Here is a 70,423-nt window from a genome sequence, read left to right on the forward strand (position 1 = left end):
TCGGGTCCGTGGCTGCTGTCTCTGAAGTGCTGCTCTCAGAGCAGACGTCTAGCATGGTAAACTTGTTTCCCTCTCGTCAGGCAGTACTTCAGCACTTGACTGGAGCTGGTGAGCTCAACTCCAGCGCTTCAGAAGGTCAGTCCGGGCAGCTGGAGGCAAGCTGCAGCAGCAGTTTGGATTTACACCCTGGCTTCCTTTGCAGTGGCTTCCTTGCACAAGCAGGCCTTGCAAGACCTTCCCAGCGAGGCAGCTGAGACCTTTTGCTCCCCTGCTTTGCTGCTGCTGTGCCTGAATCTCTGCTCAGATTTTTGCTGTTTTTTGTCTCTGGCCAGGCTGCATGAAGGTCTTTATGCACAGGCTCTGTCAGCAGTAGCACAGGAGAATTCTCTTGATAGCACGGAGGTACTTCAGTTGAGCTCAAAGGCTTTTGTGCAGGGGAACTTGCAAGCGTGTGTGAAGCCTGGCTGTATGCTCTCTGCATGAACAGCTGGGAGCCGGGAAATGCTGTATTTGCACATGTAGCAGACATGCTTTTTTCACTAGGCTTTGCTGTGGTAAATGAGAGTGAGAACACTGGTAGCAATTTAAATTATACTTCAATTACAAGCCCCTAATCTACTGTTTACTTCCAGATAGGGTTTCTCCATTACTGCAGGTCATGAAATGCATAAATACAGTATTTTCTCCCCTCTTTCAATGAGGGATTAAGAGTGGTTAATGTCCTGGCTCAAAGTCAGGGGAAAAATAGCCTTGTCTAGGAGAGGTTTTTGGATCAGGCCCTCCGTGATTTACCAAGATCCTATGGTTTCCCCCAAGGCTGAGTGAGCTGCTCTTGCCACAGTCCTGAGACAAATGAAGTGCTCTTGGCCCTGGAACACGTTTCTCTCTGTAGCTGTATCTCTTCTGCATGCTGCCAAGGAGAATTCCTCACCGTCYGCACCGGCAGTTTAACTCAAAGTACACCGGAGAGGAAGTTAGTCTTCCAGCTCATACTGCCAAACTGATATGGAGGATGAGTTTCCTTTGTGGCTGGGTGGTACCAGAGCTGCTCGCTGCTTCTTCCAGCAAGGTTTAAATTAAACAGGTTTCTAGGGGATGGTTCTCTTTAGGAGCCTCGATGAGTTGGTGCTTAGTGCTCCAGCGAAGCAGCCAACTTAGCAGCGGTGGCCAGCTGGTSTCTCCCAGGTGTCCGCGCGCAGGTCTGGCTCTGCCCTAAGCTGTAGGACAGCAGGAGGCCTGGGCTGATGGAAGCCCTGGCCACGCTGCTCCCTGCGGGCTGTCAGCAAGCCGACAGGCGAAGCGAAGGCTGCCCTGCGCCGCCCGGCAGCAAGTGCTATCCCCCGGTGGAGCTTTACCCTCYGAGCGGCTCAGAACTTCCCTCCGCCGGCCCGGGCGCGCAATGGGACCCTGCGGTTCCGGYCCGGCAGGAGTCGGTGCGCTCGGTGGCTCGGAGGCTAGCTGCTCCCGGGGAAGGGGAGCAGAGCTCGGCGTTCCTGTGGYGGTGCTGGCGGCACTGCCTAAGGTACCGGCCCCGGGGCCTGGCTGGAGCTGCTGCTTGGTTTGCAAAACGACGGGCGCTGGCCTTTCCCTCTCTGCTCAGCGAAGTGACCCTGCTCTTGTGAAGCTTTTCCCGGCGGCTGGCTTTTCATGTTGACCGCGGTGTGCTGGATCTCCGATTGCTCCATTTAAGGCACTTGGACAGAAAGCGTGTGCTCTCTAATGGAGGCTTTAACTTGCTCCTTGATTTGAAGACGGTCGGGACTAGCCACAAGGCTCTGTCATCCCCGGTGCTGATTTTCTTTGCCACACTGTGAGCAAGCCTGCAGCCTGGTCACGCTTAAAGAGGATCCCGTAGGGAARAGGGGGGAAAAATGCCCAGAGCCGAGAGTTCCTCTCTGTTCCCGGATGGGTCACTGATCTCCGTGGTGCCTGTGTTGCTCACCCTCCCGCTCATGCGGTATAGATGCCCTTTGACCTCTACATGGCTCACTAAAAACTTATTTCCCAAATTCTGGCATTTGGGTTCCATCCCTGCCCTGAGGGAGTAACAGAGCTAATAGCTATTTACAATCTAAAAATAGTCCCACACCCTCTCCGGTGTGTAAAAGGTGCTAGTAAGGTTGTAGGTCTTTAAGCATCAATAAGTCCTTTTCCTGCAGTAGAAATTGGCTTATTCAGTTGCTTTTTCACTGCCTCGATTGAAAGCAGAGTTCTGACCAGGGCTGCACTTGCTACTTTTTGAGATGGGTGGTGGGGAGGGATGGAAAGTGGCTCCCCCAGTCCAATTGTGTATTCCAGGAAATGTATGTAGGATGGGGCCTAATCAGATTATGGGTCTGGTCTGTTTGCAGGCTTCCTGCATGAGTCTAAAGGGAAGAAGGAAATTCTTCGTATTAAACCAAACTGAAAATCAGGAACTGGGCACTTCCTGTATATGTGCTTTCTCTGCAAATAGCTCACGGTGTTGCTTGTGTCGCTGGTGCTCTCCAAAGATCTTGCAGCAGCTGAGGCACATATGGAAGAGATGTGCATTTCAGCGTCGACTCCTGTTCTTCCTGAGCTGCTGCTACTCCTGCTGTAGATGCTGTGGCTGTCACAGGTGTCCTGTGCAGGTCCCATGTAGAATGGAAAGGCTGTTGCTGTGATCCAGCGGCAGTTGAAGCGTCTGTCAGGTAGTCTGGGTCTTGCTGCAGGTGCCTGTGCTGTATCCTCAGCCAGAGTCCAGTGCTGTGGATGCTGGCAGGAGCATGTGTGCTCGGGGTGAATCACAGCAGCGTTCCCTACCGTCTCCCCTGCGCGGCCTTGGGGCCAGGGAAGCCTATCGTGGCAAGGAGTGACTAAGTTTATCTTGCTTGTTGCAGCTTTGTGGTATTGAAAGAAGTGGTGGGGGAGGAAAGGGTGAGCTGGGTTTTCTAGCTGGGCTGGTGATGACTGCAACTGCCCTGATTATGTTATCAGCTGAAGAGCAAGTRTCTGCCTGAGGTTTCCTTTGCAGGAAGATGGCTGGGGTGGTTCCCAGACTGTGCTTGCTGTGGCTAGTGTCCCTTGATCTTCCCAAGGAAAACTGCAAGTGTGTGTGTGGGACCGCTTGCTGGCCTAGGAGAAAAAGCACCAACTGCAGCAGCGAGGAGCACCCATACCAAATGCAGGCAGCCTGAGTGTGCACCTCAGCATGGCCCGTCTCATGCGCAGAGATGGGGTTGCTCTGCAGGTTCACAGGACCTTTGGCAATAATCTCCACTGCTATGCGGAGACAGGCAGATTTCTTAATTTCCTTTTACAACCCAGGCAGTTTCTATACCTTCTGCTCCAGATATTACAGAATGTGACAGCAAGGCATCTGTGGTGTTGGATGCACAAAGCCTTTCACGCAACTGCATCCTTTCCTTTTTTTCTCTCCAGCTGAGCAAGAACCTACTGTGACCTTATGATGATAATGTCTGGAAATGACTCCCATTACCAACCTACAGTTATTATATATCTAGTAAATCTGGACTGTGTCATGACTCTGTTTAGCTGCCTGCTAATCTCCTGTGGGCTCTACAGAAATTCTTCACTTAAATAAATTTCAGGCTGGCAATAGCCCACACCAGAGCAGTTAGGTAGGAAAAAGCTTCTCCCTTCTAGCAGTTGTGCTAACAGATGCCAAAGAAGAAATCTGCCTTTCTGTAWGGGAGTGGAGAGCTGTATAAGAGTTGGACCAGCCGTCTGGAGTCCATAGGATGAGAGATGCTGTCCTCCATCTCTGTGGGGAGAGTCTGCTGGGCCAGAGAGACTTTTTCTACCTGGCCATGTCCTCCACCCGTCCGACTGGACTGCAACTTGTTTCTAGCACTGTGCTGCTTCCTAGCTGCTTCTTTTTTCTCAGTTTTGACATCAAAAGAATGCAGTTCAAATCTGTGGTGCTAAAGTGAATATTCCAGTTAACTTGAAAAGGAATTGTCTTTTTTTTTTTTCCTCTACTCCCCCTCTCCTTGAGGATCTTCTAACCAGCCAAGGGAGAGAGAATTTGATTGAAGGTGGGCTTCTCAGCATCACCAAGGAGATGGTTCCCTTTCTCTCGCATTGACAGGCACCAGGTTGACCCAGCTGTGCCAGTTTGGATCTTTGTCCCCCTTCCTATCCCTCTTTGAAAATCCCATTTCTTCCTTCCTCACCCTCTGGGCTCCAGCTCACCTCTGTCAGAGCATAAGCTAATAAGGGCCACAGGGTGGGTGGCTTGGGCTCTGTGTGTGGCTTGGCACTGGCATGGGAACAAGGCAGAAGAGGAGGGTGCTGTGGGCACCAAGAGGGTGTGAAGAGACAGTGGTTGGGTTAAGAAAACAATGATAAAAGACCTGCTTTAAAAAAAAATGAACGGGACACGGGCATGAAGATGGGAACATGCACCTTCCGCTCTGCTCCAATGAGATTTTGAAGCATTTTACAGAAAATGGAGTGATTCCAGTGGGAGAAACTGAGGGAAGACCTGCTCACGGTGACATGAGAATAAGCAATTAGCAATATCATCAGCCTTTGTGCTAAATCAGTGTTAAGGGGCTCTCTGATGCCTGCTACCTCCAAGGTAACCGTGACACTACTCGCAGACTAGGTCTTTGTTAGCAGGGATCCCCTTACCTCCTCTGGCCGTAACTTGCCACGGCCTGCCATTCCCCCTCAGAGCCAGTTGTGCTGGGCGCATGTGACAAAAGGAAATGGGGACAACTTGGGCAGAGTCTCGGCAGTTGCGGTAACTGAGTACTTGATGCAGGCAGAGGAAAGCACTACCCTCACTACCACCAGGGCGTGGTGCTTGGCTTTAGGGACTTGAAGAGGGTGGGAAAGCGACAATGAAATGTTTAATTTCAAAACAACGAAAATTCCCCTTCRCACCCTTGAGCAGCATCCCTTCCATGTAAGGTTGTTACCAGGGCTATTTTTGTCCTTGATTTTCTTTTTCTTCTCTCTCTTTTTTTTTTCTCTTCCTCCTCCTCCTCCTCCCCCCACCACTCTCCTGAAATATTTCCATCAGTCTCCTCTCTAAGAAGTGTTACAAGCTCTGACACTGATTAAATTCTAAATATAGCTGTGGTATTTTTTTTTTTTTCTCTCCAATTCTTCATGATGTATCTAGGTAAAAAATAGCCCTGGCGATTCTTCAAAGGGGACATGGGCCTGCTATGGGCTATATTTTTGTCTTGTCACCCTGCCCAGGTCCAAAATAAACCTCCTCATTTTTAATTAGCTCGTCGGGTTATATAATCCTGAAAGCTGAGGATTTCTGGGCCCAGCAGGAGCACACGTGACACTGTGGGCTCAGGCGGATTGTGGCAGGCAAACGTGTGTCAGGGTAGGAGCAACGCAGCAGGAATCTCCTCTCCTCTCGCTGGCCCTGGTGCTGAGCAAGAGCGAGCTTCGGGCAAGCCAATACGCTGTAGCATAAGGCCATCCATCTAGTTCCTCTCACTCTAGGCTCTGCTCTTACTTGCTTCCTTAAGTGCTTTTTTTTTTTCCCCCTCTTTTTTTTCCTTCCTCTAGACTTGGAGACGAACTCCTTAAGCAAGGGAAGGGCCTGGTTAATAGTGAAGACTTCTGGGCTCTTTGGCTCTCTCTTGCYTTGGGGCTGGTTTGGTTTTCCTCTGCTCCTGGGAGAATGGATTGGGGTTTTTCTTCCCTTGGCATCATCCTAATAAATGAGTCTTTTTATTCTTTTTATTGTGCTGGATGGAGCTCATTTGTCTTTCCCTAGCCCAGTTCTGAGTGCTTATGCTTGGAAAAGCATCATCCTACTCCCATCATCCAACAGGAGGGGTGGGAGCCGATTGATTCCTTCTGTCTGATGCTGTGAGGTGCTGGACCGTGCAGTGCCTTTGGCCTTACCACTACTGCTTTACTTGGGCTTGAAAAACCTCTCCTGAGTGCCTGAGGACTCCTGCTGTAGAAAATAGCCATCCTTGTGGTTTGCATGGGGTGGACCCAGCTGTGACTCTTCAAGTTCCTGTACTCAGCTGCTCTGTTCATCCACTGTGGGGGTGATCTCTTCATGTAAGCATTCAGTTTGCTTCTGCCCTTCCAAAGAGACCTTTCCTTGCACTCCTATGCTTATCAAAATGGCTCATCGCAAAGCTGTCTTTAACCTCTCCGGATAGAGAGCCCTGAACCTGAGCAGGCCGTGCAAGGGAGCAGTGCATGGCTGCTCTACAAAGCTTTAAAAAACTTTCTAACCAGCAGATGGAGCAAAGGAACTTAAAACAACCATTGTTGACACTTTGGCCAGGAGCTGCCCTTGGGCAGTGAAGTGTAACCACTACTTGGAGAGTTTCAGCCATGTGGGTGGCTGCTGTACCTGTGCCTTGACCAGGCTTTGGGTTGACTTCTTCCTCTGTAACCTCCCCTAGCTTTGTGTTGACTTCTTTCTCTCTAACCTCCCCTAGCAAGTCCTGTGGTCTTGGCAAGACGACATGCAGGTGCAGCTGGCACATGTGTTGCAAGCCTGTTTCTTGCCCTTTGGTTGCAACCTGATGTACAGATTGCAGTTCCCACTCCCTGGTGTGTCTTTGGCCAGGACGCGCTCTGACCCGTGCGAGAGAAGGTTGTGCTGCAATAGTAATGCCATCTTGCTGACTGAGTTGAACCAGCCCACCTGCTCTTATCTGTGTCTTGGACTAGGCTTTCAATCTCCTTACCATGGGTACTGGAGGGCCAGTATTTGTTGCCATGGCAGCTAAAAGCAGGAGAAGCTTTCAGTGCTGTCATCTCAATGGTCAAAGCTAATAGGACCTGGCATACTTAGAGAACTGTAGTTTGAGGGAGGTGTGGGTTTCAAGTGTTTGACTAGGTTAAAAATGGCAGGCTTTGGGGTCACTCCTGACTCATGGAAGAAGAGGGATGCAATACATCTGAGAGCTGAACAGGCTTTTCCAAACCTTAAACCTGCAGAGCTGGGCAAAAGCCACAAAATTAAGGGTCTAAATTCCTTTTCCTTCCATGTCCAAACACTGAGCTGGAGTGTGGTTAGGCCTGTTATGTTGAGTTTCAGGCACTGCAGTGCAGGGATGCAGGTTGTGATGTGGCTGGCTCAGCCCTTCTGCTTTTTTCTCACCCCCTTTGCAGCTGTTTCATTCCTTGCCCTTTTGGGGAATGGGTGAGATGTGACAGAGAAACACGTGGACCCGTGGAGATGGAGCATGCTCTCCTTGGCTGTAATATCTGCTTTGTGCATTTGTACTTCTGGCTTCTGGATTTCTGGCAAGTTCAACCTTCGAGAGGGGAGGGGTGGGGCGCAGGCCAAGAGACCTCCCCTCCATGGGCAATTTGTGCAGCAGCTCTTCACAGTTCTCTCTTGTTTCCTCTTTGCTCCTGTATGGAACGGACCAGTAGCAGCACAGCAAACTGAATGGGGAGTTGAGGAGGCTGGAGAGCAGGGGGGCTGCTGGCTCTTGGGCTGTTTATTGTTCTGCAAGAGCACAATTCATGCTACTTAAAGCGCTACCCAGGTTCAGCTGAATAATCTCTGCAATAGAAGAGGGCAGACAGCTGTGATGATAAGAAGGGCAAATTTCCTCTTCCTTTCCTGTGTGTCCTTGCTAAGCACTCTAGCTCTTACACTGAGAAGATTTGAAAAGTGATCATATACACAGTCTTCAGACTCATGCAAGTGAAAGTGGGCTTGAATTTCCCATGGTTGGTTTTCAGGAGAGTCCATCAAAGCAACCGACTTGTGACTTCAGGTCAAATGGTAGTGCAGGTTGTTTCCACATGGTCCATCTTCTGTGATGAACCGTTCCACAAATGATCAGTTCCTGCAACAGGGGCTACAGCATCAGCCAGGGCTGTCTTCCCCCCTTGTTGCCTGCACTTCATGCACTGGTGTTTGGGCTTGAGCAGTGATTCTGTCTAGCATAAAGCAGACAGCTGTTTCTTCTCTCTTCTTTGGCTTAAATATTTACCCCCCTGAGGCTCTTGCCTCAGTTGCTGCAGGTCTATTTGGCTCATGGCAGGAGGGTTCTGGCAAGCGTTTCGGGGAGGAGAGGGCACTTGACAGGTCTCTATGTGAAGGAATAGCTAAAAAGCCGTAGCAAGTGCAATACTGTTAGCTGGTGAATACATGAGAAAGCTGAGATGGGGTCTGAACTGTGTGGAGAATCCTTATGGTAACAATGATGTACATTAAAGTGTAGAGGAAAGAGCTTGAGGAGAACAGTGTGGGGTTTCTTGCAAACAACTGGTCCAGTTCTAGCAAATCAGTCTCATGCAATAAACTCCTTTCCGGTGTGTGATGCCTGTGTTCAGGCAAAAAAGGGAAAAAACTGCTTGTTACTGAATACTGGAATCTCACCAAATCCTCTGAAAACTATAGCAGGAACACTACTCATTTTGGGTGCTCTTTGGCAGCTACTGTATAGGATGGCTCATGTTTGGGACAGTGGCATTGTCATGGATATTACAATGCTGACATAAGAAAGGAAAGAGGACAGGTTCTGACTGAACAGATGTCTTATGGCAGTTAACCTAGAAAACATCAAAGCTCTGCCTCTAGTCAGGACAATTCCGTTTTGGCCATCAGAACAGATGTGGCAGAGACGGAGTGAGCAGTGTGTGCAGTGAGGGTAGTGAACTGAGTGAAGGGAAGATGGGAGGTTACCCTTCCCCTGACACTGGCCAGTTGCATATCCTGGGGCAAGACATTTCATTATTAGCACTTCAATGTCCCAAAGGCCCCTGAAGGAAGCATTATTCTAAGGGCTGCTCCCAGCAGCTGCATTGAACATCTGGGGAGCAAATGGGGGAGTCTGGCACTGCTGGAGGGCTATTAAGAACTTCTCCATTAGCAGAAATTACACCCCTGAATTCTACTGATTGTCTCTCTGGAGTTGTCAGCTTTTCCCTACTGACTTGGAAGTTAGCATCCTTCTTGAGTGTAAGAGCCACTTATTCTTCCTCCTTTAGCAGGAGGAGAAGCCCAGCTCTTTTTCTACAAGCCACATAAGCAGGGTCAAACTTTAAAAGCAAACCAAGCTCTGTGCTGTCCACCTCCTGCTCTTTCTCTGCAGGACCAGCTGGGCCCTTTGTGTGCAGTCCCTGGTCCAGCCCAGTGTTTCCTAGCTTACTGCTGCCTAGGCAGAGGATTCCCAGAGTGCTCAGCTTTGCTCTGTGGTTGGGACTGTTGCTGATCTCTAATCTCCTCTGTGTCTCAGCTGCTCTGTTGGCACATTAAAGGCTAGCCACAAAGCAACTATAATTGTGCTAAGTGGCTGTGGGATAATGGACTAAATACTCAGGATTGCAGAGGCAGCCACATTCCCAACTATTTAATATCCTGATTGATGTATATTTAATTGTTTGCCAGCCCACAGGAGGATGGCCTTCTGAGGTCTCATTTCTGCTGCTGTATGTAGCTGGTGAGGCAGGTATGTGAAAGAATCAGAGAGGAGTGAGGTATTTAGTGAGTTGTCTAGATGCAGGGTTGTAACAATCCCAAGTTTGCTCTTGGTAGCTCTGGATCCAGAGTGCTGGGACTGCTAGGGTAGGACTGGGTGTTGTGGTCTTCCTCCCTGGCTTGCTGAGCCAAGAGAGGGGAATAGGTGGCAGTACTGTTCTGGTCCTTGTTTGGAAGAGTGGAGTTGTCTTCCATGGCCACAGCCTCTGGCTTCCTGCAGAATGAAGAACACAAATTCTTCCTGCCCTGGGATGACCTGAGAAAAGGTCTGTGTGCATGAAAGCTTGTCTGCTTTTTCCAACTGTATCATCTGATCTAATAAAAAATGTTATCTGTCCCTGCAAACCTTGCTGTCTCTCTAATTTAAACCTAGGACCTGGATGTGTTGGGATACTTGGCCTGTCTAACTTTAGGCATCTGTGTTGAGTGGCTCAAATGAGTGTCCCTGTGCAGTCAGGGGAGAGAATTAGGTTCTGTTCTGCATCACTCTCTGGAAGAGCCTATTTCTCTCCATGACTAGATAGGGAGACTGGACTCCAACAGGGGTGCTGTACACTTCAGTGCTCTGCATGTTCCTGTCCACTGTCCAGAGATAGTTAGCTCAGAAAGGTTGTGTAAAAATGCTTCACTCTGAGGTATGGTTGCCTCTGGGGGCCTGGTGGTACATATTGTTTTAATATGGAGAATGGGGCGCTATCTTCCCGGAAGAGCTCACGGCGCAGAGAAGTAAAGTGCACAAAGGAAGGGTTATGAACCCTGCTTTATGGGGCAGAGAAACTGAGTCAGAGTGAAATGAAGAGACTGCTTTTTAAAGATAAATTAGAAACCCTGAAAAGCAAGCAGGGCTGCCAATATGTTTTTGGGCATCTAAATATCTTGGAAAAATTCCTCCTGAAGGAGTGTGGGAGTCCTGTCGCTGGCCGGAGTGGACCCTGTATCTGTGAGCTGGTGTGTTAACTACAGACGGTGCCGCCTTGCTGTCCCCTTGCTCCCAGCCATGCTGAAAGCAATGACTGCTGTTTCAAGGATGTCGGTCAGCACTGAAGGGCTGGAGCAGAAATCTCTCTCACTGCTCTGCATGGAGGGGGAAGACTTAAGAAATGCTCTTCAGATACAGGAACTCCATGGAACATAACTTTGCCCAAAAGCCTCTTTTTTTTTTTTTTTGGCTGCCCATAAGCTGACAGATGTCATCATATACCATGTGTGCATGGTGGTTACCCTCCCCGGTCCCCTTTTAAACACTCAATTCACAGCTGCCGTCTTTGCACTGATAAGAGAACGCGATGACTTCCTTTTCTTCTCTCCACCCCCACTCCCTTCCAGAATAAGCTGGGCTGTGTCTTTTGGTAAATAACTCTAGCTATCACTTCTTCACTGAAACTTTCCAGGCTCCACCACCTTGGCCAACCCTCCTGAAGGATGCTGGAGGCTGGAACATTCTTATCGGGGAGCAAACTGCCTTCCACATCCTAGACCAAGCTCTCCCCACCTCCTGTATCCTGCGAATCTTGGTGCTTTTTGAGCTGCCCTGTGGTTTCTGTGGACTAACGAATCGCCCTGCATATTCTGCTGGGTCAGGAGTCTTGACCGGTTATGGTGAGGTAGGATGTCTGTTCTGTGTATGTCTATCTTCTATTTTTAACAAAGATGATATTTCTGAGTGGGACCAAGCAAAAAGGTGAAGGCATAGACAGAATTTGTGTAGTTTAGATCCCCTAGAAAGGTTCCTCTTGCACTATAGGAAGATGTGAGCTAATAGCAGTCAGAGAGCACTTAAAGGTGTGGGCACTACTAAGGTATGAATAGTGATTAACAGTGCTTGTTAGCCATCGAGTAGCAAATTCTTTCCAGAAGCGTAAGATTCTCCAGTGGAAACTGCCCTTCATATGCCGCTGCAGTGTGTGGGTGATGGGTGACTTTCCGCTTGTGCTGGCTTTAGCACTGGGGAAGAGTATGATAACCATTTCATTAATGAGATTACTATTAACATGATTACTGAAGAGGCTTTTGGTGCTGACTGCAGCCTGGGAGAGGTTATTCCTGCTGTGAGCAGCACGTCATACATGTGATGTTACTAGATTTGTATCTTGTACTACTTTGTTAGCAATGCTGTGTTAATAGTTACTCATGTATCTCTTCATTTGCTTTGCCATAGCTCTAGCTGAGCATGCTTTTACGTACTGATAACCCGGCTTGCCTGTATTGGAGCATTGTAATTTCAAAGGGCTGAACACCTCTAATGAAATTTTGTAGATACTCATCAAATGTGTGAAATGACAAAATTTAGTYGCCAGAAGTGCAATTTGAAAAGCAGTGAAGGGTATATTGGGCATGAACTATAACAGCAGCAGTATGTGAAAGGGGTCTGCTGSAGTGGGGGAATGGAGTGTGAAATGATCCCTTTGCCAGGCCAGGAGGCACAACAGACAAGCACGTGTCTGAAGAAAGCGATCCTCTTCACTAGAAACTCAGTGAGCAGAYCTTGGGCAGGAACTGGGCTGCGTCTGAAGCCATGTTTGAGGCTGCTAAATGCAATGGGATCGTTATGCAAGTGGCTGGCTCTTTGCCATGGAGTGTAAAGCAGAGCATGCCTTGGGTTTTCCTTCCTTCCTTTCTTCCTTCCTTCCATGGGCGTGCGGAGGGTGCGGGCTGGCCTTCAACACTATACAGGGATTCRGTTGCTGCAGCCTGTTGGTAACTTACGCTCCGTTGTACCTCAAGAGCATCCCCAAACCTTTTAACTAACTTCATTTCGATGCTGTTCTCTCACATGTTCTTGCCTCCTTCTTGGGTGCGTTCTGCTTCATCGGATCATAGCAAGGCAGCTAAACAAATACTGTTCTGCTCCAGGAGGAGGCCTGTCACACAGATAACAGCTGGGCTAGTTTCAGAATTGGCTGGCAATATATTTTTAATGCCCCAACTGTCTGGCAGGTGGTCTGCAATTTAATTATAACTTGCTTTGTGAGAACAAAAACATCTGTAATATACAGACCAGTAAACTTCCTTGACTGGAGGGACCTTAAAAGAGATTTCTCCTCATGTTAGGCCTTTTGAAGCTAGTAGGTAATGCTGTCTCTGGCTGAGGTTAAAGTGTAGCTCAGCGTTCGAGGTGGTTGCTTTGTGCTCCTAACAGTGGAATATTCTTTGAGCAGAAAAAGCTAATTCAAATTTAAATTTGATTTGGAAAATAAATCAGAAAACTTGAAAACTGCAGCTGAAAATAACGTGTTTGGATCCTTTCCCCTCACACATCTTTTGGGCTGATATGTTCGAAAAAGCTTGAGGGACTTAGCTACACCTCTTTTAATTAAGAGGACATGGGTGTAAATCCCCTGGGCAACTTGGAAAAATCTCAACTGTCAGTTACCTGCTAGTGCAGATGAGTATAATTGGGTGTTGAAATGCATGTGGGCCGGATAAAACTAGATCTGCCTCTCCCTCTGTGCAGAAACTGAGAATACTCGGGCAAAATTTGTATCTTTTTGCCAGTAGTTTTGGTCTTGTGTTGAGCTTCCTCTCTCTGTCAGTGAACTATGCGCTAAACTGAGATACAGAAGTGAGGGCTGAAAACTCGCATCTCTGAAGCATGCTCGGAGCTAATTTTCCACAAAGAGATTTACCTGGTAGCGTCGGTGGCTAACAGCCCGTGCTTGGAGGGCTCTGCTATGCTTTGGGGAAACTGAGAACACTCTCTATCCTTGGCTGCTGCCCAGGACTAGCTGAGCCTATGGTAGTATCTCTGTGTTTTGACAGCAGTTGGTCTGTAATGGGCCACTGTTTTTTTCCTCCCTTACYCCTCATATGCCAATATTTCTACAGTCCTGTTTCTAATGTGAATCCATCCTTGGAACACTCTAACACGGGCCTATCAATAACACGTGTTAATCAGTTGGGATAGGCCCTTGCAGAATAGATAACTTTGCATCCAAGCAAGTGTATGTAACAACTTATTTTGGAAGTGAAAATGTGAGTTTGCACTTGCGATGGGAGGCCAGGCTCTCTAATAACTCCTCCTTCCTTCCTTCGCTTCTTAGTTCAAGCCATCTCTTCCTGTGGCTAGCAAGGACCAGCTGGAGCCCCATATTTGACAGCAGCTTTCCTTGGCTATAATTAGGCATGGTGCACGTGGTAGTCACAGGGGAATGTGGGTGCAAGAACGCTCAAGCACACAGGCAAACGGACACGCTTCATTTTGTGCCTGCCTTGCTGATTTGGTATCTATCTCTAGAACACAGTGGAACGAGCAGTCAGACTTCTCTGAGGTGTGTGGTTACTCTCCCCTGCAGCACCACTGTGTCCTGAAGTTTACTGCACACCCGTTGGATAGACTCTCCTGGCTGCATGTCTTGGCCAGCTGGGAACCCGGAGCTGCTGCTTCTGCAGCCGGCTTGAGTGGAATTGAAGCACACTAGCTATTAGGATGTTGTTACAGGAACTCTGCCTCCAGCAAGGGGAGAGCATAAGCAATACCTGTGCTCGAGTCTTTACAAGCTGTTGTTCTGAGGACCAGAGTTGCTAGACCAAGTGTTTGCAACACTTTGGACTATGGATGATGGCAGACTTTCAAAATGACATGTGCATCACCCCTCTAACTTCTTGTGCATGGTGCAGAGCCCCTTGTCTACTGCAGCCTCCTGGGAGAGCTGCAGGGGACCTACGTGGGGATGAAATGGCAGGTGCAGCAATGCCAGTAGCAGCTGCTCACTGATATGAAGCAAGGAGGAGACAGCAATACAGCAGACAGGTGCCAGTCTCTTTCACATCCTTCATGTGCCCATGCAAATGTATAATGCAGTTCAGCTTCTTGCTGCATTTGAAGGCCCAGTCACATGTTCATGCCCTAGTGCCTTAACTGTTTGTTCTGGTCCTGTGGACCAAACTGTCATTTTTGTCTCAAGAAGTGTAGTTGTGCCCTGGGTCTTAGTTTGGCATGTGGCTTCCTTTCCTTGTCACTGTAAGGCCTTTTATCTGGGGAGAACAAGACATGATGGTGAAAGAGGTTTTCCGTATCAGCAGTGTGGGATGGGCTGTGAGGAAGTCCCCACGATAGGCAGAGCTCTCTAGTTTAGTGTGTGTGCAGGCTGGGGGTGGCAGGGAGTGAGTCCTGACTGCTGGCCAGGCTCTTTTCAGCCTCTTTGGCTTTGGATACAGTCTAGGCTTAGCTTGATTGTGGGGAAAATCACTGGTAGCTGTGAAATCAGCACCTCTTCTGAGATGTCCTTGCCTTCAGGTGTGCTGATCTTTTTCCATCTTGCCTGAAGCTAGGGTGAGCAGTGCCTCTAAAACTAGAGTGGAAAGATCCAGCCAGAAATGAGAATGAAACAGGCATGTGACTAAASAAATGTCAGAAATGGGGTAGCTTGTGTGCCAAAGGCCTCTGCTGAACTGGCAGCAGGAAATCATCTTAGCTTTTCCACAAGTAGCTGCATGTAAATAAAGAAGAGAGGCGCTAACAGGCTTGTTCCACCACCGGTGGCTGAGCTCCTGGCCGTGGGTGTCTGTGTACACGGCTGTCCTATGATGGCTGGGGCAGGCGTGTGTCTGCTGGCAATACAAGGATACTCAGCTGAGGTGCTTTATATCATAGCCTCCTGCCTAATAAGCGCTTGTGTGGGTCAGAAGGAAGAATATGAATGCGACTTTCTTTCATCTCTTGTTTTCCCCATAACAAAACCGTCATACTGGGTGTCTAGTGAGAAGTATAAGAATGTGACCTTTTGTCTGTAAAGTTCAACAAGGTCTCTTAACATACAAAGTGAAAATCATGTTCAGCTCTCTGTAAATACAAGTATACTCCACAAAGGGAAGGTCTGCATTTGCAGTTTCTTCATAATCTTCTGGCTTTTCTTCTCATGATTGCTATTTTTGAGCTGATGACCTGATTAATAGTCTTGGGTTTCCCCAGAGAGATAATAGGTGAACACATGATTGGATTTTGCTTCTTTGCCTCTTAGGTCATAGCCTTTTTAGAGAAGTGAACTTGTGCACACAGACTTTTCTTTCCCTCATTGCTCATGTTCTGTGTAGAGCAGAGCCACTTTCACAGAGCAGGCAGTCAGAGATGGAGACCAAGTTGACAGAGCTGTCGTGCAGCACAAAGATCATTATTATAGGCTATTGGCAGTCAGCATCTCTGCCTGCAAGTTCTGAGTCCTTTTCAGGTCTTCTGAACCATGTACTGCCTTCCAGGCTGGTCAGCCTTAATGGAAGTTAGGCCCAGCTTGGAGACTGCATATAATAGAGGCATGAGCTGGAGACTGGAAAGCATGGGTCCTAGTCCTGGTGTTACTGGGTAAACTACAGCATGGCACACTACCTCTGGTCCTTTCCTCACTCTTCTTCCTGGACTTCAAGTTGTGAGAGCTTGTTTCAGGGCCCCCCTTGTGTGACCTGTCTGCAATGTCTGTCACAGTGGGGTTTTGCTCCTCAGCATGACTGTGCCCTAAAGTGAGTTAAGACATAGAAAAAGAAGTACCTTAATGTATCAGCCTACTTGAATAAAAGGGCCTCTGTGCATGCACTTGTCACTGCAGTCTTTGAATCTGAAGTCAACTAAGTACTTGGCTACACCTTTATCAGTCCAGGTTGCGTCTTGGTTACATGTTCGTGAAAGAGATGTTATTCTTGAGCACAGTTTGAGTAATGCTTTCTTTGGAGAGCGTACCTGATACACCTCTGTGGTTAAAAGGCCAAGCCCTAGTTGGCTCCAGGGATGAATAAAGGTGTGCTAAAGCTGCTCTGCCTTTCATTGAGGTCATTAGCTCATAGGCAGAGATGTAGGTTGAGGTTTCCATTGCTGCAGGCCAAGGCTGTTTCATGCCCACTTTGTGCAAGCATTAATGGCATATCCTGCAGAAGGCAAGCAGGCTGGGGATGTTCTCATGATGGGCAGGTCCAGTCCAGAGGCTGCAGTAAGAAAAGGCTGCCCTTGCCTTGGGATTAAGCCCTGACATGTTAGCTTGAAAAGTTTCAGAGAAGGTGTCCCTGATAAGTGTACCAGCATGTGCTAGGAAGGGAGTCTGACTGGGCCAGCTCAGCAGAGATGTGGAGGGAGGGCTTCCATTGTGGGTTAGGGCTCAATACCTAAGCTGCAGTGGGGGTGTGAGCAGTTCCTGCAGCACAGTTTCAGTAATGCAACAAGGCTCAAAGACTGAGCAATGCTGGTCTTCCTTCACAGCAGTGTTGGTTAGCTGTTGAAACCAGTAGCTCCTTCAGAGCTCGCTTGTGGGATAGAAACCAGGGCTTTGATATGCAAAACTATGGCTTTGGATTTCCTTTGCCTGACTCTTCTGCTGTTTTGGTGGGCTTGGGTGAGACCCTCTGACCTGAGCCTGGCAGAAGAGTTCTGCAGGGCCTGGCCATGTGTAGCAAACATGGTTGGGCTGATCAGCACCCTTTCCTTACAGTGGCAGAGTTGTCTGTGCCCACTGCTGTTGGGTCACTGAGGCTTTGTGCTGGACCACTGTGCCTCAGCTCTTCTCTCTGGTATAGTGCTGTCTGTGGTGTTAACTGTGATGCGCGTGGAGGTGGGAAGTCTTCAGGCAAAGGTGGTCTTTACTGCATGTGTTTGGAGCATTATAACTGACTCTGAGGTCAGATACTCTGAAGAGTTTGGTATCTCAGCTCCTTGCTTCTGCTCGCCTCCCTGGATGTTAAGAGCACTGTAGGGACTGGGGGGAGCGTGCTGTGATCTTTTTTCCGTGGAGAGATGTTGGTGACACATGCTAGCCAGTAATATGCACAAGATGCTGCGGTCAAGCTAACTGGGGTTGTTACACCCTGATAGTCTTCATCTTGATACTGGTGCACTCCACTAACATGGGTGTCTTACAGATTTTTGTTTGTCTGCTGAAGTAAAACCCACAAACACCCCGGCCTGGCTTGTCCTGCTCTCTGAGACCGAGGTAGTCCATTGACAGGGTACAGAAGTCCACGGTCTTCCCCAAGTGACATAGTTGCTTGGGATAACTCTGYTGGGACAGGAGAGAATTTGGTACAAATGCCCTTTCTTTTAAAACAGCTTATTTCCTGCCTCACTCTGCTGGGCGAGGCTAGACAACCCATTTGTCTCAACTGCAGTGTGCCATCAGATCAGCTGATGGGTAGTGCGCAAGGAGAGGCATAGAGTGCTRTTACTGATTAAATACAGACTGAGTGGACCAAGGAGCTCTTAATAAAGAAATGGGAATAAAACAAGACCCCAGCCTCCTGAAAGTCAGTGATGTTGGTTAATTAGCTTTTTTAACATGATGCTGATCCCATACAACTGGATGGCTGCCTTTTTAGAAACCACATTGATTAAGCAGTGTGCTGAGAATTCAGCAGTAGAAAAAGACTTAACTGGATCTTTCTTGACAGTACAGAGTGGAGAAGGTTAGAGTTTGGGATCCAAGGCGGAAGCATCTGGTTTGGGAGTGACTCTGCATAACTCTGTTTTCGCTGGGGAAGTCCCTCTGCGCACACGCTCTCACTAACCATATGCCCTGAAATTGAATGGAAAAAAATCGCTGAACAAAAAGCCAGCTCTTCACAGGACATCAGTGGAAACTTGGCCCCTTCACAAGGAGGTGGGGCTGGTGGTCGGAAATAAGCATGCATCCTCAACCTTGGCTGGCTGTTGCACACAAAGGGGTTGCTAGCATTTACACTTTTGTTGGTACCTAAATCTAGTGGAAGCAGATCAGCTGCTTAAGAGAAGTCTACATAAACCCCACAGAGTTTGCCCACAAAACTGACCAAAAAACCCCACAAAAATGACCAACCTGTCCCTCCTCTGTAATGAGAGCTTAACTTCTGCCTTACAGCAGAGGAAGGTCTCTGTCCTCTTTCAATGAAGCTCTTTTATTTATTTATTTTTTATTTATCCTTGCAGTTTAATATTTCTCTTCTTTGCAACCACCACTCAGCTATTTGTGGGGACTGGTTACTTGTGTCAAAGGCCTTGCAGAATTTTATCCTACTTACCTGCTCTTGTACAGTTACTGTGAGTCCTGGCAGTTCCTCAGCTACTTTTGCTAATGAGTTCTTCAAGAGCCAGGGGACCTTGACAATAGCGCATGAAGTATGTGTTGTGTTGCATGACTCAGGCTTTTGTGCCATACACTCTCTGGCTCTATCCAGACTTACCACTGGAGTCTTTTCTTTGGGGTGTCATCAAAACCTGCTGGCAAAAGAGTATAAAACAACTTGAAAGTGCCCTGCCCTACCTGTGTTGAGCGATCAGGAGAAGTCTATGGGAAAGCTGGAGGCACCATCCTTCTTTTCGAGACAATTTGAAAAGGTCTCATTTTGAGTGGATGAAAACTGTGAATCTGCTTGTTGAGAGCAATCCCACCAACCTCTGTACAGGATCAGAGCCTCAGCAGTTGTTTTTTCCATTCTTCGCTATTGCTTCTGCTGTTTCTTGTCTTTAAATGTTGGAGTAAACAGCAATGCTTATGGAAACAGGCCAGACTTTCTGTGTAAACACCCTGTTTGCTTTGAGATGGTTCTGTTGGTGCTAGCAATGAGATCTTGGTTTGCACAAACGCAGGACTCCTTTAAAGGGGTGAAAGGGTGTTAGGCATCCAGGTCATACTGGAATTTGGTGAAAATTGAGTGTGTTCCTTTTTAGAGAAAGTAATTAACCATTCTCACCTGAGTGTGAGACCCATTAGGAAAGTGCTCTGTGAAATATACAGGAAAGGAAACAAGCAGGTTACTACAGAAGTGACTTGCACCCCAGAGAATGCAGCGCAGACTTGTATACCTGCTATGGAAATGGATATGCTGGCTTAGAAACGTAATAAGATTTTTATTTGTTTTGTTTACAGAAGTCTTGAGGGATATTAGATATTTTGCACTGGCACAGTTAGCTGTCGTGATGCTAATTGCTTTAGGAAAGTGAAAATATTTACCTGTATCTAGAATTGAATAGATTTGCAGGGTATATTTATTTAACACATTCCCTTGAGGATATGCTTGGTATAATGAGTCTTCTGATGGGCTTTGAATTGAACCAGCCTAGAGACAACAAAGGAGGCCRTTGCATTTCTCAAACCTGACAGAGCTGCTTTATATGCAAACATGCCTCTGTAGAAYAGCTTTTGATGAAGATGTGAATGCTAATAATTCAGTATATAAACGTCTTGAAGCCAATAGTAGCCTTGCTATATAGTGAATGCACACTTTGCTAAATTAAGTCCTGATGTAGCAGGATGAGTGTGACTTCTCCTCAACTAAGATAGAATGCTTATTTCCATCACTCCAGGAAAGTCTTTTTTTGCAGGTCTGCAAAATGCCATGCTGTGACTTTGCAGGCACCTTGCCGTAGCTTTTTGCTGATGGTCAGTTTTTTAGCATCTTGTTTAGTGACCCCTCCAGGTGGGACAGTGTCAGCATCGCTGTGTGCTACAGTGTTGCTGGACCTTCTGCAAAACTGAGCATCTATCTTTGAGTCTCTACTGCTTCTCTCAAGGAAGTATTGGTGCTTCTGTGTTTTGGGCAGAGGAAACTTTCAGCCTGAGTGGATCCAGCGAAAAGCCTGAACAAGGTGACCCTGAGTGCCTTCTAACAAGAAGAATGCGGTCTTGCTTTTACTGTCCTTTTTTGATAAGTCAGTCCCACACTCCAAGTCTAAATGCCCTTTTTAATGCTTGAAGTTGGCATTGCTGGAACTCTTGATGCTTTCTGTTTTGCCTGGGGTCCTGAGTAGTTTCTGGAAGGTCTTCTCTTCCCTTTGCAACCTTGTGGCTTTACAAGCTGAAGAGCTCCTGGAAGCATGTGGTCTGCAGATGACTTCTTTCATTACGAGCTTTTTTGTTCAGTTGGTTAAGAACCAACTTTCCCTGACCCCAGGTAGTGTGGGAGGAACAGCCCACTCACACAAGCAAGTTTCTACTGCTCTTAGGAGAGCTGCAATGCCAGAGCTGCTTCCTACCCTGAACCATATCTGTAGAAGGTCCCAAATATGTAAGTGCAGAGTGTTGGGTGGTTGTTGTTCTTGTTATTTGTGTTTTTTTCTTTTTTTTTCTTTTTTTTCTCCTGTCAGAAATCAGCAAGCGTGATAGGTATGCTGGTCTCTTCAGCAGGCAGAGTTTCTCTAACAAATGGGTCCTAAAAGAGTGCTCTTAGCTCTGGGTCTCCTGCTGTAGCCTGGTACCTTGGCCAAGTTACTGGCCAGCTGAAAAGTCCAAAGCAGTCTTGCTGAGTGTGTGTGGGCATGACATTCCTCAACAGCAAGCAAGCTGTAGAAAGCAAACCGTGCTTGAGCCTAGCTGTCCTCAGAGGCAGCAGGGTCTGAGTTCCAGTCCGAGGAAGCCTCCCTCAGGAAAAGAGCAGCTTCTCTGTCCTTCAAGCCAGGACTCTAATTTGTGGGTGTAACTCTTCCTGCATCCCAGAGGCCTCTTATAGGCATGGGACAGCAGTATCCACTCAGCCCAGAAGAGTTTACTAACACCTTTGAGTCCCAAAGACTCCATTTTGAGAGCTCAAGTGGTATGTACCCTTCTGCTGGCTTTTGACACCGAAAGGAGTGTCACTGAGTTGTGTGCAAACACTGGGCCTTTACATTCCCTTGTAATGGGTAATAGGTATCTGGAGCAGCTCTTAAAGTTTTCTTCCTATTTGCTAAATAGGAAACTTAGTTTTGCAAAGGACTGGGTTGCTCCTGCTCTCACAAGTCAGCCTCCTCATTTTGCTGCTGGAAGAAACTTCAGTTATTTATTTGGTTGCCTTTAAGGGCAGAGTCCATATCCTGTCCTTCCTTCACTGTGGTGGGAGGAGGGATGTCTCTGGCTGGGGAACCCGTGGATCTGTTTGCTCTGCATCAACAGCATCTACTGTGAACACTGACTCCTGGAGAGTGTCACAAGGCTTCAGCATAGCAGAGGAGAGGGCTGGCAGTTGGTCCCCTCCTCCCCCTCTTGCAGTTCCTTCAACCACCTCAGCTTGCTGGGTTAGTGTTTGTGTAGAACCAAACAGTGCTAACCACAATGAAATGTGTAGGTGTCATGTCTCTTGGGCCAGATTTGCTTTGATCCTCTCCAAGCCTAACCAAAAAAGAGAAGTTTTGCTGTTTCAAATGCTCTTAACTCTCCTGTTCATGTCGGACTAAATTCATCTCTGCACACAAGGCTTGTTGCAAGTGTTCGTACCTAGGCTCTAGCGGGGCTGCAGTAGGTGGGCCCCTTGTCCTGGCTCCCTTCTATGGGGACACCCCAAAATAAGTACAGTGAAAGCCAGAGTACATGCTGTTCCCAAGAGCTCTGACAATTATTTTCAAGTCTCTGGTGCTGACCGTGGCTTTCCATATGTACAGTATTCTGGGACAGACACCCTGCGTATGTCTTGGGGAGAGCTGCCAGTCTGAGTCTCAGCAGCCAATGCATTCAGCTGGCATTTTTTTTGCGCAAGATGCAAGTTGCTCCTTCTTTGAGCAGTCTGAGATAGGGCGAATGGAAAAAGAAAAGGCAGTGATCTGGAATAACTTGCTTCCATCTCCTTTTGAGAACTTACTTAGAAACTTTATTGTTTTCTTATAGGTTAAAGGATATCAGGAACCAGCAGCACTGTAAGTGGTAGCTGGGAGCTGTATCCCTCTGTGATACCTCAAACATAGTCATATTCAAGAATTCATCTGTTGAGGGAGCAAGATGCTGGCACCCTGCTTCCACAGTGGCCTCTTAAGTATCATTTCAGGTTAGGTGCTTTTTACCCTTTAGTTATTTGCTAGAGCTGTTCAGAATACCAAGATTCACCGCTAGGCTTTTAAAAATGCCATATTTTATAGATTTCTGAGGGTGTAACAGTGTTGTTCAGCTATCTATTAAGTTCTATCCCAAGACAAGGGCACAAGGATGAAATTCAGCAGAAAAAAAAGCATTTCCTGCTCATTTTAGGGAGGAAATGAATAACACTGTATGGAAGGGACAACTCTTTTATTAAGAGAAATTATTTGATAATTTTTAACATGGAAGAAGGTTTCCTTTTCTGAACTTTGGCTGGAATGTTACTCCTGCCCAAGGGAGTATTCTGAAACCAGACTTCCTTGTATCTGATTTGCCTGGGTCTGGGAGCCATATCTCCACCATTGCTTATCTCAATGCCCACAGGATCAGGAAGAGTTTGTAGCCATTGCATCAGCTGGCATTTGTCACAGTGCATGGGTGGGGGAAGTCCTGGGGCTCACATCTGTCTAAGATTTGCCCTCTCGTGTAAGTGGGTAAATCCCCGCTGGAGAAGCTGATCTGCCTTTGTCTGACCCGTGCCTAGATCTGCTCGCGTTGGCCCCTGAGTGCTGAAATGGGACCATTTCTAGGTGCGCACAAGGCCTTTCTGTTGGCGGGAAGCCGTTCAGCGAGGGCTGTTGGTGGGGGTGAGTGTGGGGAGTGCAAGAGCTGGTGAAGAGCTGATGCAAAGTTAAGAGCTGGGGATGATATTTTGAGGGGTTGCCTGCAAGGAAAGTGACGTTGAGTGAACACCATGTCAGTGGTTGTCATTCCACAATGCCCTTAGTCATTCCAGGTCTCTCAGAAAGGGCTTTCAGGCATTCTTGTGGTTATCAGACCTTTCTTTCCGCTTTTGAATGTGTGCGCTCTGGTGCATTAGTCAGACTGATCTGAAATCTAAGCAGAGCCCTCTCCTGCCATGCTGTGTCGATTCCCATCCTGACTGATTCATACTCTTTTTCTCCTCCATACAAGGGTCCAAGCGGTATCTTTCTTTTAGTCTGTGTTGGAGACATGCTGCATGCAAGTCTTAAATTTTATCTATTTATTTTAATACATTTCTTTGTGTAGGTTTGTGTGCTTTTGGTTCCTGAATGGCACTTGAGGATATTCTTTTGTTTTGTTTTTTTTGTGGTTTGGTTTAGTTTAATTTAGTTTTTGATTGAACCATGGAGGGGAAATTCATTTCTTTGCAGGAAAGCAGTATTGCCTGATGTAGATCATGTATATTTACTTGTAGAAGTAGAGATGAAAAGTTGTTAGCCCGCCACTCTTATTTAAAGCGATTCTTTAGGGGTGACTCAGTTCTACGAAAAGCACTAACAATTGAATGGTTGCCTGAATGACCTACTACACAATAACGCTTGCCACTTACTGCCATTGGAAAAATGGCATGATACTAAATTTTTTATTTTTCCAGGCAGTTGGTTCCCTTTTATTCTGCTTTCCTTCTCAGAGTATTACAGATCTCCCTATAAAGAATCTGTGTGTCCAGAGGTCTGGATCAAAGCCCTGGGTTCAGCRGCACATGAGTGGTGCTAGTTCCTCCAATGCATGGCCAGGGCACGCAGGCTGGAACAGGTGGGACTCTCTATGACTGTCTGCAGGTTTTAGTATCTTCACTTAGTGAGAGATGTGTGGATTGGTGCTTTCTTCTCATCTGCTCTGTTGTGGGTTGGTTTTGCATACCAACAAATGTACTTCAGTAAAAACCTATAAGGAAAACTATTCTAAAGATGCTTTGTGCAAATACAGTTTATTCCAGGCCAGGAACAAAATAAGCTACATTGATAAAAGTTGTATTGAAAAAATGGTATGTAATGGCAGTGGCAGTTGTGACTTCACTCATGGGATGAAGCAGCAGAGAGCTCTATAGCAGGCAAGTTCTCTGTGTACATTGAGTTAGTAGGATGTGACAGTCTTCACAAGGAAAGAACCTTGAATCCTGTTTTAGCTGTTTTTTGCTATTGTTTTTAAATTCACTGTTTACAGGAACAAGGGGTGAGCCGAGACCTGGAAGTAGTTTGCCAGAATATACTGAGTGGGAGAGGTGGATTTTCAGTCGCATGTAGTTGTCTGAGCTGCGCAAGGGGTTGAGGCACTGAAACTTCAGGGTTTTTTGTTTTGTTTTTTAATTCCCACGTAGTCCAGGAAGAAAAGCCTCTGTGGGGAAGACGCTCCATTTCAGACCTGGAATTCCCAAATGGAGATGATGGATGATGAGAATTTAAAACTGTCCCTTTCGTGCCACAGGGCACAGGTAGCGTGTTCCCTGGCTCAAGAAGGTGCCCTGCGTGAGGCAGTGCCAAGCAATACATTCCCATCAGCGCACAGCCCTCAGAAGAAGAATTGTGCAGGGAGGCTTGCTTTGTTTTGGAAATCCATGGGAGAGGTGCTTGAGTTTGTAGAGAGCTTTTTCCCTTTTTCTTTGTTGTTGAATTTGGAAATTAGCCTTTCCGCCCTCTTTGTTAGCGCGGGCTGCAGAGGTTTCCTCCTCAGCTTTCTCCTCAGTTTATTTCTTGCAAGCTAAATAATAAGCYGCCTGTGTGTGCTTGTATGAACTGGTTCCTTTCCAAGCAGTGGGAGTGATTAAGGGAAAGGGCATTTAGCATTTAGGTTTTTGTTTTAGTGATACGAAGACAGCATTGAAGTTGACAGGCCCCCAAATTTGACCCTGATATACTCCTCCCCTACCTCTTGGTAGACAGTACTGTCCCACTCTTAAGTTTTTACAGACAGTTTGCAAGTGCCTCCCTATTTCCTTGGAGCATTTTTGGAGCAATGGACTCTGTAGCTCTGGTCAAAGCTGCCGAGATGGGAAAGGAAGAGGGCTATGGATAATTTTCCTCCCTTTCCAAACTCCCATCCTTTCATTTGGAGAGATGTTGGACGTAATGTCCCTTTTCCCTGTTGCATTCTTTCTCGTGGGAGCCTGGTGCCTCAGGCACTGAAAGATTTACAACCCCAGTATCTCCACCTTTTACCTGACACTGACAACTTGCAAAAAGTTGTCGTTTTTCGGCATGAAAAAATCTGGCTTTAGCTGAGATTCTGCACCCCAAGACAATGAGTATTTAAGTGGGAGTATTGAGTGGTTCGGTGATGAGGGAAAATGTGTGTGGTTCTGCTGCCACGGTAGCCTTTGAGAAGCGTACACCCTTCAGAGGACACTGCTGTCGAGGTGACCAGCATGTGCTTGTGGCTATGGGTATGTGTCTATGAGGGCTCTTATCCCACTGTTTTGACAGATGTTTCCTTAGGTTTTTCCTCCTACATTCTATTTGGCAATATTGCCCTGTTCTTATTGCCATTAGGCATTTGGTGAAAACATTATGCATGGCCTTTGACAACTTTGCCTTGTCCCTGTGCTTCATTAAGCTCCATTAGAGGCATTCATTCCTCTGGCAGTAGCAGTTTTATAGAACACTTAAGTGCTGGCCCTGCACATGGTGGATTTATAAAAGGGTGTCACTCTTGTGATGTCAGGAATACAAGGCTTGGAAATGCTGGAGTTCCTGTTTACCGTCTGTTTCTATGGCTCTTTCCTMGTAGAGCTCTCTTCCTCCAGTATCCAAGGATCTTTAATCAAAACTGTTTGGCTTGTGGTAGGAGAGAGGAAATCCCAGATTCTGGAGGAGATTATACATTTCTTGACCTTTTCTATGTGTATCTCGGAGGCAAACACACTCTAATGAGTGTGCGTGAGCATATGTTTGTAGATTTAGTCTTTGGGTGTATTTCCTAACTCAGGCACGCAGCAAGATGCTGGGTTGTGCATTTCTCTGCAACAATCAAGATAAACTTGTAAACCCCTTGTGAGGAGAGTGAATTAGCTAGCTTGATCTAAAAGACAGCTGTATACAAGGGACTAACGTACTAAATATTTCCAGTTATGTTCCTTGTGAGAAGCCACGTTCCACTTTGTGTGGCAAATGAAGGGTTGTGTTTTAGTCGTTTGGTTCCTAGTGGCAAAGCAGACCACGGGCCGTGCAGAAACTTAGGAGGCTGTCCTCTGCTCGGAGGAGAGTTCTGAGCTAGTGCAGCAGTTTCCCTTGCAGTCAGTGCTGCCCAGAAAACACTCAATCGGCTAGGTTTGTTATCATAACAGAATGAGTTGTGGCTTGTGTTTTCCTCTTTGCTGCTCATGGAAAAATATTGCAGCAGTCCCATGCAGAAATGTGCTGGAGCATGAGCTAGAACTGAAGAATATCTTCAGAACTGAGTGACTGTCAGTTTGGAGTGCTCTTTGTGTGATTTGATTACTTAAAAGAGCCTTAGGAGGAAAAAAATTTTTTTTCAGTGGTTTCTGAAAAATCAAGCCATAAAACTGGTGCCACTTGGGAAATCATTCGCCTAGTATGCATACTTAGCACACATTAAAGCCTGCGGAAACAGCAGTTCTTGCGATTCCATCAAGAGAGCTTGATCAAAACTGATAGCATCAGAAATGAGGTCAGTAGATGGTTTGATGACACTTAAAACATGAAGATTACATTAAAGTAGCCTACAGTATGATGAAACATTTTTCCCCTAAGGGTGAGCTGTCTCTTCTTCCCTTTTCTAGTATGTCCTGTTATGTATGTATGCTAATAGCACTGTTGCTTTCCAGCAGCATGCAAAGCAATGTTTCCTTTGCTGCTGCTTTCCCTGGTTATGCTCTGCTCCCATGCTGAAAATTTTGCTTTAGACTCAATAATTGCCATGGTTTGGTTCATTTTCCTTTGTGCTCATGGGAAGACTGGCTGTGGCACCATGGCTTGAACTAAAACTAGTTAGCTTTAAAAAAAAAAAGCAGCTGCTTCATCTTAAGTTGAAGAGTCAAAGCTGCCTTAGCTAGGGCTGGAACAGGCTTGTTATCATCTGTGGACTGGGTGAAGAGGGAGATCCTGGAACGTGCGATGTATTTGCACTGATGCTTAAGAAATCTTCTCCTAGCATAAGGGCTTGTCACTGTCTCAGGATATTGCAGACCAGAGCATGCCTTTTCTCTGCTCTGACAGAGCCTCAGAGAAAGGCCTTTTGTCCCTCATGTCTGTGCACCCCCTTTTTGTAACAGACTTTAAATGGGAGAGGCTGAAGGACTGAAGCTTGGCTTCTTGCTGGGGCCTGTGGAGAATAAGAGGCTTGGTGCTCTTGATTTTGGAGCTCTTTTGCTGTTCTTCTGTCATGAAACACACAGATAAGCCCTTAAAGAAGTGTCCCAAGTTCCTTCAGAGATGCCGGCCTTTTGTTGGGTCTAGTTCATTTGCCAGCAGCACGGCACCAGGGAGGATTTGCACCTGGTAGGTGCTGGGTAGGAGGTAGCCAGCCAGGATTGGACCTGGACCCAGAAAAGTCAGAACTATTTTCCCAGGCAGGTGGTCCCTCTAAAGAGCTAGTCACCTGTCTTTGCTACAGAAAGCTTGCAGAGCTCTGGCCTTTGCCTGAGCTGAGGGAGAAGAAGGCAAAGTAGTTTAGGAAAGAGTTCCATCCTTCCTCTTGATGGATGTCTGAGGAGACTTTCTCCATTCTAACACATGAATTTTCTGAGTAAAAACTGTTACTGTGATGTGGTGGGGTGGAAGGTCAAAATGCTGCTAGGCAGGATTGGGCTCTCTGGCTGCCTCACAGGGAGGAAGACAGCATCTGCAGCCTCAAGCCATACTGCTCTTTCACGTGTTACATTTGTACTTTGCAGGTGGTTTCACCCCAACATCAGTGGAATTGAGGCAGAGAAGCTGCTCCTGACCAGGGGGGTCCATGGCAGCTTTCTGGCTCGGCCCAGTAAGAGCAACCCAGGAGACTTCACTCTCTCTGTCAGGTAAGCAAACAGCAGCAGACAAGAATTGGAAGAAGAGGCTGTCTTGAACTTTCCAGCACACTCTGCTCCAATTAATATATGTAAAAGGGCGGGGAGGGTGCACGGAGATGATATCTTTGTAGTACCACTTGCGGTTAGAGTCAGTGGACTCTCCCAATCACTGCAGAGTCTGTCCTAGAAGTTTCATGCTACACTTTGCCTGGCTTGCTCATCCCTCTGGGATGCACATGTGCTCATCCTGCCAGGCTTGGCTATGTGCTTGGGAAATGTGTTTTTTGGAGTCATTGGCACAACTGGAGGGAAGATAACATGCATGCTTAGGTTTATGGGGAGAGCAGGTTCAATCCCAGCAGGAATTAATCATCTCTCTCCAGTTTCAAAGGAACTTTATGTAGCTGAATTTGGGAGAGACTTGCTTTTTATGTCTGTAAAGGATCCCAGGAATATCTCCATAAGAAAGAGAGCTTACTGACCAGCCTGCTGAGTTTCCGAACAGCATCACTTGCATCATCTTTAAAGTTTTCTTGTGTCCTTTGGGACCAAGGCAATTGCAGAAAGGAGGATTGCAATTTTGTGAATGCAGCCTCTTAGGATACAGTGGAGCAGATGCATAGGGTAGAACTCTCTGAAGGTGAACTAAAGGGAAGAGGCAGAGCAGCATCAACCACTGAGTCCCTGAGATAAAAAGGGGGAGGTTGCGTGGTCAAGGCAGTGGTTTGACCTCCTTCAGTGAGAGCCACCCGTCTGGTGCCTTGGAGGGAAATAGCTCAGCAATGGTTCCTCTAGGCACTTGTAACACAAATCTCTGCCCCCCTCTGCCTGCCTCTGCCCCCCTCTTAACTTAAACAACCCTCATTTTGTTTAGGAAACTCCATTGAGTTTATACATCCTTTTACCTACGCTATGTTTAGAGAAGCTTTGTGCAAACAACAGACTGGACAGAGTGTTTCCACCTGGCAGGGTGCTGACATCTAACAGGATGTGAGCGACACCCAGCAGTGTTTGAGCCTTGGTCCCTCCCCATGCTCCTCTTCCCCCCGACCATGTTGTGTGGGAGCTGCTTGCAGATCAGAGCTGTATGTCAGTAAGGCTTTACCCTCCCATTGCTGTCTTAACCGCTCAGATGAAATGTTTCTCAGCCTTATTTCTTCCCCCTTGCATTTGTCTCTGGACTTGAAACATGGTCTCCTCTCTGCCCTGTGTGCAAAGTGCAGTCAATTCTTAGCTTTGGCAAGAGGGAGGATTTGGAACCTTATTTATTATGTGCTGCCTTTTGTATTGGGCAATAAAACCCAGCAGGCAGACCCCTTGCCTGTCAGGCAGCGCAGGCTGACCGAAGCTGCTCCTGTTGTGGAGCAAGGCAGCAGGGAAAAAAAAAAGTCCAGCTTTCCTGTGTGTTGGCAAGGTGGGGAGTGTTTGAATCTGACTTCATTAGCTCACCCACAATCTTGCAGTCAGAAGTGGCTGTGAGTTAATGAGAGAGACAGGAAATACTGTCTAATTAGAATGGAAAATATACTTAGTTGCACAGAGCTGCCTTGAGCAAGTTATGACAGCAAGGCAATACGTGTAAGATGGGGTTGTCTTCGTGTGAGCTTAGTGTCTCTTTCCATGTAATTTTGCAAGTCAGGATGTTGTCTGATCATCAAGTGAAGTACTGACAGCACCCGCTCAGCCAGGCAGTGCGCAAGCCCAGATGCAAGTCCTGTCTGTGCAACAGTGTCATGATGTGGAAAGATACCCAACTAGCAGTATAATTACCCTGAAATAGCAGGATAAATTGCTCTGCAGGGAGAGCCAACTCCCACACCTGCATTACTGCACTTGTTCCTTGTGCTGTGGAGTCATTCCACAACTCTGCATAATTTTCTTCCCCAGCTCTATCCCTGTGCCTCAGTCACAGTCCACGTGCGTTTCTGCTGTTGCAATTGTCACCTTCCATCTGTCCTGGTCCATGACCTTCCCTGCACCAGTTGTGGCACATGTTAAGACTGAGTGGATAAAAACTTGGCCTCCTGTAAAACAGCTACTGCTGGCCAAGGAGTCCCCAAAGCACTGTTTTCATTGCCATTATTTCTTTACTCCTTTCTCTGTGGCAGAAAGCAGAGAGAGCAGGAGAAGGGAGTGTCAGATTATCAGAGGGGGTCCTGGACCACTTCATACTCTAGGGACACCTTTGTATTGCAGTAAATGTTTAATAATAGTATTCGTCATAAGCTCAAGTCAATTAACGCCCTTAATACGTGGATATTGCCCTGCAGTAGAGGTGCAAGTTATGAGCAGAGCCATACAGTTTGCCTTAATATCATAGTATTAAACAATACCGCCACAACTCACTGGCACGTTTTAGTCCGGTGGAAAGTTTGACCAACTCTCACAAACAGGGTGATAAGTTCAAAGTAAACCAAAGCTGTGACACATACCATGTTTCCAGGAAAGCATGTTAAACCATGCACAAGGTTAGAGACCAAGCATTGAGTTTTGAGGCATCATGAATTGAACACAAGGAAAAAGGTTCTTTTTTTTTTTTCTTCTTCTTCATTGGCTGCTTTTACCTACAAGTCCTTGCTGCTTACTGGCTCATCACATCTCTCTGTTCCATGACTTGAGGCAAGAGTTGTCCTATACACCTGGGTATGGTAACTTTGCTTGGAGATAGTCCCTGGTTAGTAGAGCAATTTTGGCCATGCTTCATCTGAGCAATGTGCTCTTGCCCACTGATATTGATGGCCCCAAAAATGTGCATAAATGCTTTTGGTAATTAGAGCTGCAACACGCAATAGAGAAGAGAATGAGTAGCTTTGTGCTATGAAGGCTGAAAACTGAGGCTGTTGTCCTCCTCCAATGTTTTCCACTTTTTCCATTACATTACACACACATACAGATGGAACAATGTATTATCCTGACAGAAAGAGCCCTTTTTTTGTCTCTGCACTGGACAGGGCTATATATGTGTGTGTGTGTATATGTATGTATGTATTTTTTTTTCTTTCCAGAAATAAAAGGCTTTCAAAGGAAACAACACAAATATCTTTTTAAAAGCACCCAAAACGGAGGCGTCTGTGGGAGCAAGTATCTTTAGGAAAACAGCCAAAACCTCTTCCTCCTTCTCCCAAACCCCTTTCAGCTTCTTCAAGGATATCTGAAAACCAATGAGGGAAAAGGCAGCTCCATTTAATTGCAGAGAGGATGTGGGCTGAAAAGAAAGCCGGAGATGGAGTTTTGGCTTACTAGACCACACACCAAGTGACCTGTGTGCTGGTGCACATCCAGATATGTGTCCCTGAGGAAGGGCTAGGAACTAATATTGCAGAAGTTATGAGAAGGTTTCCACAAAAGTCTGTGTCTACTTTCCCTTTTTTTCTTCCCCTTTGTGTACCTTTTTAGACTTCACCATTGCAGCAAATAACCTTCACAGGGCTTTGTTTTTTCAGCCCTGAAGAGAAGGAGGCAAGCTGCATGGAGAGGACATGATATGGTTAAGGAATGAATGAATGATATTTCTCCTGAGCTTAAAATAATAGGGAAACGTTCTTGGAAGAATCCTCAGCTTGAAGTCCAAACTGCTGGCAGTTTGTAATTGGCCATCTCTAGATTCTCCTGGCTCCTTTTATCAGTCCTTCTTCTGAAATGTGATCCTTCATGGGGCATCTTTGCAGATGAGTACAATAGCTTGTTCCACCTAGAAGATGAGATACACTTGCCATAGTCCGGTGCCAAGAGGGCTGTGTTTCTGAGAAGCCTTTGTTTGGTGTGATAGTGGTGTGTCAGTACTAGCTGCTTAATTTGGATTTACTGGCTGGTCTTATCTCATTCCCTGGGCACTCCAGCAAACATGTGGAGCACATCAATAGGGGTACAGGAAGGAAAATGGTCTGGCAACTTCAGCTGAAGTGTAATGATGATGGAGTGAGGCAGAAGTAATATCCACTGTGCCTACATGCGAGCTGTCTCATTTTGGTTCTATGCAGTTGCTGCAGCACTGCTCTCTTTTGGAGGTATTTCAGTGTTGCCACAACTCGGATAATAAGATAGCTCTGCGTCACTGGATCAGTTAACGTGGGAGAGGTTCCTCRTTGCAGGGATTGGCTTCTGTAGGTTGAGAAGTGGTGGCTGCCCAGGGAACTGACAGCACTTCAACAYTTAATGCTTTCTTTACAGTGGCTCACAAAACCGGCACTGAAAGGGGCCATTTATGAATAATGCCAGGAATGCCTTAGTTTCTCAACCTGCAAGGGGCTGTAAGCTGGAACCGGGCTTGCAGGATTGCTATGGAAGCTGCTCTGGATGCTGGGAGCAGAGCCTGCTGGTCAGGGGATTTTTGGTGGGTGCAAGCAGAGTCTGTTTGCATKTTGCAGTCCTGATAGGCTGTTGTAAAAGCTGCCTAGTCTGTCCTCTAGGCGATGTCACATCTCCTTTTCCAGAAGGGGCTGGTATTGGGTTTGCTTTTTATAGTCAGTCTTCCAAATTTTAAACCTGATTCTGAAGAGAACAAGCCTCCTTTTGAAAGTGAAGGCTGGGGGAGAAATGTGGGAGGCCACATAGGGAATGTCCCATGTGTCAGGCCTTTAGTGCGTGCCTGGATCTGCCAGAGAATGTTTTCCGAAGACCAAATATTTAGAATCGCTTATGAAGAAAGTGAGCAGCTTCTTACAGGTTTGGCCAGATCTGGGTAAATAGTTTGAACAAAAGGAAAAGGCAYGTTGAAAGTTTGCCGAAGTGGTTCTTGGCCTGTTGCCACAGCACTAATGCAAGTGCCAAGACAGTTGAGAACTATCTGTTAGAGACCCTGTGTACTTGGTAACTCGGTCACAATTTATGGGAACAGATCTTATTTTGGTTCATGGGATACAACACGAAGTGCTTCTGGGTAACAGAATCTTGTTAGAGAGTTGCACTCTCTCCCAGAGTGGTTTCCCTATTCTTAACTGGATTTTTTGTTTATTTGTTTTTTATTCTTATTTTTTGCAAAAGGCTGCACAAATACTCTCTGGATGCAGGGTGAGACATGTGATCAAGGAGGATTTTATGTCCTATAAAATATATACCCTGATAAAAGGAGTAAATCAATACTATAAATGTGTTGCAGTGGTTGAGTTGCTGCCTGCAGGCAATACAGATGGGATGAAGGAAGGAAGTTGGGTCTGGAAAAGAACTGAAGCCTTGGAAGAGGTTCTTTTCAAAAGCAACTGTCCTTGTATCTTATCATAATAGCACTTATACCAGCCCTTTAAGGCCCTATAATGTGGTACAAATACTTAATGAGAGACAGGCCCTGAGGCTGCCTTTTCCAAGCTAGACCAGCCAGCTAAGGAAGTACTGACTTCATGTTAGAGCTAGGAAACAAATGAAGACTCCACAGTCACCTTGGGAGTTTCAGAGAAGGCACTGAACAGCAACCAGATCATCAAATCTTGACCAAGTGCTTTCATCACAAGACTTTCTTTCCCTTAAGAAAGCATGTTCTTCTCTGACAGCTAAGTCTTTCTTTTGTCTTGGAATGGCTTGAATTTATTTGGAAGTAGATAGTTCAGCCTGAGATGTATTGCTAACAGATACCTCTGTCTTACTTGTACTTGCATTTGTTATTTACACATTTGGCATGGTGGGGGAGTCTGAAAGCCTCCTTTTGATGGTAGATGATTGGCAAATGGTCTGTGCTTCACATCCATTTCCAGGGCAAAAGGGGCTTCGCTTCAGGAGAAACTGGCARAAGGCTGGGTGTTTTTGCCTGGGGCAGGAAGCACCTTCAGGAATGCAAAAAGCATAAATGCCCTGTAGGGAAACAGTGCCAGTGTATGACTTCACTGAGATGTGAAGTCATGGATGTCCTTTGTCTCTATGCCCCTTCCAGAGCTTCTAACACGCTTGCGTGCAAGTGCATCACCTCCTAATGCATTACTGAGTCACTTCAGCAGTTTCTGTGGGCCTTTGGGCTGGGGCATGTGCGATCGGGGAATGCTCCGAGCCTTCCCAGGAGCCTGTGTGACATGTCTGAGAGTTTGGATGTTTCCTGCTCCCTGCAGCAGGAAGTAGAGTGCTCTGATGTCTGCTGCTGTCCTGCACAGCATTTGGGAAGTGTGAGGTGGGAAGGGATGCCCTGGTCTCTCTGGTTCTCGGAGATGAAAGACCTGAGAGCAGGTGATGCCTGGCTAATCTTTAACTCCCCCGCCCCCCTCCCATGTCCTCTTTTAGCTGGCGCAGACTGACTCAGGCCTTGTGACCTTTGTCTAATGGATAACTTACTTGTGCCTAAAGTGGGAGATGCTTGTCCAAGTTGCCATGGTGAGCAGAAAGCCATGTGCTGCTGTTGCATGTTGAGCATATTACATCCATGTTCCAGAACACAGCTGTCATCTYAGGGCCTGACAAACTGAGGCTAAAATGGAGATGTTGCAAGCGACCCTTCACCAGCTTGAATTGCTGTGGTGGGCTCTTTAAGAAGAGATGCTTTTAACTATATCCCTTCAATACTGAGGTTCACTCAGAGCACTGACTGCCGCGTTGGTGGTGGTTCTTTCTGCACGGTTGGGAGCTAGCATTCTCCCATCCCAGGTAAATTCGGCTCTAGAGRGAGATTGTAGCCTGAATGTGCGTCTGGGTAAATGCATGAGTGATGCAGCAGTACTGAGCCAGTGTTCTTTTTATTTTTCTCCCCCTCCCCCACCCCCAAAGAAAAAAAACAACCAATGGCTTCAGATCCATTCAGATCCAAGGATCCCTTCAATCCTTGGCCTTGCAGCTGAAATAGTTGCTCTATTTTGGACACCTTAGGTGCGTAGTAGGGCTCAGGCAGTGAGCTGACTTGCTTTGTGCTGACAGTCATGAATTTAAGTTGACATCTAGCCATAGTCCACGGTRTGAAGTGTTTGAAACCCATACCTGATCCCTAGAATTCTCTTGGCCATACCTCTGAAAATGCATGCAAATGTCAATTGATTTTGTCTTTTTGTATTGGTGGATAATAATTTTTTTCTGTGAGCCCAGACAATCATTTAATTGAAACCAAATATTCAGCCAAGCTTCTAAACCCTGTGGGAGGCTCTTCCTGTTTTGCATAGAGAACATTTGGGGTTTTTGGGGCTGGTTTTTGCAGCTCGTCAGAAAGGGTCACACATGCATGCTGTGAGGTTCTAGGTTTTCTGTCTGTCTGATGCAGGCAGAAAAAACACATGACAAAAAAACTTTTGGGGATAGAACAGACAAATGTATTTCTGACATTTAAAGCAGTAGTTCTGCCTTCAGTGACAAAARAAGTCTGCTTTTTTTTTCTTTTTTTGGCGCGTCCTCTTCTTGTTAACTGTACTCCATTGCAAAGAACAGCAGTTTGCATCTACACTGTTGGACAATGCGGTATGGACTGAAAACATTAGATTCAGACTCACCAACTGGAACRTTTTGGATCTATAAAACCTCCTGGATAGCTAGCAAGGGAGTTGTGCTGTTTGCAAAAGACTGGTCTTATTTGTACTGTAAAAGGAATAACCACTCCAATAACTATTGCAAATTAAAAAAATTTCAACAAATGTTCTCATTTTGTATTTAATGTGTGCAGTGGAGGGGCTTGGGAAACATGATTCATTTTATAGCTAATGGTGTTGGGTGGTGGTGAATTAGTTTCTTCCAAATTATCCTGAATGTGGTATAAAATTGCTCCTGAACATTAGCAGTCACCTACACTCCTGTGTATTGAAAAAGGCTTAGGATAGTCTTTGACAGGACTTTCCACCATGGCACCTATTTCCTATGCTGAAGGAGTGCCGGGGGGGGGGGGGGAAAAAAGGGGGGTTTTGGGGAAAAAGGGGGGAAAAAAGGGAAATTTACGGGGTTGTTTTCGGTTTTGGCTTTTCCCTTTATCTTTGGGATATCTTGCAAGAGCCCCTTTGTCTCTATGGGCTAGAGTTGTCCATCTGCATAATGAGATTAAAAATCCAAATCCTACTTCCCCCTTTTTAATTCCTCATACCTGTTTGTACAATCTGCTTTGCAGAGCAGGGGTTTTTCTCTGTTCCTGTAGCACGAACACAAAGCCACCCCGATCTCTGCTGAAAGTCTGTAGATGATTGCTATTAAGTCTGATRGTGAAAAGAAGTTTAGCTGAGAATGAAGGCAGCCATCACTTGTCTGACCGACTCTGAAACTGCCAAAGAAGCCAGCTTCTGCCAGCAAACAGTGCTGCATCCGTGTACGAGAGCTGTGCCTCTGTTAGTCAGAGGGTAGCCATGCCTTCTGGCGCAAAGCAGCTGAGTATCTGGGCATCTCCCTTGTGCTTTCTTTCTTCAGGCAGTGCACTGAGGACACTGTTTTGTGGAATCCAGTTCTGCTACCCAGCTTAGAGCTGTAGAGTTGACGCAAGCTTTAGGAGAAGAAATGGAGGGAAATAGGAATCAATCAATGGCCTTTGTGCTTAGCTTGACCTGGAGGGCTCATGGGATAAATGACCCTGATTTTTCTCTTTGCTTTTCATTCCTGAAGTGCTAGAAGGCCTTTGTAGGGGCGGGGAAGTTCTGTGAACTGAGCCTTTGTAGGTCTTTAATGGGGTTGGGATGGGGTGGGGAGCTGTGGAAAGAAGGGAACTTTTGAGCCTCTGGCCAAATGGCAAAAACACAGAATGTGTCTGGTGCCTTCTGTGCTGCACAAAGACTCTTCATGTCCAGCTGCTGGCAGGAATGGCCAGAGCTCTTCATGTGCCAGCTCTTCTTGGAGAGGAGGCATTGTCATCAGAGCCCTGACCAGGTCCTGAATTTCACAGCCGGTTTCCTTCTAGTGAGTTCTGTGCATACCCTGGATGCAGACACTGCCAGACTTTGAAGTCTCTGCTTGTAAGAGGGCTGGAATTGGCATGGCGGGCCAGATCTGAACCGTGCTTGATGTCTGTACCAGGAGAAGTTAACTGTGTCTCGCTAAATACACAGGAGTGCCACTCACCGCAGTTTTCCCTGCTGCGTACGGTTGGGTTCTGTTTCTGAGACCGTTTTGTCAAAGTRTAGGGTGACCATTCGAGAACCAGATACAGATTTTGCCGCTCAGGCCTGTTTGCCAGTCTGCTGCTGGTTTTGTAGGTTGCTAATGCATGGTGATGGTGACGTTATGGATACTGTCAGGCTGTTTGCACTCTAGTGGGTTCTGCTGAATTAGTACTGCTGAATTAGGTGATTTGAAATCACCGCAGTATCCTCCCCAAGTCAGGCAAAGCATGCAAGAATGGCTGTAAGTACAGACTGGAATTACTGGTTCTRCCTTGGCTCTTAAGCAACTGGGATGGAGCAAATGGGGATAATGCCACCTGTCAGGATAATGTTTTAGGAAGAGCCGTGTGGCATGTAGTGACTGTGGCTTCAATGTGGCTAACAGTGTTGCAGTCTAATTAGAAGTCATGTCTCTAGTGAAGGTAGGCCCGAAGGAGGAGCACACAGTCGCTGTGTTAGCACACTTCTGTTAATGTTTCCGTGGGCTATTGGAAGCTCAGCACAGAGAGGTCTCATTGCCCAGTCCCAGCCTGGCCTCATATTGTCGCTGAACTACTGTTGCTGTGAACCGATAAGCTTACTCTAGCACATCTCATTGGATGGTCAGCATTTAGTCTGCCTTTTCACATGACAAATAAACCCCTCAGATGCCAAAAGTCACGACTATTAAAAACCCAGAGATATGTGGAATTTGCGAAATCCATGGCAGTAGTTATGTAAAGGCAGCCAGACCTCTGGGTAACATGAGTGCATCCCAGGGATGGTAGTGAGCCTGGCTGCTGTGCCTCTGTGCTCCATGCACCCTTCACCAGTCATCCCACAGCGCTCCAGATGTACAACCTTGGGTTCACTGAATCTGATGCTCCTGCTCCTAGGCAGCACAGCAGGCCTTGCAGGAGAGGGAGTTCCTGCAAAGTCAGCAGAGTCCTCTCAGATGAACTTTCAACAGCCATTGCATTGCATAGTTCAGCATAGTTTTTAAGGGGAGGTACTACACAGGAAGTCCCAAGAACTACAAATCATTGCCCTCCTTACCTGAGGAGCCAGGTGAGTCTGTCTCGCATGTGCAAGGCAGGACAGAAGCAGCTCAGTATCCTCCAGCAGAGGAGAATTCAGCTGCCCTGGTGTTGCTCCWAGTGCTTGTCTAGACTAGAGGAATTTGCACAAGGTATGTAAATATAATGGCACCACCGTAAACCCTGTGCAGACTTAGCACGACACCAGGAAACTTGTCAAGTGACGAGCACGATGAAATGATGATAGCACACAGTCTGTTCTGCACATCCAGGCCCAGAGCTGATGCAGCCTGGCTGTGTTCCTGCAGCGGTGCCAGCATCCCTTAAGGCAGACAGAGCCTTATGCCAGCACTTGCATTTGAGGGCCAGATTTTAACCTGTCTCTGAAATCAAGAAGTAGGGTCCAGACTCCAAGGGAGGTGGTGCCTCCAGTCAAAAGGAATTAAACAACAGATGGTTTTGTGGAGCTGGGACTAGATACCTAATACCATCCATCAATCTAGTCTTTTACTGCATTGCCTGTCTTGTCGTGAGGGTGTACCCTGTTGCAGAAAGATAGTAAAATGGGGGGGCAGAACTGCTACTGAGAGCCCCAGAGGCTCTGCTTTGGAACTAGCTCCTCCTTCTGTTTAACCTTGTGCGCAGACCACTGAAGCCTTTCTAATTTCACGCTCTACAGAATGGTTCTTCTTGTCTGACCTGATGTGCTGCCAGTACCACCTTGAGTCTCCTGCATCTCACTGTCATGGTTGCTTTGGCAACAAATTGAAAGAGGCTGTGAGCAGCTCAGCATGGGCAAATTTCTCCTTTTTTTACCAGATTTACAAATCTATCTCTGACCCAGCTCATCCATCAAGCAATGGGCTTCCATCCATGCCTCCCAGGCTCCGGGGGGGCTGCTGCTAAGTGCATTTAAAATGCCATTAACCTGTCTCTTGGAAAGGTTAGTGTGGCCTTCTGAGGAAGGAGGCTGGACTTTACAGGAGTAAGGGGGCTGTTGGAGAAAGCTGATAAATGTCCCACCCATATACCCTTCTGGCTTGGAGGGGCACTGCGGGGGGAAGAGAACGCATTAACCCTTTCTATACTGTTTATAGAGGGGGGAAAACAGGCTTGTGAATGCTAGGCAATATACTGATTTGGGACACTGTTGTTATTTTTTTAAGCTAATTAGATGATAGCAATTGCTTCTGTGTGTAGAAAAGGGCTCACTGTAAACCAGAGTGAGGTCACAGCCTCATCTGGCCCAGAAGACAAGTGCTTTAGGAAGTGGAGGGGATGGCAAAGAATGAATTATTCACCTCCTCTGTGTGAGGTTGTCTCTGAGGCAGAGCGGGCTGGGAGCTTAAGAGGCATAGAGTCAATTCTTGGCTGAATAACCTTGGCCAAGGAGTTTCCATACCTACTCCTACCTATAAAAGTGTGGTTAACATGAGCAGCATCTGAGTGAATGGAGATTGCATGGTGTAATTTAAAGAGGTTGGTATTGTTCTAGATGCACCTGGACTCTGAACGCTGGTGCTACATTTCTCCTGGTTTCCATTCTCTCATGCTTGCACTGTTGTGTTTGCCTGCCTTCCTCAGGAGAAATGATGAGGTGACACACATTAAGATCCAGAACACAGGGGATTACTATGACCTGTACGGAGGGGAGAAGTTTGCCACCCTTGCAGAGCTGGTGCAGTACTACACAGAGCAGCAGGGGCTGCTGAGGGAGAAGAACAGCAATATCATCGAGCTGAAATACCCTCTGAACTGCCAGGACCCCACCTCAGAGAGGTAAGCTTACATGGCTCCAACAGCCTCTCCTGATGGTTCCCRCATGGTGATGCTGTCTTCCGAGCTGGCTCAGAACCTACTGCTGCACCCAGCCTGGGTTTGGAAAGGAGCCTGAAACAGAGTGTGGTTTTGTGTGATTTAGCTTTCGTGATCCAAAAGCTGCATGTATCTGGGATGTTCTTCCGTAACTGCTCTGCACTCAGAGATGACCAGAAGCTGGCTAGGAAACATTAGTGAGGCCAAACAACTGATACTCGTGCAGTGTCACCATGTGCCGATTAAGCTTGCTGTAGCTTCCAGGAAGCTTGGAACCTAAGCAGCACAAGTCTGCCTGCCTGCAAACAGTCCTGTAAGTGTAGTCCACTAGGTATATGGCTTTGGTTTTAAAAGAAACTAAACACATGCAAGTGACTTGTGTCTGCCTGTGGAAGGTGATGTAGAAATGCCCTGAAAAAAATCTTTCTCCATCCCATCTAAGTCTGTAACCACTGTTCATACTGGTGGTGACACCCTGTTGTCTGACAGGGACGTCTCTCTGACTCACTGTAAAAAGCRGCTCACCTCTGGTTGCTTCAGGATGTTTCCCCCAGCCCATTAGTGACCTTCTTTTCACTCCTTCACTCATGACTCTCTAATGACACCTTCTTTCCCTTTCCTTCCCCTCAGTTTGCCCAGTGTAATATGCTGCAGCTGACATGGTGGGTTGGAAGCAGAAATGGCAGGCAGGTGGCAATGCCATGGAAGGACCCTAATTACTCTAACTTTAGCAGCCAGGATAAGTCAAAGCTGCAGTCTCACTTCCTGAAATGGAGCAGAGGCACTCCCTTTCACGCTATCATGTGAGCCGGYTCGGCCAAGGGGCTGGGAAGTCCCTCCAGCTCATGTGCTCCCTTGCTGCCAGGAAGGTTTCTTTGCTCATTCTAGATTGCAGTGTGAAAAGTGGACAGGCAGCTGCTAACATCAGCAGAAGCTCTGGAAAAGTGGAAACCCCCTTCAGCTGGGTTTCCCCCCTCTTCTCCCGCCAAGGAAAGTCTGGTTTGGCAAGTAAGCTCCCTAAAGGTTTCTTTTTCAGACCACACATCTAGTGGCATCAGGGAGAAGGGAGGGGAAAAAAGGGTCCAAGTCCTGTAAATATATGAAATGACGGTGGTGTCCGAATATAGCAGGATGCGTCAGAACAGCAGTGTTTCCAAGACCCAGGCCTGAACAGCAGTGGTGGTGTTAGCAGGCTCTGAGGTACCTCGCCAGAGCTGGTCTGTCCTGCTCCCTGCAGCAGTAAAACTCAGACCTGTGATCCTAATGCCTTCTCAAGCCTGCAGGAAGTGATTTTGCTCTTTAGAGGTCTTCCCAGTCAGGCTTGAAGTGGCTGTCTTTGCAGCATGCCGGGTTGGGGATTCGAAAGGCCCAGCATCACTGACTGCTGTTCTATAAACTTTGTCCGCTTAGGCAAGGTTGCCAAGACATGATGTGCTGCCATTACATTGTCCCTGGAATATTATTTTGAGCCCCCCTGAATTCTTGGCAGCTTGCCTGGCAAGCCAGGACCCAGCATCTTCAAACTGGGACCCTGTGGCATCTGCTCAGAGCCACTGCTGAGTGTTGATGGAGTGTGGGGATTGAAAGCTCCAAGGCAAAAACAAACAAACCAAACCCCCCTCTGCTTCACTCCAAACTATTATTTATATCTATGGAAGGCTGTTGCAATGTGTTAGACCATGAGGCATTCCTGCCTCGGGTACCTGCTGTGCAGATAGCTGAGACGCACGCTGCTTTGTAGAGCTGCTGTGCAGCAAAGGCCAGGTSGACTGCCTAGCTTGAGTACAGCGCTAGCACAGCAGCGCTGTAGTTTGAGCTGTGGAGGGTATGCCCAAGAAGAGGTGGTGTCGCAGGGCTGCTACAGGCTTCTGACCAAGCCAGCTCACAGGTAGCTTGCATTTTGCTGGGACTGCGGCATAAGTATGTCAGTAGACCAAGAAAAAAGATGGAGAGATCAGCTGGAAAACAGAGGCATGTGCATGCAGGACGTGCGCGGACCAAAAGGTGGCATAACTTACTCCCACTCAGTGAGGCCCGGGAAGAAGTGAGCACAAAGCTCTGCTCTCCCCGTTCCCAGCCTGTGGTCCCAGACCACCACTCCTCTTCAGTACTTTCCTGCTGCTGCCTTTGGGCCACAGGACCTCCAGGAACCACAGGGCTCTTCCTGAGTGGTGTGGAGGGCTTCCAGGTAGGAAGGTAATGGGGTCTGCTCTGCTCTCAGCCTTGCAGCTGGGTCGACAGGTACCACGGAGCAGCCGCTGAGCCAGCCCTGGGTTGTTTGGGGCGGGGGGTGGGGGAGGCAGGCTTCACAGTGAAGGTCCCTTTGGAGCGATGCCTTTCTCGGGACAGCCTGCCTGACTCCGTGCCGAGCATGTTGTCATCACCATCTGCCAGAGCTGCAGCTTATGGGCAGGGCTGGAGTGGTGGGGAGGGAGGCATCCTGCATGCAGCAGAAAAATCTGGCTTTGCAGCTCAGAGCAAATGGACAGGCTTTTTCTGCTTTCAGTCAGCTAGAAGAAACAGAAGGAAGCCCCCCCCCCCCCCCCCCCGTGCTTTCCGGGAGTCAGACCCTGAGCTAAGGGTAGTGACCTGGGAGGTAAACAGCACTAACTACAGCTAGGAGAACTCTTCTGRGGAAAATGGTTCCCAACCCATGTCAAAGCATCTTGTTCCCGGTCAGCATTGTCCCTGCTCTGCATTTGATATTCTCTTACCACGGCCTGCTGGCTCCAAGTATTCTTCTTTTCTTTAATATTTTTAAAAAAAAAAAAGGAAAACATAGCCATCTTCTAGTAAGATCTGCCGGAATTATATCTTTGGAACTTCATCAGGACCCTGTCCCTTGATGGACTTGCCCCAGATCACACTGTAGTTTAATATTAACATTTAACATTTGGCTGGAGAATTGAGCAAAATCCTGACACTTCCAGCCTCGGGCTGAAGTATTGATGTGACATTGCAAAGTGTTGGGGGAAAGTCACTAGGGACCATTTCTAAAATAACTCGAGTTGGTGTTGTGCTGGTGGGAAGGGCAGTCAGACTGGGAGCTCCCATGAACGCCATCCCAAGCAGAAAGTGCAGCTTTTCTCTAAAGGTCGTGCTCTGTGCATTTCTGAGCTGACCTTGCTCTCTGTCTCTGCTCTCCAGGTGGTACCACGGGCATCTCACTGGCAAGGAGGCAGAAAAGCTCCTGACAGAGAAGGGGAAACCAGGTAGCTTTCTGGTGCGGGAGAGTCAGAGCAAACCAGGAGACTTTGTATTGTCAGTGCTGACAAATGAGGACAAGATGGAGACTGGGGACCGGAAACCACATGTGACCCACGTGATGATCCACTACCAGGTGGGAAATGTGCTGTCCTTGCTCTTCTGTGACAGGAGCTTCATGGGTACCCAAGCTGGGAATTGCACATTTGAGTCTCACTGTGTTTATGTTATTCTTTCCTGCAGCCAGATGGGAAGTATGATGTGGGAGGAGGAGAGAGGTTTGACACGCTCACAGACCTGGTGGAGCACTACAAGAAAAATCCAATGGTGGAGAAATCTGGAGCTGTGGTTCATCTGAAGCAGGTAATAGCTGCTGTGGCGTACAGTTGTGGGTTTTGGACTTTCCTATGCTCCTGCAGGAGCCCACAGATCTGCCCCTGCTCTTTGGGAAATCCCTGCCCCAGAACCTCTTACTGGCCATTTACTGGGCTTGTACAACTTCACAATTGGAAGAAAAGTCCCTGGTCCTACATTCAAGGCCTCAGGGATGGACCCAACTCCTGCCAACACTCCAGGGACTCAAGAATTTTTTTTCAAGGGGGAAATCCTCTTTTCATTATTGAAAGTGATTTCTGTCTTCATCTGTTTTTCAGCCATTCAACGCCACACGCATTAATGCAGCCAATATTGAAAACAGAGTGAAGGAGCTGAACAAAATGGCAGATCACAGCGAGAAGGCCAAGCAAGGGTTCTGGGAAGAGTTTGAGGTACAGGATGCTGCTGTGTCCTGTCCTACTTCTGCCTACAAGAGAGGCTCTTCTTATCTTCATGGGAGTATCATGGTTTTCTAGCCTGTGGAGCTCCTCTCTACTCTGCTCCTTCTTTCCTTATTTTTTCTGTTTAACTGAATTATTTCCCACTCCTTTTTCTCATTGCTTTTTCTCATGTCCAAAGCAGTTTCTCCTTCCTAGTACTGTGTGCTTTTTTTGTTCCCTACAGTAACCTATGCCTTCTGCCCCCATTAATTTTCTTATCAAGCTGCTTCCTGGCTTCCTTTCTGCACTCTTCTCTACATTACAAAGCCAAGCAGTTATCTGAAAAAGCCTCTGCCTTTGCCTCTGAGTTCCCCTGTCTGCCCAGAACCATTTGTTTGTATGTGCTCTGCTCCAACAGATGCTCCAGCAGCAAGAGTGCAAGCTCCTCTACCCCAGGAAGGAGGGACAGCGGCCAGAGAACAAGGCAAAGAATCGCTACAAGAACATCCTTCCCTGTAAGGAAACACTGTTTTTGTTGTTGTAGTTTTGTTTTGTTTTCCTCGCCCACATTTCCTGCAGCTTCCTCTGGGGCTAATTAAACCTGCAGACCTTTCTGCTGATAGCTGATTTGGAAAGATGTTGGCACTATCCTGTTAGAGTGGTCCAGTTACTTCATGGCCTTCTCCATCCCCTTTCTATCCTGGTCCTTCCCTTTTGCCTAGGAAACTGATRAAATGCTCTCCACTTTGTGCTGTGAGTCCAGATATGCCTCAGAGCTCAGGTTTAGTTAAAAAGTCATATGGAGCCAGAGCTAGAGCTTCCAAAGAAAACCCTGGGGAACTGAAGCTCAGGGTGGTCTGGGATACTATATAGCACTATAATTTCCATCCAAATCACTAGACTGGCAGCATAGCTGTGAGCCAGGCAGTGTGGATACTGCTAAGTGTCATTACGAGAGCATTGCATTCCCTCTTTTGCAATAGTTACCCATGTGATGGCACCCTGTGCTGGGAGCCACCACAGATGCCCTGCTGTGCCCTCAGCAAACCCCATTCATGCTTCTGGGTACAGCTGTGCCCCTGTGTTCATTGTGGACTCTGTTCTCGTTCAGTTGATACCACGCGGGTGGCACTTCGAGACGTAGATGAGAGCGTGCCTGGGTCAGACTACATCAATGCCAACTATATCAAGGTACTTGGGAAGGGGGAGACGATGGCTGGGGGCTGGGGGTTGCCTTCACCCCAGTGCAGTGTTTCTGGTGGGTGCATGCAGAGCTAGTGTAAGTCTGAAGGGATCAGCCTGTCAGGAACCACTTTATTTCATTGGGTTCAGGCCAAACACTTGATTTTTCTATTGTGTCCCAAGGAATTTCATAATTGCACCATGTCCTGTTTGCTCTTGATCTAAGAATTTATCTCAGTTCCCTCCTTTCTTTACTTGTTCAGGCAGTCCTAGTGGATTGACCCAGGCTCTCTGTTATTGATCATTAACTCTGGGGTCAAATTATAATTGTCTTCTGTAAGCTAAGAGCAGCTTGAAGCTGAATTTGTAGCAATGCTGCTCCAGTGTTTAAGCACCACCCTTTGGGAAACCTTCAGGGTCTCTTCATTCCAGCCATGTTCACATGCAACTTCTGCAGCTGCCTGCTGGCTGGAGTCTGCTCAGTAATGTGTACCACAACTCATTATGAAGGTCTCTGGAGGCAGGAAGATCATTTTGTCAGCAGCTCAGAAGCTGGTGATGAGAGTGGTTTCTGTCCACGGGTCTGATGCTCAGAGGAAAATAAGCTAGCTCAGAAATCCTGCAAGGCAAGGTGCCCTGACTTTGCTGCTAAAGGCTGCACTAAGGGAGTTCTAAATTCCTCTCTCTTGGATTGATGGCTTTTTTTTTTCTCTCCTTTGCTCCTCAGGGCATCCCTGAAGATGGCAGGAACTCGGAGCACTGCAAGATCTATATAGCCACCCAGGGCTGCCTGCAGACAACAGTGAATGATTTCTGGGCCATGGTGTATCAAGAGAACAGTCACGTCATTGTCATGACAACCAAGGAAGTGGAGCGGGGCAGGGTGAGCACTTGTCAGGAACAGTTCCCAAGCCTGAATGTTACCTGCTCCTTGCACTGACCTGTTAGACTGGATACAAGAACTAGTTCTGAAGTCAGGACTTCAAAACTGAAAGGCTGATGCAGCAACTGCTACATACACCAAACTAGGTAGTTACTAAGGGCTTATATTAAAATGTGAAATGGATTCAGTGATGAAATTAATCCTGGGCAGTCAACCTACGTATATTATCCTGCCTAGACATTTGTATGTCCTTGCCCATAGTGATAGAGGACCCAAGTGAAAATTCCCCTTTCAGAACGGACTTTATTGCAAGCCAGTGTCCTCTTCTGCAAAGGAGCCGCTTGGAGAGGACTGGAATTCTCGAAGTTTTTCCTAGATTTAGAAGGCCTAACTTTGCTTTGCCCTTGACAGAGCACAACTCTTAGAAAGAAAGCTCCTAGTACAAATGATGTTTAGTTAAGCTGTCTCTAGCTAGTTTTCGTGTTATTTCTTCTGTCTTGCAATGTTGCTTTAGCTGTTCTTCAGGAAAGAAACATGGCACTTCCCTCTGCACAGCCAATCTCCCCAGCACCATAAATATTAATGGGGAGTCCCTCATCTGACTTGCTTCAAGGCACTGGAGAATGGCAGGTGGCAGAAGAGAGTGAGGAAGCATCCTTCTTACAGCCAAGCTGCAAAGTAGGGGAGGAGTTGCAAACTGGCTGCATGAAGGAGGAATAAAACTACATGACCTGCATACATTTCAATAGAAGTGGGTTGGGAGGGGCCAGGGAACACAGTGAGATACCAGCCAGAGCCACTTACTGGAAGTACCATCCTTGGTAAGGAGAAGAGATGATTACGATCAGCACTAGCAGTTTTGCTTAGCAATGAGGGCAGCAGTTATGTTTTCAAACAGCCTAGTGCAAAGGTGAGCTGAAGAACCTTGTCTCTCCAGACACACTGGGGTAGCTCTACTCACAGGCCTTCTTTTGTATTGTTAAAGCCACCACAGCCTCCATGATTGGAGGGCAAGAGGGATATTGGCAGACTGTGTAGACCCTCAGGATGGGAGGTTTTGCTCAGGAGTTAAGAAATGACCAGACCAACAGCTCAGGTGCTAGGTGTCAAGATTGCCTTGGCAAAGCAATGCCTACATGAGGCTGGGGCTAGCAGAGGAAGGAGTTTTCCCTAAGGATCACTTCCTTCATATTAGAATGGCCCTTTCCAGGACAGCCCCAGATCAAAGGAAATGCTCTGTGTATGGCCCTCCTTTAAATCTTAACACTGGGGGCTAGGCGCCCCTTGAATGCAGCAGCCCCCCTGTCTCGACTAATGAGCAGCTCTACCATGTCACTGCAGAACAAATGTTTCCGTTACTGGCCAGACAAGAGCAGCACCAAGGAGTACGGGTGCATCTGCGTGCGAAACGTGAGTGAGCGTGAGGCCCAGGGCTACTACCTTCGGGAGCTGGAGATCTTGCGGACAGATAGGGTGAGTACTCTGCTGCTGTCTGCCCACCATACTGGGAAACGACTGGTGCTGGGATCCCCGGGGGAAGGAGCTGTGACTTCTTTTTTTTACTTAATTGTCCCATGGTTTAGGTTCTGGGCCATTTTACACCAGCTTTGTTAATTAGAAAGGAAGGAGAAGCCTGTTATTAGTAGGAGTGGTTTTCTGACCAAGCAATGGGCCTCTGCTTCCTGCAGGATGAGCGTCCCAGACTGGTGAAGCACTATCAGTATTTTAGCTGGCCAGACCACGGGGTGCCCAATGAACCAGGAGGGGTTTTGAGCTTTCTGGACCAAGTGAATCGGGCACAGCGAAGCATTCCAGACACAGGGCCGATCGTAGTGCACTGCAGGTATGAACCAGCGGGCTGTCAGCAGGGGGAGGGGGGCAACGGGGTGGGTGATAAAAATGTGTGTCTCTTCCTTTTCCTTACATCTACAGCTGGGTCATCACATGAACTGATGGTGGGCGGCTGAGAAACAAACGTGGTACAAGTGTGCATGTGTGAAAAGTGTAGCCCTCCTCCAGAGCCTCACTGGTGAAAAACCAGGGAACAGCAGGCCTGATCTGGGGTTGCTGGCTGTGATCAAGCCTACTGGACTCTGATCTCCTGAGGGCTCTGCCTTTGGCTCAGTTCGCCCTACAGCAGCCATTCCAAACCTGCCTGGGATGGACCAGGCTTGCAGCTGAGYGTGAGAGCTGAGCTGAGCTGCTCTGAGGAAAGTCTGCTCCTGTAATGATTTTTCCTCTTCTCTCTCCAGTGCTGGAATAGGACGCACAGGCACCATCATTGTGATAGATATTCTGGTGGATATTATACATAGGCAAGGTATGGCTCCCTATTTAATAGCTTTCTCTCTTTGCCTTGCTTTGACTGGTTATACACAACAGCAATATGGTGTAACCCTGCTCTTTTGCACTGAATTAAAAATCTCCAGTCAGTGGGTTTAGCAGGCATAGGCTTGGCCTGAATGGGATGGATTTGGGAGCTGTTGTATTGTGCCCAGCCCACTTCGCTGTAGTCTGAGAAATGGAGCTTGCTCTTTCCATTAATGAAATGTGAATCCCTCACTAAATGGGTGTGCACATGGATAGCCCTTTAGCAGGGGAGATGCTCTCTGTGACACAGCCGAGGAGAATCTTCCTATTGGCATTAGTGGGGCCAGAATTTCAAGGTCTCCTTGAAAACCGTTTTTTATTTGGCTGGAGTGGGACAGGAAGGAACATATTCAAAAAGGGTGAAACCTCACTAGCCATTTTAGAAATGATTCCCCTAAGCCCTTCTGTACAGAAGGACTGTGACCCTTACCTGAAATGCCAGAGTTACTGCAGAACTCTCCATGGTAGTTTCCAGGGCTGGTCCAGGCGTCTGTAGGCAGGTGGTCCCTCTTCTGCAATGGTTGTATCCATTTCTTAAGCTGTCCAAGGGTGGTTAGTCTGAATCTGTAGGAAGTAGGGTTAGAACAGACCTAGCTTCCATCCCATGCCCCCACTCTAGGCAGATCAGCCCTGTCTCAGCCATTCTAAGCCCAACATGCTCTGGGGTTTAAAAAAAAAAAAAGAAAGAAAAAGAAAAAAAAGATCTGGGCAAAGAGGTGTACCAAGTCCTTTGTCATGATATTCCAGTGCTTTGCTGACATTGTGTTCACTGAGATACTGAAAGGTCTTTTCAAAGCTATCTCACCAAAAAGATTTTTTTTCAGCCTCATTCCCACTCCCAGAATCTCACTTTCTCTCTCTTGAGCAGGTTTAGACTGCGATATCGACATCCCCAAAACTATCCAGATGGTACGCAGGCAGCGTTCGGGCATGGTGCAGACAGAGGCACAGTACAAGTTTGTTTACATGGCTGTTCAGCAGTACATTGAGGCTGAGCAGAAGAGACTGGAAGAAGAACAGGTGAGTCCTGTTCGGTTTGGCTGGAAAACCGACAGCAGAACTTGACCTGCACCAAACACCACCACCACTTCCACTCCCACTTTCTTGTTAGAACTCAAATAATGCCCTGAACACACAGAAATAAACTCATGCCTACTGCTCCCCAGTTGGCCTATGGGATCCATTAGGGCCATCTTCTGTCTCTGCTTTGGTAGCTTCTCATTGTCTTTGCTTTCTCTTTCAGAGGAATAAAAGGAAAGAGCGAGACTACTTGAATATCGGATATTCTCCTATGGAAAAAGGCAGAGCCAAAGGGCAACCCCCTTCGCCAAGGGCCCAGTCTGTGTAAGCTGAATGTGTTTGTACTAGAGCTAAGAATTTCTGTGGCAGGAGAGAGAATAGCATGAGCGTAGTCCAAGTGTTTATCTTTTGTTAGCCTGCCTCTCACATCCCTGAAGCCTGAACACTTTCTGACTAACAGATGAGAATGGCTAAAAATAAACAGATGATCCCACCATGTTGTCAAAGGTGGTAACAGCCCATCTTGCTTGTGTTAGATTTTTGCAGCAGCTTTTGGAGGGGAGAGGAGGAAATAGATCCTAGCCTTCAGTGTCTGGTGCCCCTCTTCCTTTGCCTTGGAGAGCGTGTGAGCTGCTAGAAAGTGAAATCGGGTTACTGCATTGAAGGAGTTTTACAGCAAAATACAAAGGAAGAAAAGAATAGATGGAGGTGTATTGGCTTGTATCCCTTGTGGAAAGAGAGCATATGCTAAATGGTATGGGATCCTTATATAAGCAGAGATAAAATACTCCAAACTCTGCTTTTCCCTCTTGCCCCAAGTAATGGGATAGCAGTCAGTGATGGGGAGGGCGTTATAAGTTGAAGGTGAATCGGTGGGGACATATGTCATTTATATAATATGAGAGCTTTTGAGCACCCTGAATTACTGTGGATTCGAAATAAAGAATGGCTAGGCTAGGCAGGAGCAGAGGAGTGGGTGTTTAAGTGGAGACAGCAGTGCTGTCTCTGGGGTCATGCATGAGCTCAGAATGAAAAATCCAACTGAAAAAAGGGGAAAAAGGCAGCAAGGTCCTCCCTGGGTGGTAACTGCCAGGAACGCTGGTGCCGTTCTCCTCGTGCGTGGTGTGCCTGGCAGTGCTTGGGGTGCCCAGAGCTGCCCTAGCCTATGCGGCAGCCTGAAAGAATCCCGGGGGGGATTGGTACCTGAAGAGCGGGAGCGCAGCCTGTGGCCGGGGCCCACCTCGGGGAAGCGCGCAGGGCTCGGGACGCTGCCGCCGTGGGAGCCAGGAGAGGGCAGCAGGAGGCAGGACAGGCGCCGCTTCGCTCTGGCGACACCCCACAGAGCGGCACAGGCAGAGCTGCGCTGGTTCCTGCAGCGTATCAGTGACTGGAAAGATCTTGCTCTTGTGCAATGCAGGCTACACCTGGATCCTTCGCGGGCATTGTGAACTTTCCAACTCCCGCTGGATCTAACCAGTTGGGATCTTCCCCTCTAGACTTTAGGAACTTTTCTGTCCTGTTTTAAACACGCAACTTCAGTTGAAACTGGAGCTCTGAATAAACGAGGGCAGGGAAGACTGCGTGGGCCTGAGCCGAACAAGATGGGCTGAGTATTGCCCACTCCATAGAACTGTCAGCTCAGGGTTGGATGTTGAATGCTCTTCGGGGATGCTCGAATCTGGCCTTTGGAGCTGCCCTTTCTAAATAAGGCCTATCTGAAAACAAAAACAAACCTCTCCCTTTCCACTGGATTCTGGAAAGTATAGGGAGATTGGATAGGTAGAGAAAATAGGAAATATCATGAACTGTAACCACTGATCCTGCAGAAACGTTGCATCCTTGACGGGCTGACATGTGGAGGAAAGATCATGGCTTCATCTGCAAGCTGTATTCAAACCCAGGAGGGACAGCCCAAGTAGAGGGAGAGAAAATAAGAATAGAGAACAGCGCGRGTATCCTATGTCTCTCTATCTACATGGCTGGGGAGGGAAAAAGGGAGCTTGGCTGGCCCATTACCCTGGCCCTGCCTCTGGGAAAAGATCCAGAGCAGCGAGGATGTTAATAACAAGGCTTTGTTTCTTGACAGGGTTGATGATGAGTCAGCTTCCGTGTACGAGAACCTTAACATCAAAAGCCCAAAGATTTCAGGGATGAGTAACACAGGGCGATAAAGAAGCCGGAGGTGAGCTGTGTGGAGCCTGTACAGGTAGGAATGCTTCCCTCGATTAACTGAGAGTGTCACTACAGTCTATTTACTTTGCATTTGACTCAGCGCCTCTTCAGCTCAGTGTATGCAGATCTTGGAGGCTCTGCCTGCATCAGGAAAGTCAGCTTATGCTTTGAAATTCGGCAGAGCCTAAAGGCATGGCTGTGGTCAGCTGCTGGTGGGAGAAAAGGGGGAAAAATGCGCTAATGAGACCTCATTAGGAATATGCGATCATTTTTAAAAATGTTACCATTTCTGGGGGAGRGATCTGTTTTTTGGAGCATTATGTTAGCAAGCTGTCAGACTCTGAGAATGAGACATGTACTACATATACAAACAAGTAGGAGAGGCTCCACGTGCTGGGAGTGTCTCAGCTCCGTGCCATGTCAGTGCACTTCTCCTGGTTATAAACCATGCCCCTCCCTCTTTCTTCTTGTTTTGGAATGCAGGATTTACAGTGTTTACGTCCACCCTTTCCAAGTTTTGCCACTGTGGACAATTTTTTTTTTCTTGCCCTATCTTGCCTTCTCCAAGCACCTTGGATTCAGTGAGGAAGAAAGAAGCTGACTGCATCTGAACGAAGCAGAGCCTACGCCTTAAGAACACACCTCGCTCCAACTTATTCATGAGGCAAAACTGATCCTGTTCTCCCCTGTGTTAGTAGGTTGATATTTATGTGGAAGTGCCTCTGGACATTCATAGGGCATCAAGACTCAATTTTAATGTTTGTTGTTTTTTAATTTAAGATTCTTTATTTTTTACATCAAATTGTTAAAAGGAATGGAAATGATTATTTGCTTAGGAACGTTCCCAGGGTTGCCCACTTAGGGCATTAGTAAAGTGTTAGTACACTTTAATGTTTTCTTTAGGTCAATCATTTCTAAGCTAGAAGTATTTTTAGACTAAATCCTAGAGTAACTTTGCTGCCAGTGAAAGTGAGAAATGGAGAGTATTGCCTGGACCCAGGTATTTGCACCTCCGATTCTTCTCCTCACACTTTCTTTTGGCTGTACCAGCTCTAGCTTTCTATGCAACTTTTCCAAAGCACACAAACAACCCCTGCTGCTGTAGCACAGCAGATAAATGTGCGTGCACCTGAGTCTGCTAGCTGCTCTGCATGTTGGTTTCATAGCAGAATTGGGAGACAGAGGTGAGCAGCCATGAGTCTGAATGTTTAGGTGGGTCTGAAATCCCACTTAGCTGGCAGGTGCCTGAAAGAGCAGGAAAGCACCTTTGACCATGTGCTGTGCTTAGACACCTCTAGCAAGTAATACACCCTAGAATACTAGACTGAGCCAAAGTTTTTGAGCTGGGCCCCTCTAAGTTTGATGCAGCTTTGTTATTGCCTTGATGCATGACCTTTTTTCCCCTGCAACTGTATGACAAGGCAAGTAYTGGGTCTGCTAAGCAGGGGTGCTGTAAGAACACTCATGGTTTGACCAGTGCCGTGAAGATAAGTGTGTTACTGAGTGGAGTATTCCACTTCTGTTGATAATTCTTGGCTTCTGACTACCAGTGCTTCCTGCTATTCCAGCTTTCAGGCTTGCAAATAACTCTTCCAAAGAACCCCCTTTCTGCAAGATTCATTGGTTTCTGAAAGCGTTCTCTGGGGGGAGCCTTGGGTCTGAGTACTGGTGTCCGTAGCTCCAGAGCATGCAGGGGGCTCATGTTAAAGTCATTCTGGGTCTCTGGAAGTGGATGGTCTTGCTGCCCCTCTGCATGGTCAGGGGCATTAGTGCCCTGAGTGCTGAGCAGAAAGGATAGAATGAAAAGCACAATGATGTACCTTGGCTGTATTTCCTGGCTGGCATTCCCAGTCATTTGTCACAGGAACAGGAAACTGTTTATTTTTATTGCACTTTTAATAAATGTTGAATATTCTCAAGGTTTTTTTACTTTCTTTTTAAGTAGTCTGCTCTTTGGGAAAGTGACTGACTGACAGCTGATGTGGATAATGGGGCATCCTGAATGTCTCCCATCCCCAAATACAATAGTTCAAGGTTCTGCTTTCATTTACTTTGAATCTTCCCTTTGACTATGCACAAGTGAGAGGTTCAGCTGCATGATAGCTAAACCCTCAACCTTTGTTTCCAAGTACACAGAGTAAGAAAGGGGAGTGCAGAGGGACAACTCCCCATGAGGATGCTTTGATAGACCTCTAGGAACAGCCCCTGTGGCCCTTGATTGTGACCATATGCATTAGTTTTTATAAGGCTGTTGCACTGAAGATGTAGGGAAACTTATTTCCCTCTCCCCTGCCCTTAAGTCTCACCAGTGGGAGTCGAAGGGGTAACCAAGATGTATGTGACAAAGCACTTCAGCTCTGCTAGTGTCAGTTTGCTGGGCTTAGTCTCCAATGCACCTGCTGCAAAATGGAAGTGCCTTCTCTGCCTTAAGCCTTGGTGAGTCACTTATGCCAAGAACACACTTCAGCTGGTGCTGCGACGATATTCTGTGTAGTAGCAAGCACTTGGGAATGGACAGGATGATACAAGTGAGAATCACTGTCAAGGCCAGTGACTTTGGCAGAAGTTGCTACAGTGGCTGGAGTAGTTTCTGCAGACATGTGGCTGGCACAGGTAATACCTGCCTGCAGCTGAGTATCAAAGGTATTGCAGATACAGGACATGCAGCAGCTTTCCACAGAAGTTTTGCATAGCAACCGATTTGCTGGAAAGTGAGTGAGACTGGAAGCATTTTTCAGCCAGCAGGGAAGAAGTGAAAATGCGCAGTCTTTGTGGCTTCTCATTTTTCAAGTCAAATCAGGTTGAAAGTCAAAACAGGGGAAAGTTGCCCTGGGACAATATAGCCTAGGTGATAGTAAGTACGAACTGACAGGACAAAGCTCTCCACTTGTGAAGGTTTATACAATACTGGGACAGTTGATACAAAAGACCAGAGTACGCACATGCCACCCACTGTAGCTACCATGATCTAGGAATGCAGCTAGACTCAGGCCTGCTAACTGAATGCCTCCAACAGCCAGTAGGAGGGGAAACATGAAGTAATTGCTACAACTTGACACCTTGCATTATATAAAATGTAATTTAATAAATACAGGTATAGTACTTGCATACAATACTGTCTTACATCCATGTGTTAGAATAAACAAGATATAATAATTGTAAGCCTTCTTGTTCGTGAAGACCTTTGTCTAATCACTGCCAGAAGGTCACTGCGTTAAATAAAAATATAGCGTAACCAACGGGCCTGTGTCTTAATACTGACACCCTTTAAGGTCGGGAGTGTAAAACTGTCAAAAGATGGAACTTGTATCATTTTGGCAACAGTTTCTCTATGAGAAGTGTGAAGTTCACTGATTAACTAACACTGAAACTTGAGGGGGATGTTTATACTGCTGTGTCAGAGTGCCTGTAAGAGCTCACCCTCTTTTCAAAAGGAATTCGCTTCCCCTGTCCAGGAAAGGGGTGAGCGGTTTTAAATGTTGTCTTAGGAAAAAAAACAGCAGCCTGGCTACCCTCTTCTGTTCAGAATTTCAGTGGTGCCTTAGCTCATCAGGCAGCTAACACAACTTGGAAGGTGGGTAGCAATAACAGATCTACGTTTCAACAGCAGAAGGCCACATTCAACATTGCCAACATTGAATAACACAGTTGAAATGTTTCAAGTATGTGGAATAAGATTGTTTTTCATCTGTTTATACAACTTTGATATGTATTTACCCTCCCAAACCCAGCTTCTCAGGAATAACCATGTAGATCCTTCAGTTTGCAAAAATAGCCCTTTATTCCCTGAGGGAGCTGGAAGGAACTACACCCACTGTCATTTGGCTTCCAGCCAAGACAGCATGAGGCCTGTGTGTCACTCTTAACAAACAGTCCTGGAAAAGTATCTGTTGCCCATTGCACGGGTTTTCAAGGCTCTGCTTTCCACAGAGTTAGGCAACAGGAAATTGAGGCAGGTCCTTGGAGCATTACTGGGCTGAAGGCAGTTTGGCAGGCGATCATTTCGGCAGAGCCGCACAGAAGTGGGTGCATGTGTCCACCTGCAGGCACAGAGCGAGTACGAAGAGCAGACCACAGAGCCTGCAAGAAAACTAAGGAATGTTGTCAGGGCGGTAGGTCCTGTTCCTGCCTTCCTGACATGCTGCGCTGGGAGGGAGCTGGCAGCTCTGCTAGGGGGTGGTGAGGGGCTGCCTCGCTGCTACTGGAAAGGCAGTTGTGTCACAGGTGCTGCTGCTGTGGTGTGTTTAGGGGGAAGATACTCTGGCCTGCTCATTGCAACAGTTCTTGTGAAGCAGCGGAGATTCCCTGTTTTCAGGGCACACTGCACTGGCCACAAAATGATGCAGAACAGGATGATGATCAATGCTGAGAGGAGAACTATGCGTTTCCAGTCATCGCACATGTCACAGCGAGACAGCCTTCCAGCTAATCCTGCTGGGGGGGCCTCTGGAGCGTCTGGCTTGCTCATGGCAACATCGATGGAGATGCATGAGTCTGGATTCTCAGGGTCTTCAGATGACTGGCGGCAGCAGAGCTTGGTCCCTTCCATCCAGAGCACCTTCTCCTGCTGGAGTTCAGGTGGCAGCGTGGCAAGGAGCTCCTTGCTGGTCTCGAGTGCTGGAGCACCCTCCAGAGGGATGCTGGTCAGCTGCCTGCAGAAGGGGCAGGGAAGTTGGTCCTCTGGTTGGTTTGGGGGCAGTCCTGTGCTCAGGCGAGCCACACACTCCAGGCAGAAAACATGGGAGCACTGGAGCAGCTTGGGAGTCTTGAAGGTATTGTCATAGGTGTTAAAGCAAATGGAACATTCAACAGGGGAGGTTGGCTTGGGAGACGTCGGGTTTGGAGAGCCTGGCTTGTCAGTTGGAGACCTCGCCTTCCTCTTGCCATCTCCTGGAGAGGTGATAACAATGGGACTGATGGGGATGGGAATTTCACTGGGAGACACAGGGACTGGGCTGGTGGGAGAGTCTGGTGTGTTTGAATGCCATAGCTGGGTGAAGCACGACATGACGGAGCCTGAGGAAATAAACAGAGCCCTAGGAAACTCTAGAAGAGAAGAAAACCACAGCTTTAGTTTTAAATAATGTGAGGACATCCATCACCAGGCCTTTCTTTAACTCTTTAAAAGGACCAAAGAGCAAGTTCATAGCTTCCACTGTGTCCTGAGCCTGGGAGAGACCCTGCTAGAGGTGAAAATGGCACATGCAGCCTATTTGAAGTTGCATGGTGAAGGCAAAGTTAAATGTCCTGCAAAGGAGCAAGCAACCAGCAGAGATCCACCATCCAGCCAAAGCCTTTTCACCAGAAACCCCCTGGCATTATAGATGGGTGCTGTCCTCCCCAGCACATGCCTCCCTTTGGGCAGAAAAAAACACAACAAAAACCTACCCCGGCTGGTGCTTCCCAACACCTGAGAAGGGAGAAGAGCAGAAGACTCCATGAGGTCAAGTAGGGACCTTGCTATGGCAGTCTTTTAGTCTGGGAGGCACTCAGATATTATGGTGGCAGCATGAGCAAGGCCTAAGAGACAGATAACACTATTCAGTTGTGGAGGCAGTAGAGGAGTGAACCTCTCTCCTCTCTGATGTACTAAGACAGAGCTTTGCGCATTGACTCATGGTTCTGCATGCTGCCTAGTGGGCAAGTGAGGCACCGTCCAATGATGCTCTGGGGTGCTGTCTATCCACAGTGGGATCTGAGCTTCCTCATATCACAGCAGGACACAAGAAACGTGAGGAAGCACTAACACCTTGCAAAATTTGGTCCATCCTCTGCCCCCTCTACACCCAAAGAGCACAAGAAGCACCTCTACCTTGTCACCATGACACAGCAAGAAAAGCAGTGTTGGAGGAAATGGCCTTGGGTACCGGAGCAAGGGGAATTCTCCACTATTTCCTCGTTGCTCTGGTTTCCCTAGGGAAGCACAACTCTTCCCTGTCCTCAGCCCTGGCAGAGTGCCAGCATGGCCCAAGCCTTGCTGTGTGCTGCCATGTGCTTTCTGCTTTGTGATGGTGTGCAAGCAGGAGCCTTGAGCTGAATGGCTAATATGTCAGTTCTAGCAAATTGGTTTACAACTGAGTTACTCCAGCCTTTGCAGCACTGTGTTACCTTGAATTCCAATTATTTTAGGCTAGAAATGAAGCTTTGCATGCATTCAGAGCAGTTATCCTGGCTTTTCAGATATTGAGCACTTATTTTTAGCTGAAAACAAGCGTTTAGCTGAGGAAATCCCTAGTAATGGCCAGGATGCTGCACGCCTGGGCAGCATTTCTTTAGGATATGTCACTGAACTGGCTAGGCTTGATTYTTTGCTTTGGGAGATTTAACAATGGCAAGCCAGAAGCGTTCAGAGTGCTGCTGTAATTATAGGTCTCCAGTCAGTCCAGCAATGGCTCACCAGCATTGGCTGGAAATTTCATGTTCTAGCAAAAATGGCTAATTTAGGGTATCAAAAAAATACATATTGCTCACATTGCACAAAAAAGTCTCCACTATTTGAGAATGAAGCATTCCCTCTCCCATCAGAGCTAATATAGCCAGAGCTGAAATCATCTTTAAGTACCCAGACTACACTTATGAGACAAATCTTGGCCCTCTATAGTTAAAGTGACCAGAACTTGCCTATTGGTTTAAGTACTGCCTTCTTTTTCCTCTCTCATTATAAATGGAGAATTTTTTGTGAAGCCTCTCCTCGAGTTAGAGTTTCAGTCAGAGCCACAAACTTTCTATACTTTCCAGCAAGCTGTAATGTTTGTTTCATGTGTTTTTTTCTGGCTACAGACCACCATGCGTGTTTTAGCACTATCTGGCAGACTCTGATGAATTACAAGTCTACGTGCACTTTGGCACAGATATGAGGGAAAGCTCCTGTTTTGTTTTTGTTTGTTTGTTTGCTAAGTGTGTTGTTTCACAGAACTCTGTCACCTAAGAACATGCCCTGTTCTGTGCAGTCGCTCAGCTTGGAGCACTTGTCAGAAATGACTAGCAACAAAACCAGTGGCAGAAGGTAACTCCGGAAAGAGCGAGCCTTTGCTTCTGCAAATTTTAAGTTCCTAACCTACTTGAAAAAAGATGTTCTGCAGGGTTTTTTTTTTTTTTTTTTTACTACTGTTTGTAACATTACAGCTATCATCGCAACAGCAGTGTCTTGATTGTAAACTTGAAGTTTAGCCACAACAGTTGTTATTCCATGAAGATACAAGCTTTGGCCTACATTGATTTGGAATATGTCTCCCTTTGCTGAAGGTGATCATGACGCTTTACATGCTTGTTCGTTTCAATGAATTTAGAGTCTGCCTATGTTTCTCAACATCTTCGGTGTTACACGGCACCTTCATCAGACATGAATGATTTGACATAGGTAGTTGACTTAAACCGAGAAGATATGAAGAACGGGGGACAGACTGGAGACATGGAAAAACCAGTTCTAATTCATACTCTGCCACATTGACAAGTCAGCTTCTGCCTGCTTCTTGCACCTCTTTGTGTGTTACCATAGCACTGGTGCTCAGAAAGTTATTTGGGTTTGGGCCGCAGCTAGCACAAGGACCTAGACTTCTCCTGGACACTGCTGCTCTACTACTAAAGCATAGCCAGTTTTTAAAGCTAGAGAGTCCCAAATGATGTGCAGTCTGGAAGCTGAATAGAATTATTTGTTTTGGGGGCTTGGGGCTTTTTTTAGTGCTATATGAGCATGTGATTTTTTTTTTTTTAATACAGAACAATATCTTCCATTGGTCAGACCTCCACAGTCTCATTGCACTTCCATAGAACCTGCTCTTATTTACCCCACAGACAATCTGGGCTTTCCAGAAACTTTGGGAACATCAGTAAATAACAAAACTATTCAGGAGAGATACATCAACTCAGATTCAAAAACTTATGCTTATTTAACTCTGTTAGACAATATATTAAGTAGTTTTACTTCCATGCAAGTTCTAGAAAGTTGCTTTCTACACCATAAAAATTGAAGAAAACACAGTTAAGACAATGGCCAACAGTGTTCTGTAATATGATTCCTTAATGGTATCTTTAACTCAGAGCAACTGAATACCCAGCAAGTTAAGAGGTGTATAGTAGATTAAAGTCTATAAATACCTGTTCAGAGTGCCGTTTAGAAGGAGAAAAGCATGTTCTGGGCTCTTGATTTTTTTACCCCTGAAGACTCTTCTCTCCAGAGGATAGCCTTAAGCTCGGGCTCTTTTGTATATATAAGCCTTCTTCTGGCATTCAAGCTCCCCAGTAGCTTTCCGATTTGTTTCCAAGCACAGTAGGTCTAGCAAGACAAGTAACCTCTAACAGCTCCCCGTGTAAAAGTGGCCCTGCCACTGTAATTCAAGTGTCTTTTATACCTTCCTGTCTAGAGGTGACTTACCTGCCCCACCAGTCTTTCCCAATTATCACTGAATCACTCCATTGGCTGCAAGTGCACTTCCACTCTGGGCCGGTTTCTATGACAAACAGGGCAGGCTGGAATGCTATTGATAAGGAATAGCACTACAGAAAACACACGCTTGTATTGTACACTGTATGGAAGTGATGATGAGAAATGTTTATTTGTTCATCTTCTCAGGACTAGGCAATGCCTTCCGCTTTCTGGTAAATTCTAACAGTTCTTTACCTAGTTTTAAACTATTTTAAATTATTCTTTAAAAGCTAGTCCAGTTTTAAATGCTCTGTGCAAATATACTGGCCACATTTTCACAGGGCAGCAAATGTTCTGAAGAAAAATTCCAGAACATCTAAAAATGGCCGTTACCTCTCTCTGCCTCTTCATTAGGGACAAATAATTTGAAAATGCCCTAGATTAATAGCAGAAACAAGATTCTGACAGTCAGCTTTCTTGTGACTGGTTAAAAAAAAAAAGTTGTAATAGAAACTCCAGTAAAAGTTTGAAAGCATGAAAGCTGTTTATAAATCAACTGAACCACTCTGTACAATCATGTGTCTGCTTCAAGATCCTATAGAATTGTTCAAAATAACCCTGTGTGGATTGTTGCAGAGAAGAAATTTCATTCTTTGCAGCTTTTGGTAGTACCTGACATAGAAAAACATGACTCAACCTGTAAATTTCTAATGGTTCACAGGACATCAGACCACAGTCCCCAAAAATGAAATAAAAAAATATATACTCACAGTGCAGATAAGGAAACAGTTGTGGAAAATAACAGCAATGGACAAACATTCAAAGTTTAGCATAGTTTTTATTTGTTGCAAATAAAAATACCTTCCATTGTTCCATTTCTCAAAAAAAAGACACAAGATGGTCTGAGGATTTTTTCAGGGCAGTATCAGGAAGTCCTTTCTTAATGAATTGTTGAGAAACTTCACTATAAACACGTGTGGAACCACGTTAGTCTCTTGGGACAGGGAAGTGTCTAAATCCCATAGACTTGAGTGATAATTGGATACATCTTGCTTTGGCTGCTGAATTCCCCTACTTCAGGTAGTGCTGTTCAGTTTTAGACAGCCGAAATCCAAAAGTAGACTTTTAGGAATAATAGAAGTGTGTTGAAATTAGCAAAGTTCTAAATTAGTTTTAGAATTAAAACTAGGTTTACCTGATCCTTCCACAGCTAGGAGTATCTGCTCTAGAGCATTGTTCCTCAAGCGAATTCAGATGAGCACCAGGGGTTTCTCTGGAACACAAACACATCAATGGAGAGCACAGGTTAAAAGAAAACTTTCCCAGAGCTGCATCTCAATGCTGTGGCTCTCTCAGTGGTCTGTGCATACCGCTTAGGAACAATAGCAATCCATACACCACACTGAGTATCCAGTACCAGCATATTGTACTCCCCCATTTATTTATACCACTTTTCAGGCATGAAGGAGGATGGGGGCAAGTGATGTCTACAGCTGACAAAGCAGGATATTTGATGAATGGATGTAAATCAGATTTTTAAAAGTCCTGCTCACTTAGTCACTTGCATAAGTACTTTGTTAAATTGGGCTCAAAATTAACCATGTTTCAGTAACAGAGCCAGTTCATAACTACTACTGAGAAACAACAGTCCTTAGTTTGGGTAGAACTGAGGTCCTCTTGTGATGTAGTCAGTGGAACAACACTGATTCACTTTCTGATAATCTCGCCCTCTTTCATGTTCTAAAGAAAAAGACACATGCACATTTTAAACCCTTTATCCACTGACAAGACCAGGCCTGTTAAACTGCAGTACAAGCCACAGCACCATTGCAGACTACTGGACGCGACTGCCATTTCAGAGTTTCAGTTTTTCTGATCTTGCTTTCCCACTGGCCTCAATGTGACTGATGCGTGGAACTGGTTGAATTCAATCCAGAAGCTTTGTGCCTGGGGGAAACTGGGCCTGTCTCACACATGCCTGCACATACCTCCATTGGCAAAGGTACTCTAGGTATGCAAGACACTGAGTGTGCCGAGACTTATCACCATACTGGGATGATGATCAGGGCTTTGCTTCCAGAAGTGAGTGGGAGGCGGTCTCACGGTTATTTTTATCTTCTGCTTAGAGGAATACACTGAGCATGTCAGGAGCTGCAGCTGGTCTTGGGTGGATCCCAGAGGACTGGGAGCAGCCAGTTGTGGGAGCACATATTATCATGTTTGCACTTAAAGACGCAGTGGTACTAAGTAGAAACAGTTACTTCATTAACAAACACTGTTATTCCCTTGTGCTTGCAATACACATGCACACCTCAGATGCTTCTCAAAGCCATCCTCTGTATGTGTGGGGGTGTACAAAGAGCAGTCTGAAAATACTTGCTCTAAATTGATTTTTGCTAAGCCATGCAGCAATGAAGACCATGTGGCTGGAACACTGGGCTGAGACATAGGAGATATGTATCTCTGCTACAAACACTGTGACCTTAGGCAAAACAATTAATTTCCATTGGCCTCTGTTTCTCGTCTGCAAATTAAAAAAAAAAAAAAAATTGGAATGATAACTTAGATGGTAAACTGTGTGGAATGGAAATTGTCTGGCACATAGGGCTGGTCACAGTGGCTCAGATGAGAGGCCTAACTATGGAGGATCCCACCTGCTGCAAGCTACTGCAATTGAAACACTGAAGCTTTCAATTACTGCAGGACACCCATCATCACATCTCCTTATTTTACTGGCATCAATAGCCTTTGTCATCTCATCCAGGGCTGCAGGTGAAGTGGTGAAATTTTCTAAAGGGTGTGTATTCTTTTCGGGGTGGGGTTAGGGAAGTTTATAATGAAAAAGGTTATTTCCAACAGCAACTACCAACTGGTTGAGGACATGACTGTTTAATAAGTTGCAAGACAGGCTTCTTAGTGCTTAAATAAGCAAATATAGCACAGTGTAATAAAAACAGACCACTGATTATGGTTTTAGGGTTTTTCCTTAGCTGGTTCCCTCAAAGCCTAATTCTTTTCATTGTTCCTGCAGTTCACCTCAGTACATAAACTAAAAACACCAAATAAAGATAGCTGAAAAGAAACACCATGCAGCAAGCAACATCCTTCTCTGATCCCTCTCTCTTTTCATCCAAAGTTAGCCAGTTTCTGGGCATGCTACCTCTTGTTTATGTTCTGGCTACTGTTTATAGCTTCTTTCCTAATTTGTCAGGCTACCGCCCAAGGCGCTGTGTGATGCGTGAAAGGGCCTTCATACAGCTTCCCACCGTGCATGAATGCCTGGAACGTGTTGGTAGAACCTGAGAAAGCAGCTGCTGTAGAATCGCGGCAGTATCCAGCTGCCTGGACTCAGCCTTTGCCAGACAAAACTCCAAATACAGTATGTTATTCTTGCTTAGAAGAGACATCTCTGCTAGGTTCATGGAGCTACACCTTACTTTGTGGGAAAGAAGGGTGTGACTAAGGATAGATAAGCTTTTTTAACTAGGCAAGAACAAACCTAACTCAGCCAAACACCCGTGCACAGCATGGAACAGGAATCTCCTAGCATTAAATGTTCACAACATGAGGAAGATCATGTCAATTATGTTTTCTATTAGCCCTTAAGTTCATGCGCCTGCTCCTAAGCTACTGAAAGCCTGTGAAAACATCCCCCTCTCTCCTCAGCTTCTGTGAATTTTGGCATAGGTCCAGCTCAGTAGCTGAGCTCCCCACCTTATGCTTTCATCTGTTAATCAGATAGAAAAGAAATGGAGAGACACAGTAGTGACAGAGTTTTCCTGCAAAAAATTCTTTGGCCTCTGGCTAACATCACTTTCTGATCCTACAGCATTCCTCAGAGTCAGGAGGCCTGGTGCTCTGTGCAACTAATGCTCTAGGGTGGTAAACAGCATCATTAAGTGATGTTTCCCATGCTAACTCATGGAGCTCTTTTATTCGTCTGGCTTCACGTGCAACTAGCTGCCTAACCAGATGTTCACTCTAAAGTCTTATCATTATTGCAGTAGTTTGCACTGGGCTTAGACTGGAGTACTTAAATTCTGAAGCATATATTATGTACTGKCAGGGAAGAGCCTTGGTAAGTCATCAGATAAGCTAGCCGGGAACTCACTGTGGGATATTCTTAATACAATTACATTTGTCCCTCTATAGCTCTTTCTATCAGACAGTCTCAAGACCCTTCACAGGCATGATGAAGAGCCTTCCAATAATCATGTTTATCATCAAGGGTGTCATCTCATTTACATTTAGGAAAGTTTTGTGGAGTATGGAAAGCCCAGATAACAATGAAAAATGCTCCTGTGACCTCTGTGCAGGGACGGATATCTGGACAAGCTGTGTTCCTTAGCATAGTGGAATGATTTGCTGGAGCAATGGGAGAAGATTTTAAACAAGAGGTGGAGTGGGAAACTCCATCAGAGTTGTGCATGACCAATATATGTCCACTAAGGTAGTTTGATACACATTTAGAGAGAAACTGCTCCTGTTGGAGAGAATCACACATTCTGCCCCTTGAGTGACTCCTGTCCTATGCATGATGCCCATCTTTATAGACCAGGCCAAATCCAAGTTCTGGAACCACATGCCTCTGCAATTTATCTCATTGAAACTCTGGATCCACCTGGCACCTAACTTTGCACTGTTCCTCATTTCCTGTAGTCACCAGGAAAACACCATGATTAGATAATCATTACAAGGTTCAGATGCAACACAGCAATCTTCCAGATACTCTATAACTCATGTGACTATTACTCGCCTGCAGCTTGAGGCTGTATGATTCAGCCACTCATGGCTAGATTCTCAAATAGCAGGAATAGCAGCCATTCCCTGGATATAAAATCAGGTCTTTTTCCTAGCCCATTATTTCTGAAGGAGTAAGTGACTTAGACCAATGGCCAAATTGTGATCTAACAAATCATTGGTTTGATGGTAGTAAGATGTGCCCAAGGACTGCAATGCCTGCTCCTTTTGATGTTGTAAGTGGTTTAAGTGCAACTGGATTTGGAACGTAGTACATGTAAAGTTCATGGGAACCAAAGTAATTACTCTCTTGAACCATGAACCAGATGCTCTTTTCATGAACTGGCAAGACAGCTATTGTTGTTGCAAGCCCTAGAATAAGTCCAGAGGCAGCTACAGTCATAGTAGCTTGCTGATGAGAGAAACAGGACTGGAAGAGCTAGCAATAGAAGCACGGGGGAGGGCAATGTTAAGTTCTCACCAACACATTATTAATTGCTCTCATGGTTGTTCCACAGAGGCCATGTTCCTGAAGTGTTATTCACTTCCGGGCCCTGTGCAGTGACGTGATGAACTTGGGAAATGGCTGTGATGTCGGAGATGAGGAGTGAATGTCTGCAGGGCCACCTTGCTTCTCCGGTGACTTCTTATATAACAAGCCACCTGCCCTCTGCTGGCTGAACTCTCCCCTTCCACATTTGAACTGTGCTCAATGTGAGCTGCATCTACACAGCAGAACCGATGTCGCACCCCTCACACCCACCAGAGCATATTCTACCAGGAAGAAGATGCTGGCATGCTAATGCATCTGGCCTGGGACATTTTCTGGTATACCAGACCTCAATTCCAGTGTGTTGCTTCCCACCGGACCAAATGTATTCTGATGCTGATGGTGATGAGGGACAGCCTTCTCTGTGGTGTTTGTGGTAAGTGCTCACACCCTGAGATCTCTGGTTTCTCTACTAATATTGATCTTTTCAGGTTATAAATAGTGCAGTCTCAGTTGACTCCTTTTGCCTTCTTCACCCTGCAGGAGTCCACAGACTTGAAAAGGATCACACTGATAAACCTCAGCAATCTCCAAGATCAAGCAGCTCCCTCAGCTCTCTACCCGTTTCTCTGTCATGCTCTCCCCACACCCTTAAGTGGCAGGGCATGAAATGCTGCTTTTTTCTTAGAGCCAAAGGTCTGTTCCTGGAAGCTGCTAAGTATCCTAATTTTCCACTGAGCTCAGTGTAAGTAGAAGCTGTGTAGCATGGGATTAGGCTTGAAGAAAGTGAGTATAAAAACTCTGGTGTACTTTCTCAGTCCTCCATGCCATGTGTTAGACACTTCTGGGAAGTGTGTCTCTACTGCTGAAGAGACTGGTCCATGACTTCAGTTCTGGTCCAGTAATGGGCATACTGGCTAGGCTAAAGGGCTGTTTTATTAGCACTGTCCAGCACCTCATGGGCTCTGCTCTATTTCTTTCACAGCTAAAACTATAAAGGAAATACAAAAGTTTAAAAGCTCTAGAACCAGGTTCTGCACTTTTTCTTCAGTGACCTGTAAAAGATGTGGAAAATATGCAAAGGTAACTTTCAGGGTTGTAATTTAGATTAAACCTAATACTTCAAATGAATACTCAAATGCATAACTGATACATGAATGACTAGTCCCCTTAACTTCTTCACACTTTTTATGGAAGGAAAGTTAAATACTGAGATATCTGGCATTTCTGATAGGAGGGGAGAAACATGGGGCTCTGGTTTCTCAAAAGTGAAAGATTTCTCTCTCTCTTTGTCTTGCTTTTTTGATACCTTCTGTAATCAAGAATTCAACAGCAAAACATATTGTAACAAGTCTTTGCTATATGCTTCTTTTTATTTTGAACATCATTCGTGTTTATTTTACATGTTCTTGAAACAATACAAATGACATACACCTGCCTTCCTCACCCAACAGTATGTACTCCTTCATGTTTCAAAGGTAGTACAATCACAATGCTGAGCTGATGAGAGAATTATAGTCCTGGAAACAGACTGCAAGGTCATAAAAAAAGATCTTGATGCCTGATCAGTGGGATAGATGGTGCTGTGCCACTTACAAATGGAGTCACTTCAGAAAGGATAGATGAAGCATTTTTAAAAGAGACAGGTCATCTCCATGATTTTTCTTTAAACGACAGAATATCCTACTGGGTCTTATTATTAGTAACAGAGATAAAGTGCAGCAGTTTTTTTTTTTTTAACTGTAGTGCTCAAAGGTGGTGAGCTATAAGACACACAGAAAGCCTTGGCATGTCTGGCAGCATTTACAGTGAAATAGAAAGGAAAAGAAAAGCTATTTAATGTATAATCTAGGAGATCAAACACACAACAGGCTCCAAACACGTTTTGTTTTGGATATTATTTTTTGTATGGAGCACTTTGATTCAGAGCTTTTGATCCCACTGCCCCCTCCCCCCCCGCAAGCACCCATCCCCAAGAAACAAAAAATCAACACTATTCTTTCAGCTTATTTGTTTATAACAAAATGTGGCCTGTTACGAGAGACCTCTTTAAACTAATGCTGCTGACTAGTACTAGGTAGACTAAAGTACGACTACTTAATGTGCCATTGTGAATGGGATAGCCTCAACAAGTGGGAGATCACAAATGTCATATCCTAGTGACAAAAATTATATAATACAGATTTTACAGCCATGAGTAGATGTCAGGAAAACTGCTGGTTCCTCTGTTCACTTCCTGTCTCTGCTGGGATGTACAGAACATGCTGGCTTTAAAGCCCCAGATAAACATACACCGCCTCATCTCTACCATGCCCCCAGATGGTGGTGAAGGAATACATGTTAGGGAACAAAAGGCAGGTTAGTTTAGGGATTGGAGGTCCCAGCACCCATGACAGCTGCATTGGCAAAGAGTGTATAACTGGAACAAGCAGCTGGCAGAAACTGCACATAGTGCCAAGGCTTCTGAAACCTCTGCACTGTGGAGCGACGGCACAGATGAGCTTATCAGAACCATGGTTAGAACATACATTCCTGATCACTCATCCCATGCTGACTTCTCAAGACAAAAATGTTAAAAATTACACTGTGGTGAGCATTCACATTTTCATAAATTGACAAATGAATTCCTTGATTTGCCATATTCTTGCCTTTCCATGGATCTAGTTTATTACTTTTCCTTGCATAGTCTTTATGAACATTCAGAAATTCACAGAACAACTTTTTTATTTATTTTACTCACTTATTTGTATTTACTGTGAACAAAGCAATGTTTAAATACTGCTGTGTGTGGGGATGACAAGTTGCTTCTGGACCCAGAAAACTGGAGATATGGAGTGACAGATTTATTAGCTGTTAAATAAAAGAGAAGGGAAAAAAAAGATAAATGATTGCATCTTTTGCTTATTATAAAGCCAACACAGGGTTAAAAACATTCCAGAGCAGCACTCAGATGAGCAAACTCGTGGAGGTGTGCCCATTAAGCAGGTGTTAATTTAGGAGGAGCAGAATATAAATAGGAAAGCCCAAAGCTTAGAAGGTTTCTTCTTCTTCTTCCTCCTCCCCCTCCCTTCTCACCTTTTTCTTGTGTGAGCTGATGAGAGAGTAGCGCTAATAGGGAGTGTCAGCAGAACTGGAAGAAAGTGAGTTGTAGTTGTATTTTTGATGTCTGTTAACACATTGCATGACAGCGTCTGAATTGCAGCCTGGAAATTAGTGGTGAACTCCCTTTATGGAAACTATGTCACAGAGCACAGTTTTCTGGAAGACAGTACAATGTTGTCATGGCTAACTCTTCAAAAAGTATTTCCTATCTATGGGTATTGGGTAGTTAAACTGGGTGAACAGCTTATTTTTATGAGCCTCTCTTGCCACAAGCTAAACTAATTTAAATCAAAATGTAAATTTTTATGCTAGTAATGGATTTCCCTTATTATTAAAGACAACAGCTTAAAGCTGAATTTGTGGGAAAGGCTGGGAACTCAAAAGCAAGGTTTTATAGGAAGAGGTAATAGCTTTTACTAGACAAATTCTGTTAATCTTCCAGCTGTGAGAACAGCTGAAAGAAGTTGCCCTAACGGAGAGGTCCACAGCACAGACATGTGAGGCTGAGGGTCATGTGCTGCTGTTCTTAAAAAACAATGGGGAATATATATTTTCATGAAAATGATACAAGCAGAAGCCAGGCTCTTTACTCTTTCTGCAGCTGCCTTCATATTTTCTGAAGTATGTTGTGATTTTCTTGGATATGAGAAAGGCATTTAAAATTATTAACTGCTTGCTCAGGAGAAGAAAATGCAAGCCCTCAGGGACAGCTTAATAAATGACAGAAACCTAAAGCTCAATAGGCCTGTAAGGAGGATAGCCATTAAACTACCCAGTTTCAGTGGCTGCGATAGAAGCCTCTTTAGAGGAAATCCTGTTGCGCAAATCTGTTTCCTTGTTACTTCCTTTGCTTTGTTTTTTCAGAAACAGTCCATCTCTTGAATGTTGTAAAAGATGTAGGGAACTAAGTTTTTGTTGTTTCTTGATTTATTTTTTGCTTGACGTTTCTCTTGGGTCCTTTTGATAAATCTAAGAGCAAGCTTGTTCGCTCAAAGAATCGCTAGTGCTCTTTCTGCTCACTCAGGGAAATCTGTAAGTATTGAATTTTGAGTTGTTTTTTCTGTGACTCAAGAAGTCTTCTGTGAACACAACACAAATGTGAAAGAGCTCCTGATAAAGGAGGAATGCATTGAATTGTGACAATGCATAAGGCAGGGGAAAAATACAGTAGTTTGCATCAGTCCTGATGAAGAATTTCTTCAGGGGGAGCAGAGCAAGTTTCCCTTCAAAGTTTTGTAAGCTGTGYAGCTCTGATAATTGCCAGACATGCCTGGGATGCCTGAAACTGTTCTCTGATGCAAAAGGTGAGATGAATTTGCTTCTGTGTAGGTGACCATACACTTTGCGTATCGAAAGGAGTGTGACCTTTTCTGTTAAAGAATACTTCTCCCTCTTCTCCCCCTGCCCCAAATAAATGTTTCATTAGGAATGATAAATATTTGTTTTTCCACTTCCTACCTTTGTGTACTTTAACAGATCTTCATATATAAAGACACTACTATGTTTTATAACACAAAGAACACTAAAGGAGGGAAAATACAACTCTGTATTATCACTAGTATAGTTTGCTGAGTATAAGTTCTGCTACTAAAACAGTTTGGCTAATAGTGACATCATAAATGCATCCTGCTTCTCTTCCATGCCCATATATAAATAGTTTAAATTAAATGGAAAGCCAGATTCTCCTGATGTTATAAATCAGCTGACAGTAAGTGGAGGGAAAAAAGTAGTATTTTTTGTTTACATACAGTGGAATCTCTGAATTTTTCATTCAGTATTGTATTCACCTACTCAAATTGCTTGATCTATAGACTATTTCTGTACCTGGATAATTCTGTTCACTTTTTTTTTTGAAAGATGTCTTTGATATTTACCACTGGACAATCTGCTGTTGAGGTTGTAAGCCTTCTTGGCTCAGTTACAGATAGGTATTTAGACTGAATGAACTGAATAATATTTATCATCTTAAATGTATAACCTGAAATTATGGTTCCTTTCTAAAGAAAAATACAAAAGGACATACTTTTCATGTGCTAAATTTCAATTATTAGAAAGGTCTTTTACATGTTTAAAAGCCACATCCTACACTTGTCATTTATACAGTGTCAAGATTTCAGAGTTGTATGCCAGCATTTATCTGACATAAAAAGCACATAGAATTATTGCATGGCAGTATGGGGAAAGTTGTTTTTTGTTGTTGTTGGTTTTTTTGGGTTTTTTTACAAGATTACCTAAAATATACTTTAATATCTAAGTTTCTATCATAAATCTAGACAAAGCTAACAACATTTTGATTCTTACTTTCAGAAATGAATGGTCCAAAACCATTCTGGTTGGAACTGAGTCTTAGATTTTGGATAAGTCATGAAGTAATGACATTCAAGTTCTTCCTAGCCTGGTTATTTTTGC

At 46.0% G+C, this 70,423-nt stretch overlaps 2 protein-coding genes across 2 annotated transcripts; one reads left to right on the forward strand and one right to left on the reverse strand.

Annotated features, from left to right (window-relative positions):
• Nucleotides 1-10,734: 10,734 nt before the first annotated feature.
• LOC112970089 (tyrosine-protein phosphatase non-receptor type 11-like) lies at nucleotides 10,735-53,246 on the forward strand. The gene is made up of 16 exons (XM_026074078.1): nucleotides 10,735-11,022; nucleotides 27,809-27,931; nucleotides 39,501-39,695; nucleotides 42,879-43,071; nucleotides 43,179-43,298; nucleotides 43,589-43,702; nucleotides 44,109-44,205; nucleotides 44,802-44,881; nucleotides 45,600-45,755; nucleotides 47,097-47,228; nucleotides 47,444-47,598; nucleotides 48,008-48,075; nucleotides 48,994-49,145; nucleotides 49,369-49,469; nucleotides 51,232-51,351; nucleotides 51,801-53,246. Exons 1-15 carry the CDS (start codon nucleotides 11,015-11,017, stop codon nucleotides 51,314-51,316), a joined length of 1,779 nt encoding a protein of 592 aa, XP_025929863.1. The 5' UTR covers nucleotides 10,735-11,014; the 3' UTR covers nucleotides 51,317-51,351; nucleotides 51,801-53,246.
• A 2,269-nt stretch (nucleotides 53,247-55,515) lies between these two features.
• RNF223 (ring finger protein 223) lies at nucleotides 55,516-56,757 on the reverse strand. The gene is made up of 2 exons (XM_026074150.1): nucleotides 56,706-56,757; nucleotides 55,516-56,363 (listed from the first exon to the last, which is right to left on the reverse strand). The coding sequence occupies exons 1-2, from the start codon at nucleotides 56,755-56,757 to the stop codon at nucleotides 55,516-55,518; spliced, it is 900 nt and encodes a 299-aa protein (XP_025929935.1).
• Between the last annotated feature and the right edge of the window lie 13,666 nt (nucleotides 56,758-70,423).

This window comes from Apteryx rowi, unplaced genomic scaffold, assembly GCF_003343035.1.
Source record: "Apteryx rowi isolate R43461 unplaced genomic scaffold, aptRow1 scaffold_38, whole genome shotgun sequence".
In the NCBI taxonomy this organism is placed as follows: Eukaryota; Metazoa; Chordata; class Aves; order Apterygiformes; family Apterygidae; genus Apteryx; species Apteryx rowi.

What these genes read in the sequence shown, in the direction of transcription:
- LOC112970089 (XM_026074078.1), top strand. An exon ending in CCGATCGTAGTGCACTGCAG is followed by an intron (nt 47,599 to 48,007) that starts GTATGAACCAGC and finishes TTCTCTCTCCAG; the next exon opens with TGCTGGAATAGGACGCACAG. An exon ending in GGATATTATACATAGGCAAG is followed by an intron (nt 48,076 to 48,993) that starts GTATGGCTCCCT and finishes TCTCTTGAGCAG; the next exon opens with GTTTAGACTGCGATATCGAC.
- RNF223 (XM_026074150.1), bottom strand. Translation starts at nt 56,757, where the DNA reads ATGGAGTCTTCTGCTCTTCTCCCTTCTCAGGTGTTGGGAAGCACCAGC. An exon ending in GTTGGGAAGCACCAGCCGGG is followed by an intron (nt 56,364 to 56,705) that starts GTAGGTTTTTGT and finishes CTTCTCTTCTAG; the next exon opens with AGTTTCCTAGGGCTCTGTTT.